This window comes from Oryctolagus cuniculus, chromosome 4 (assembly GCF_051225735.1).
Source record: "Oryctolagus cuniculus isolate XC-2025 breed Fujian yellow rabbit chromosome 4, ASM5122573v1, whole genome shotgun sequence".
NCBI lineage: Eukaryota > Metazoa > Chordata > Mammalia > Lagomorpha > Leporidae > Oryctolagus > Oryctolagus cuniculus.
This window is the reverse complement of record NC_142870.1, coordinates 154,154,172-154,226,260: the sequence shown is the minus strand read 5'-3', so window position 1 is coordinate 154,226,260 and position 72,089 is coordinate 154,154,172. Positions and strand designations below refer to the sequence as shown.

At 40.9% G+C, this 72,089-nt stretch overlaps 1 long non-coding RNA gene across 2 annotated transcripts; it reads right to left on the bottom strand.

Annotated features, from left to right (window-relative positions):
• Positions 1-30,598: 30,598 nt before the first annotated feature.
• Positions 30,599-69,474, bottom strand: LOC103350357 (uncharacterized). 2 transcript variants are annotated; one of them, XR_518354.5, is made up of 4 exons: positions 69,290-69,474; positions 45,311-45,388; positions 33,194-33,265; positions 30,599-30,798 (listed from the first exon to the last, which is right to left on the bottom strand). It is a non-coding gene; the product is annotated as an uncharacterized LOC103350357 (long non-coding RNA). The 2 variants fall into 2 exon arrangements; XR_016232139.1 differs by lacking the exon at positions 69,290-69,474 and adding an exon at positions 69,037-69,230.
• Positions 69,475-72,089: the final 2,615 nt, after the last annotated feature.

Genomic DNA, 72,089 nt, shown 5'->3' with positions numbered 1-72,089 from the left:
CTGCGAGAATTACATACCTGTAATTTGGTTTGCTCATTATGGGGACCTTGACCGGTCTGGGTGCCGTGCAATTAAGGTCATCGGCACTTAACAGAGAGCAGCTGGACTGAAGAATTCGATGCCAAAACTCAGCCGCCCCTCCCTTGCCCTCCGCCTCCACATCCCCCTCTGGCAGGAAATTACACCCAAACCACAGAAAACATTGCAAATGCTTGCTTCCAAAAAGATATAATTAAGTTGATCAGCTTAAATCAAAAGGTTGTGACCCGTTTTTTACTTTGTGTAAATAAGTCAGGTGAAATAATCCATTTTACTCGTCTCCAAAAGTGTTTCTCCACCTGAAGGCGACAGAAAGCTTAGATTTCACAGGATTAATTTAGAGTGACCTTGAAGAAAGGTTTACGTATCAAAACTCTCAAAAATATTACTATGAAAATCTATGAACATACTTCTTGAGCATCTAATCTTGGGTAAAAACATGGGGGATATTAGACTTGTAAGATAGCAAGATAATGTGATAGATTTTAAAATCTGTCTTGTAAAAGATAAACATTGTGCATCATTGCACAGGGTAGAATAACAGCAAGTTGATAGAAATACACGAAGAGAGATACTTAGGGTCAACATGCATTTATGATGTAGACATGCCATTGTGTTAACAGCAGTCACCCAATTTATTCTCAGAAAAGCAATACTACTTGCTTACAGGTTTGCTCTGACAAGTACTTGAAGAAAAACACAAGCATTAGAGAGAATTAGTTACAAACAGAATGTTTTATATGTAGTTACCTCTTCCTTGAGCCCTCAAATTTTCAATGAAATAGGTACAGAGCACACGGCTAATTTCTAGAGGCTCATCCATGGAAGCTCCTGGAGGGGCTGCACGTTGCCTCCAGAAATATGTAGAACGGAAGCAAGGCCCAACGTGTGACAACTGGAGTGTGGACAGACAGCTGCATGGGGAAATCAGCTGTCCGGAATTTGCGAAAATTATGCACAGGGCTCTGGAATTTCAGAGAAGTTCATGATGAGTTGACTTAAAGCCCTGAGGGACAGGGAAGCCTTGGCTGTCAGCTTGGCTCAGAACAAACACCATTCCTACCAGCTCTCCCAGAGCACAGGAGCAACCCCTCCCTCGAACAAGCCTTCCTGTATTTCCCTCCCTCTCCTCCCCACTCTCCTCCCATTGGTCCAGGAGTTGAGAGTCCATGGAGGGAGACAAATGGATGAAGAGATTGAAACGTAAGATGTAGTCCCACTGACTGTACAAAGTAAACCCGGGAAAGCGGCCCCAAACTCAGCCTCACAGCAGAAGAGGTTTCTCAGAAGAGGCGACAGTGGGGTGGGGCAGGAGGTAAATCTGAACAAACAGTATGTTCAAAATATAAAACTGTTTGGTGCTCTCAGGGCCCAGCAAACCATGAGCCGGGCTAGCTGGGGCAGGGGCTGGGGGAAGGAGGGTGCTAAGAGAGAGATCTCATGGTGTGGCTGCCCAGGGGCCACACCATGAGGGGTTTCCTAAGTCAGCCTAGGGTTTGCGTTTCATTTGAAGACACTGAGAAGCCACTGAGATTTTGCAGCAGAATGATAATGTGATTTCGATTGGGGACTGTGAATAAATCTACCAAATGTCTCCAGACAGCTATGTATTTTCAACAGTTTAGGCATTTACCTGCCGGAGCATCATCCACCTAGCCCAAAGACACTTGTTTCCCTCAAAATCCATCTCCCCTTGGAATTCTTATCCCATCCCAATGCCCCCCTTTGATATCTGGAACATTTGTTTTTGTTCCTGTATCATTTATCCCCTTAAACACTTTCTTCCTAGGAAACATTCTTCAAGTGTTGTTATGAATCCAAGTCATGGTAAAGCATTTAGGAGGGAGAATCACTAGCCTATAGGAGACAGGCAAATACGATATTTAAGTAAAACAAATTGAGCAAAGGAGACATTTGCTTGCTGGTAAATCTGCAGTGATACTCTTTACTTCCACAAAGAAGAGGCAGAGAAAACATTTATCAACTGTAAGAGAAACAACAGCACAGTGCAGTACTAACAGAGATGTGTAACTGGGGCCGGCGCTGTGGCGTAGCAGGTAAAGCTGCAGCCTGTAGTGCCTGCATCCCATATGGGCGCTGGTTCGAGACCTGGCTGCTCCACTTCTGATCCAGCTCTCTGCTACGGCCTGGGAAAGCAGTAGAAGATGGTCCAAGTCCTTGGGTTCTTGCACCTGTATGGGAGAACCAGAAGAAGCTCCTGGCTCCTGGCTCCTGGCTTTGGATTGGTGCAGATCTGGCTGTTGTAGCCAATTTGTGAATGAACCAGCAGATGGAAGACCTCTCTCTCTCTTTCTGCTTCTCCTTCCCTCTCTGTGTAACTCTGATTTTCAAATAAATAAGTAAATCTTAAACAAAAAGGAAATAAATATATTAAAAAACAAAAAAGAGATGTGTAACTAACCACAGTATTGGGGGAGCTACAGAGGGAGTGGTGAGGCCTGAGGTCAATTAGAGAAACAATTCACTTTCGTAAAAGGGCAGCCACTATTTAGTCCCAGATGATTGATTGCTGGTGTGCAGAACTAGAAGTGCAGTATGAAAGTTCTCTTGGTTCAAAGAGAGGAAAGAAAGAACTCCTGGATATGCAGATTTTCGCATGAAGTTGATTCAAAACCTTTATAAACCTTGTGAACCAATATCAGCACATCATTTGTCTAGATGTGTTCTACAGACCCCAAACTACAACTTCCATCGTACTTTTTAAGATGACCATGGGATTTAGAAACTTACTTAGCAAACTTGATTTGAATACAAGGTGCTCTATTTTTAGCACCCATGTTTTTATCATTCATTTAGTTCTGATTTTATATTTTAAAAACATGAATTTATTTATATGAAAGGCAAGGCAACAGAGAGAGAGAGAGAGATCTTCCCTCTACTGATTCCACCCCAAATAGCCACAACAGCTCAATATAGGCCTGGTCAAAGCCAGGAACTCCATTTGACTCTCCCACATGGTAAGCAGGATTCCCAGTACTTGGGCCATCTTCTGCTGCTTTTTCAGGCACATGAGAAGGGAAACTGGATCCAAAGGGAAACAGCAAGAACTTGAACCTGCACTCTGATATGGGGATGCCAGCATCCCAGGTGGTGGCTTAACCTGCTATGCCAAATTGCAAGATCCTATGTTGATTGTTATTGTTATTTTATTTTTCATGCTTATTTCCAATCTTCTCAAATAAATATGACTTTGTCAATATTAGATATCCCTTGAGCAACTTTCAGTCCCCAGCCCCAAATGCAAGAATTTGCCCTTTGCAGAGACATCATAATTATAAAAACCAAACTTCATGAATAACTTACTGTAAGTCAGACATTACAGGCAGTGGTTTGTTTTTGTTACCTAATTTGTTTCTTAAAACAATTATAAAGTAGCTACTAGTACTTTGATTCCCATTTACACGTAAGAATTCCAAGTTGAACAACTTGCCCAGGTTCATGGAGTTAGAAACTTGTGAGGCTAGACTCAGACCACATAGGCTGGCCCCAGAATTCCCGTCACACTACTGACATGGTTGAGGACGGAAGTTGTGATGAAGTCCAACAAGTTAAAGCAGGTATTTCTTTGGGGTCGCTTGTCCTCTGCAAGTCCTCCAGGCTATTCTCTGAGTAATCAAGTCATTGCAAATAGCTTCCAATGAAACACTGTCCAGTACAAAAAAGGAACTGCAGCGAGATCTTCTGGCTCAATCAAGCACATTCTCATGCAGTGATTTATCAACCTTGCAGAACAGTTTGCAAGCTATGGATTCATAGACATATGACCTGATTTCCTCCATAGTTGATCTAATCATAGGGTTTAACTATGTCCTCAAATGTTTTTAAAACACTAATTATAAAAATTCAGCCCATTCAAGTGGCAACTCAACCCACTAGAAATCTGCAACGTGCTAACTAGGAGTATCACTGATTAACCATTTAATAAATACGTGGATATTTTAACATAAAGTACATTTAGCCTAATAGAATACCACTTTTCCCTGCTTTACATATTGGAGTTCTACGTCAGATTTTGTTTGCATAATGCACGCTGCTCTGTGAGAAAGTTTACGGAGTCAGTCCCCATTCTCCCAGCTAATTGCACATGCCTGAGCAGCCAGTAGAGGCCATTAGCATTGTATTATATTTATGGAGTCTAAGACACAAAGAACTGTAAGACAAACCATAATTTTACATATCACAAAAAAGAGACAAACAGTTCCAGTGAAAATACAGCATGGCATCAATTTAGAGATCTTACACTTAAAAAATAAAAGTTCTCCAGTCGATACAATATAGTTATTAAAAGCTTGAACTCTAAACCTGGAATACCTAGGTTTGAATTCTGGGGTACCTTGTATCCTGTGCCCTTTGGCAAATCATTAAGCTTCTATCTTCAGCTGCAAAATAGGATTATTTTACAATTATACTACTGTGAGAATTATATAAGGAGTAAGTGTAAGTCCCAAGGGTTGATGTTGGTAAATTCCTTATAGATGTGTATTATTGTCAACATGAAGAGACCTAAGAAAGCTCTTACTCTGGATTGAGTATTTGTGTCCCTCACAATATTCATAGATTGGAGCCTAACTCCCAAGGTGATGGTATCAAGAGGCAGGGTCTTGGGAGATAATTAAGTCATGAGGGTGGAGTGCTCATGAATGGAACACGAGCCCCAATGAAAGAAGCCCCAGGGAGCTGCCTCACTTATTTTGCCCTGGGAGCTGTGAACCGGCCATCCAGACACCAACTATGCCAGAGCCTTGACCTTGGACTTCCCAGCCTCCACAACTGTGAGGACTTCCTCTTGCTGACAAGCCACTCAGTCGATAGCTTTTTCTTACAGCAACCCAACAGACAGGCCTTGATCCTATGACCTGATTGTATAAGGTTGTTCCTATCAGTGACAGGGGGACAAAGGTCAGATTTGTGTGATAAATAGATGCTCCAGGAATCCAGGCTGCTCCTTCTCAGACGCTCTTTCTCTTAGTCAGAAGAGTGAACACATATCTGATTGAACGGGCTTTTATTCCTAAAGGAGGAAGTTTGCCTGATGATATAAAGCTCTGTTCAGTTGCCAATTTAATCTCTTTTGATGGAGAGGTTTTAGAAGCTTTTAGCCCTCCTCGCTGACCTCCACATCACACAAATAGATTTCTTCTGCTCTTGTGTGCTGCAGCCCAGCATTGGAAGGATGGAGCAGGTTTTTCCTCCTGAAGTTTTGGTCTTGAAGATAGAGGTGGGGCAGCTTATTCAGAAAAAAATATGAAATAATGGGTATGCTAATTAGCTTGCTTGTGGCAACCATTACACACTGTATACTTATATCAAAACATCACATTGTACACCTTCAATATAGATCTTTTTATTTGTCAACTATACCTCAATAAAATGGGAAAAAGGAAAAACAAAACACTACAGGCTTATAGAATTCTTTTAAAAGAATTCCAATTCTGGAACTAATTCTAGTTGCACAGTTTTTGTTCGATGTGAAAAAAAATAAAGGTTCTCGTTCTCTTTATATTGTGTACACTAATTATTTTATGCATAGAATTTTTATGTGGATAAATAGCAAAGTGACACCTCTAGTCTCAACAGTCTCTTGAATACCAATCATGCCTTTCCAATTGCTTCACAGGTACTGAAAATGCTGCAAACTCTGGCCTTATCCACTCATTTCCCCTTAAGTCGAAATCCTGGACTTCTCCAAAAACAAGAGTGTAAGTTATCATGAACTAGGTATACTTCAGTAACAAACAGAACCCAGACCCCATGTCACAATCCAGTAAACATCAGGTGGCTATCCTAGGTGACCTGTGACAAAAATATGTGGGCTTCCCCGCTGTGTGGCTACCCCTTCTGGTATACCTCATTCAGAGGGGGAAAGGAAACTGGAAAGTCTAAAGGACCAGTGGTTTATTGCATTTCTACCACATTCCATTGGTCAGAACTCTGTTGCAATGTCCCTCAAAATTCTGGATTCTACTCTTTGGGATCTGAATGTTTTTCTTCTTTTCCATCTCCACCGACACTGTTCCTTTTCAGATATTCTATGTCTTTCATGGGTACCATCAGAGTAGTTCCTTAAGAGGTCTTCCTGACACACATATCTTTGCTCTCATTCCTGAATATTTATCTCCAACACTACAGCCCAGCTTACCCATGATTCAATGGGTAAGCAGTTTCTTCAACTAGCCTGCAGAACACAGCTTCGCTCCTTGCACGGTACTCAGACAAGGTCAGATGCCAATGTATCTGTGCAGGCTACCTCCCAGTAGACTTTTCAGGTGAATTCCATTCAGCTTAACTGAATCTCTTATTGTCCTAGATGTTTCCTTGTTCTATGCCTGGTCTTATACTAGTCACTGCTTTTCCAGTTTTTGAAAGCCTGACCCATTTTTCAAGTCAGACCTAGTTGTATCCCTTCTTCTTCCAAGCATTTCTTTTTTTTTTTTTTTTTTTTTTTTTTTTTTTGACAGGCAGAGTGGACAGTGAGAGAGAGAGACAGAGAGAGAAAGGTCTTCCTTTTGCCGCTGGTTCACCCTCCAATGGCCGCCGCTGCAGCCAGCGCACCGCGCTGATCCTGGCAGGAGCCAGGATCCAGGTGCTTTTCCTGGTCTCCCATGGGGTGCAGGGCCCAAGCACCTGGGCCATCCTCCACTGCACTCCCTGGCCATAGCAGAGAGCTGGCCTGGAAGAGGGGCAACCGGGACAGAATCCGGCGCCCCAACCGGGACTAGAACCCGGTGTGCCGGCGCCGCAAGGTGGAGGATTAGCCTATTGAGCCACGGCGCCGGCTCCAAGCATTTCTTGATTCATCTGGTCTGAATGAAATGATCATTCCAAAGAGTTCTAACAGCACATAGCACATCTTAAGAATTATTTTTTTCATATACTTTTAGTTCCATCATGATAGATGTTTAAAGTTAGTGATGTATAGACCATCTCTATGACTTGACTGTTCCTTAGAGAGCCACAGTAGGCAATCATCTTATATTTGCAACCCCAACTTCAATGACTTTCATTTCATAGACATTCAACATGTTTAGCTTATTAACTGTTTTGCAACAGCTATGACTAAAAGTTACCACAAAATTCCAAATATAAGATTACACAATGTATTTTCTTCTATGACATGATTCAAAATCCTTGGAAACAGTTCTGTGTCATTAAATATTGACATTATCTTTATATCAAATAACTTATAAAAATATGCCCAAGATGGAAAAATCAAAAGCACTTTGTCATTTCCTTTCAAATATGAAGGCTTTATTGGCTAAGGATATTGAAGCTTTGGGTAAAGAAATATTCCAGTTGCATTCACATATTTAATCTTGAAGCACTCAGCTTAATCCACATTCTCAATTTCCTACTTCAAACTAAACACCTTCAGTTTTCATACTTTCAGATTTTCATACTTCTGTATCCATTTCTCTTACTCTGTTTTCCAAAACTCATGAATGTTCCCTTGAATCCTTAGCAAGACATTTGCATGGATGGGTCTACTAGCTATATGGCCTTATTTCTTCATTAATTTGCTTTTTTGTTTGATGTAAATCTGTTTGGGGAAATAAAATGAGAAAGAAGCCAAAGAATGATAGTATGTCACAACAGGATATTTTGGGCTCCAACTAGCAGTAAACTTAAATCAAACTAATATAAATAATGTAAGGACTTATTAACGCCCATAATGAACGTCCAGAGCAAGCAACACTCTTGGCTCAGAATTTCGCTGTTTGCCTCAACCTTGGGCCAGTAGGAAAATGGATGTGGCAATTCCAAGCATCACAGTAGGCATGGACATTTTAAGAGAAATAAGGAGGCTGGTGTCGTGGCTCCCTAGGCTAATCCTCCGCCTTGCGGCGCCGGCACACCAGGTTCTAGTCCTGGTCGGGGTGCCAGATTCTGTCCCAGTTGCCCCTCTTCCAGGCCAGCTCTCTTCTGTGGCCAGGGAGTGCAGTGGAGGATGGCCCAAGTGCTTGGGCCCTGCACCCCATGGGAGACTGGGGAAAGCACCTGGCTCCTGCCTTCGGATAGGCGCAGTGCGCCGGCCGAAGCGCGCCAGCGGCAGTGGCCATTGGAGGGTGAACCAATGTAAAAGGAAGACCTTTCACTCTCTCTCTCTCTCTCACTGTCCACTCTGCCTGTCAAAAAAAAAAAAAAAAAAAGAAAAAAAAAAAGAAAAAAGAAAGAGAGAGAGAGATAAGGAAAATTGTTTGCTCTTGTGTTTTCATTTTAGAGTAAGACAACCTTCACAAAAGTTTTGCATGAGACTTAGGAATGTTTCATTGGCAGAGCTGAATCACACACTATTTATAAGCCACACATAGGCTAGGGCAATGCATTACTCTGTTAAATGAATAATTGTAGATGGAATTAATTTTGAGGGACTAGCTATGATAATTGTGACAAAGAAGAAAGCAGGGGAGAGAAAAAGAGGACTGAAGAAAAAACATTTGAATTAACCTTCCCATTTGGCAAGCATGCCATTCACAAATAACTGGCATTTTTCAAACATCTTTGCTGGGTCTCTTGATTCCAGAGAACTTAGTAGGGAAAATGCCCTTCATTGGAAAGCATAAGATCTTTAGTTTCATTCTACGTTTGAGTACTCCTGTCTGAAACACACTCATGTAACTTTTGCTCACAAGTCATTGACCAGCACTTGTCACGTGACCCAATTTAATTATAGCAAGTTAAGGAGGATACGTCATTGAGGGTTGAGAGCAGAAGAAAAGTTTTCCTCCAGTGCAACAGTGGGAGTCCCATATTCTCACTCTGTGGATATAGTAGATGCTACGTGTTGACCCTCATGCCTAAGGCAACTTAGTGAGGCTTCTAGATCTTCCCTTGAGATCTCATATTTCTTCCTTCACCAAATGCACTAGTCTTTATGTCAGAGTCAGGGCAAGGGATTCGAATGGCACAGTTTAGATTGTGTGTCTGTGATATAGGAGACTGAAAAAAATGAGTATTTGCCATTTTTAACTCAAATAAAGAGAACAGGCTTAGGTTCTTTATGTGAGAGATCCTTCATATATATGAGAATCCAGATCCTGGGAAGCCAAAAACACAACAGGTGGCAACCAATCAAACAATCAATACTGCAAAAATAGTTGAAAGTTGCAATAATTTCTATGAAAGGAGCAAAACCAGGAAAAATAAAGAATAAATAATGGGTATGAGGGCAGGAATTTTGCCAAGCACACATGTCCCATATCAGAGTGTTTGGGTGTGGCTCCTGGCTCCAGCTCCTGATTCCAGTTTCCTGGGAGGCAGAAGTAATGGTTCCAGTAACAGAGTTTCTGCCATTTTCTGCTGTTCACATGGGAGACGTGTTGATTTCCTAGGTCCCAGCATTGACCTGGGCCCAGAGTCAGCAGATGCAGGTATTTGTGTGGATGGAAGCTCTTTATCTCCTCTTCCCCCTCTCCCTCCATAATAGAAACAAGGTGCTTGGAGGGAAGAGGTGGAAACTTGAAATATAGTGGTCAACGAGGAATAAGGGCTGCTGCAAACTTTAGCCTACAGAGGGAAGCATCTGGCTGTGTAAGATCTGGTTGCACAAGTCCTGAGGTGGGGCAGGGGCTTATTGTGTTCCCAGAACTAATAAGAGCTGGAGTATAAAAAGGGTGCTGGAAGAGTGCATATCCCGAGGCTGGAGGTATGGACAGGAGTAAGATCTTTCAGGGCTTGTAATCCATGTTAAAGGTTTGTATTGTATTCCAAGTGCAGTGAAAAGTCATTCTAAGCTAATCAAGGGAATAAAATGATCTAATTTCCACTTTTAAGAAAGTCACTTCGGTTGACATCTATATAAGGAACTGATATGAAAAGAGTCAGATCAGTTGGGAGACTGCTACAGTATTCCAAGGAGAGCCGATGTGGCTCAACAGAAGGAGGTGGCAGCAGAGATGAAGACAAAGGACTGAATCTGGTGTGTATGTTTGGAGACAGAATCAGTGACTTGAATTGGTAAGTTAGAGGAAAAGAGGAATGATAGAGAATGGTTAAGTTTCCGGACGGAGCCATTGAGCAGTTAGTTGTAAATTCGATTAACATGAGGAAGAAGCCAGGTATGATGGTAAAAGTTAAGAGTGATTTGCTGCATGGCCAGTTTGCGATGCTAGTGTGTCATCAGACAGGCAAGGCTGCAAGCCAAGCTATTAAAGGCCCTGAAGAGTTGCAACAAACCAATCCACAAACATTTCAAGTAAAACCAGTCTCGAGACTTCATGATTCTTAGAGTCCAGAAATGTCTTCCTGGCTTTTTGTCTTTGTTGTTTTTTTTTCTCTTTATTTTTAAAAAATAACCAAATGTTCAAACATACAGAAAAGTACAGGAATAAAAACCTACAAGACACCTGCATCTTCACCACCCAGATTTAACAAATGTTAACATTTTACTATGTTCGCTTCAGATCTTTTTTTAAATAAATAACACAGCATACACACAGCTCGACTCCCTTACCACATCCTTCTTAACCGTATGATGCCATTTATATAAATTCTAAAACACTCAAAACAATCCTATGTACTTTTATGGACCACTGCATATGTAGTAAAATTATAAAAACAAGCATGTCAGGACACCTCCACAGCAGAATATACCACTTTGTTTTTCTAATTTACATTAAATTTAGTGCAATCCTCACACATTACGGTTCCAAGAAATCCCTTCCCAGTCATCTTGGATACTGGTTTTCCCCCTCACCTGAAATCTTGCAAGAAACCTACTGCTATAGCCACCCAGGGACATTGGAGGGAGCCTCTTATTTTCAGCTTGTTGTCACATCTGAGATGCTCATTGTCCAAATCTGCACAAACCTCTTGAATGCAGAAAGATTGGATCTAAATGTGTCTCTGGCACCTTTACCCCAGCTTCTGATGCCTGCAACAGGTGTGCTAAGACGAGCACTTTATCAGAGGTCCCAAACCTTGGCACAATTTCCTGGGCACTATGAAAAAGACCCACTCCACCCCTCAACCTCCCATCTCCAGAAAATTGACTTCACCCCAAAGTCAACCCTTCAGACCTCCAGTTTTGGGGCAGTGTAGTCCTTAGCCATGAGCTTAACACAGCAATGGCTTCTTAACTTTTCCTTAAGGTAAGGGAATCCAGCTTGTAGGACAAAAACTCTGTCAACACTCAAAGAAAAACACAGAGTATTTCTCTTGCTTTCTCAGTGAGCAGTAGCCAAGGTAGCGAAATGCCATTCATTTCTGACAGGTTATCTTCTCCCTCTTTCTAGAGCCTCTTTATTGTCCATGGGCATGGACATGGCACTCTCCTAAGAGCTTGCTGGACTGTTCCTGGCAGCCACTTCTAGGAAGTTCTTTGCTCTGTCACCACTTTTGCCCTTTGAAGGAGGAATGTTGCACAGATGCTGGGCTCCAAGATCTCAATATTCCACTTCTCACTGTCCTCACTCCCACCCATCTCCTGATCTCTGTTTTAATTTTTTTAAAAAAATTGTAATTAGTTTTTAACTGATTCAATGTGATTTGTAGATATAATTCTAAGAACATAATGATATTTCCTTCCTCCCTCCCTCCTGTCCACTCTCATTCTTTTTCTTTTTTTAGCTTTTGAGATAACATATTTTAAATTTACACTACAGTAACAAGGCTTACTACTTCATTTAATGAGAAGCTTAGCAAATAAAAAGCAAAAAGACCCTAATGTAGTGGGAATATAGATGACTATAAACAATAATTGAATAGAAAAATGACCATTTCACTCATACACAGTACATCTTAAAGTAATCACAGATCATTAAAACTATAGTAGCATAACATCTTTAACCATTGGTTGGACAAAGATATAAAACAAAATTCTACAAAACAACACTTGTAGCAATACCAATGCACAAAGACATTTCTTTCTTTTTTAATTTCTTCTTGTTTGTTCAGTTTTTAAATTTCATCTTCCACATATGAGGGGGAACACATGGTATTTAATTTCTTTCTGGGTCCAGCTTATTACATTCAACATGATGTCCCCCAGTTGCATCCGTTTTGCTGAAAGTGACACAATCTCATTCTTTTCTTACAGCTGAATAATATTCCACTGTGAATACATACATCACATTTCCTTTACCCAGTTATCTGACACTGGACAACTTGGTTGATTCTAAATTTTGTCTATTGTGAACAGTGTTGTTATAAACATGGTGGTGCAGGTATCTCTTTGATACATCGTATTCAGGTCTTCGGGGTATATACACAATAATGGGATTGCTGGATCATGGTAAGTCATTTCTTGTATTTAAAGCAATCCTCACACTGTTTTCCACAGTGGTTGCACTAATTTACATTACCACCAACAGTGTGTGAGTGTTCCCCTTTCTCCACATCCTCGCCAGCATTTGTTACTCTCTGTGTTTTGGATTTTAGCCATTCTGGCAGGAGTGAGGTGATATCTCATTGTGGTTTTGATTTGCATTTTCCACACAGCTAGTGATGTTGAGCATTTTTTCATATATGTGTTGGCCATTTGTATTCCTTCTTTTGAGAACTATGAAGTCCTTTACCCATTCTTCACTGGATTGGGTTTTTTTTTGCTGTTGAGTTTTTAAAGTTGTTGATATATTTGGGATATTAAGCCTTTGTCAGATAGGTAATTTATAAATATTTTCCCATTCTGTTGGATGTCTTTCACTTTATTGATCATTTCCTTTGCTGTACAAAAGGAAATTTGTTGGCTGTGCCTTAATTCCAATCATTTTCTGTTTCCCTCAGAATGGTAATTTTTTCTGTTTCCTTTTCCTGCATTTTTCTTTCACTGGTGAACCTCAGATATAACCTGAGGGAAAAAAGGGGGTTTCTACCAATATAACAAAATTTTAAAAAGGAAAACAAAAGCATTTCTAAGCATTAACTCTACTCCCACCCAATCCTCGCAAAAAGAAACACAAAAAACCAAATGCTTTAACCTGTTCAAGTCAGAGATAGAGCTCAAGACTTCAACCCTAAAGTTCTGCCAAATGTGTCTACATCTATGTTCTCATGCACCTCCTGTAGAAAACCTGCCTTTCTCACGTAACAAATCAGCAAAGAACATGGTTTCTCACTCAATTTCAATATCAGAATATATTCATTTTGGAGAAAATATTTTACTTAATTCATTGAAAATGAATTTTTGGCCAGCACCACGGCTCAATAGGCTAATCCTCCACCTGCGGCGCCGGCACACCGGGTTCTAGTCCCATTCGGGGCGCCGGATTCTGTCCTGGTTGCCCCTCTTCCAGGCCAGCTCCCTGCTGTGTCCCAGGAGTGCAGTGGAGGATGGCCCAAGTGCTTGGGCCCTGCACCCACATGGGAGACCAGGAGAAGCACCTGGCTCCTGCCTTCGGATCAGCACAGTGCGCCGGCCGCAGTGGCCATTGGAGGGTGAACCAACGGTAAAGGAAGACCTTTCTGTCTCTCTCTCTCACTGTCCATCCACTCTGCCTGTCAAAATATATATATATATATATATATAAATGAATTTTTGTGGTATAGATCTGTGACATATGATGATTTATGGCATTGTTTCTCTGAGTTTCCAGTTCCCCTTAGAAAGAAATTTTAACTAAGTTACCCACTAGGGATGCCACACACACACAAAATAAGGCGACATAAACAATAATCCATGCTCCAGTATGAAAGTATTTCATTTTTCTGGAAATATATCATGCATATTAGTATAACTGCCATATTTCAATTACTAGAGAATTACCTAAAGGTCTTTCTTGCCCATTTTTCTTTTACTCACAGGGCAAAAACTTTATTGGGGTTGTATTTAAGACACTCAGAATTAAGTAAACATGATAGGCAAAACTTGAGTTTTTTACAGGCTATTTCTTATTGTCACATTGTCACAAAGCTGCTGAACAATAAAGTAGAATATTTAGTTACTCTTAGGCTGAGTTCAGAAGGGAAGTTCATAGCTACTGAAATTCCTATGTATTTGAAAGCTTTTTAAAATTGAGATAAATTCATTTTTGTATCTCATGTCTAGAATATGCATGATACACAATAGACATGAAATAAATATTTGAGAATGGAAAATTGTCCGTCTAGAATACTTTTAGATATAGCACTGCCTGAAGGGGAAAAAAAGTTAATTTACAGTCTTCTCTTCCAATCCTTAGATCGTGTTTTCTCAGCAGCATGTGGTGTTCCACGTTCCCTTTTTCCCACACTCTCTCAACCCGAAATCCCTCAAAGGCTGAATTCAGGAAGGCAGGACTGGACAAATCAAATGCCTCATTAACAATGCTTGAAGAAATATGCCTAAAGATGAAATTATAGCTCTTAGACCAGCACTCAAAACCCTGGAATAAAAGAAAAGAGAGGAGGAGGGGGTGGGGGCAAAATTATGTGATTTGACCATGGTTACTTATCCAGCAAATGTTTCTGAAAGCTACTAACTACTAATTGTGGTAAAGGTTTTTAAGCCGGGAAATGGTGAGTCTTTCTCTGTTTCCCTGATGCTCTGTAATTCATGTGCAGCTTGGGGATGGCTCTATGTCTTAAATATAATAATATTTTAGAGAAATCTGAACGCTCTAAAGTAACAGGTATGCCAATTTGGAGCCATAAAAGAGATGCAACTCCAGAGATTTCAAATAATTTAATAAGGCGTTACCATTTTTCTAAAGTTCTCTGTTTTGTTGTGTTTTTTTTTCTTTTTTCATCAGCCTAAAAAGCTCTACCATGTGGCCTAATTTAAGGCTGCGGGCAGGAGAAATTACTGACTTCATTATGCCTGCCTGGTGCTCTCCAGTAAAAGCGTTCGGCACCAGGCGTTCTCATTCTGGGAGGCTCCGTAGAAAGCTTTTCCACTGACAGATCTCCACTGGCTTCTTATGAAAAGCTGGGGAGAGAAGGAGGTTATGGTCTATTGTGTACCAGGCTCAGAGATTTGTGTCCCCCACCCCCAATCTCCTTTGCCCAAGAAAAGGCCCACAGCAGGGCCTAGTCACACCCGAGTCATAATGGCCTTTGGGCTAGTGAATGACATTCGGGGCCTGCTGAAGAGAGATTAATGTTTATTATTATTGCCATTAATGGTATTACTGTTATTGTTGTTATTATCCATGGCTTATTGGAAATGAGCATTCTGTGGTCTTTTGAAACATTCCATTGCTTCCCCTGCAGCGTGGAGAACAGCCAGTTACTTATCTGCAAGGGAACAAAGAGCAAAAGCAAAGACATCCCTTTTTCCCTGAACTTTGGATACAGCTGGACCTGTGTTTTCCTTTCCTGAGGTGAATAAGAAAGTAGGAAATGGTGGTGCAGTAGCTTGGGAAAGCTGGCCTCTGTCAGAGAATACTCCCAAATCTTGGTGATTTGATGTAATATAAATGCATTTCTCACTCATCTGAAGTCTAAGCCAAGTATTACAGATTAAGTAGACAATAATCTCCCAAGCAATAACCAATGGACTTGAGTACCTACCATCCTGAAGCCACCAATTTCACCTTGGTGATTAACTCCATTCTGGTCAACTGATTGGGGGAAAACTTGGAGAGGTCTTGAACTTCTACACACTGGTTCTAGTCACCTCACCTTGTCCAAGCATCACTGTAAAGGAATCTGGGAAATTCAATCCAGTAAGAGGTGAAGGCAGCATTGGAATCTCAGCAACCCTGCTTCAAATACTGGAATGTTCTAGGTAACTTTCCCTGAGAATGATACCACAGTGGGAGCAGGTCATACCGCTTGTGGCAGGTGGGACCTATCTGGTGTGACCCTTCATTGTTTCAGGAGAGGCCATGTGAGCTACGCTGAAAGGTAGCTTCTCTCCAAGGAAGTTGGGCATTTCCCGATGTGAATGCAATGCTGGATACAGAGCAGGTGCTCCTACCAACATCCATCATCTGGGGCCACTGAATGCCTCAGAGGAACAAACACCAGTATCTATCCTGGAGGGATGCACCTGCCAGGAAAATGTGCTTGTTCTGGCAAGAAGTAGCAAGGACAGCTCTTCCAAATACAGAATTTTCATCAAGTTTCCTCCTGTTTTCAGCCCCACAATTCACTCTTGCTCGCCACCATAATGATACATCTGAGCCTCCAGTGCTCATTATCTCGCCTTTTCCTTAACCTCCTCTGGGAAAAACTCTACCTTATTGACTCCTACACCTCCATATCCTTTCTGGCTCAAGAATGTTTGTTAACATCTCTTGGCTGGTAACGTTTCCCTCTCCTCTCTTTATTCTCATGGGTTTAGGTAATATCTTCAATTGCCTGAGAAGATTTTAGTAAATGCCTGAGCCTAATACTTGAAAATCCTGATAAAGTAAATCTGGGTTAGAATTATGTCAGTTTTATATTATGAAAAAAAGTTAAAATACCACAAAAAGGAAAGTATAATACAACAAAATCTTACATTACTACATCTAGTTTTAGTAGCTATTAAGATTGAGATTTATTTTTCCTTGCGGAAGTATTTTAAAGCAAGCCCAGATACTGTGTCATTTTGTTCCTATACATTGTAATATGTATCAGTAAAAATTAAGACACTTTCATATGTAACCATAAGACCATAAAACTAAAGAAATTTCTTGGAATCATCTATTGTCCATGCCCATAAACTAATCTCCATGATTGTTTCAAAATTTATATAAAATTTTTATATTTTTCAAAACTTTAATAGGGGACAAAATTTTCCAGAGTGACTATACTAATAATCAGACAAGACATATTTTAAAATAAAAATGTTATCATAAATAAGTTTAAAAATAACATTTTATAATAATATAATAATGGAAAGATCAATCTACCACGAAGACAGAACAATTATAAACATATATGCAGCTAACAATACAACTCTAAAATGCATGAAGCAAAATCTGGCAGAGTTGAAAGGAGAAATAAACAATTCAACAAGAATAGTTGAAGATGTTTAACTCAACTTTTAATAATGGATAGAACAGGCCAGCACCATGGCTTACTTGGCTAATCCTCTGCCTGTGGTGCCGGCACCCCAGGTTCTAGTCCCGTTGGGGCACCGGGTACTAGTCCCGGTTGCTCCTCTTCCAGTCCAGCTCTCTGCTGCGACCAGGGAGGGCAATGGAGGATGGCCCAAGTGCTTGGGTCCCTGCACCCACATGGGAGACCGGGAGGAAGCACCCAGCTCCTGGCTTTGGATCAGTGTAGTGCTGGCCATGGTGGCCAATAAGGGAGTGAACCAATGGAAGGAAGACCTTTCTCTCTGTCTCTCTCTCACTGTCTATAACCTTCTCACTGTCTGACTTTGCCTGTCAAAAAAAATTAAAAAAAAAGAAATAAATTTGTGATACACGTTAAAATGTGTGCCAATTAATTAGATCATCTAGATAAAATGAATATCCAAATAAACCATATATATGGAGAGAGACAGAAAAGAACATAAACAAACATTTCTACACAAGAAATATAGGTAAATGTTAACAGAGAAGCTTAAAGTTACAAAGAAGTTTTTTCACACCACTCTCACAATAATTCAAAGCAAGTTTGAAGTTTTCCCTCATCAAAAAGCTTTTTAAAAATAATACATATGACCAAATGAGAATCACTCAAGGAATATAAGGAGTCCAATATTTAAAATCTAACAAAACAAACTATCAGATTAACAGAACTTAATAAAAAATTACATGATTATTTTTATGAGTATAGAAAGGCTTCTGACAAAATTTGACAGCCAATCTTATGAGACATTTACTGAATTAAGAATCAATGGAGGAGCTGGTGCTGTGGTGTAGTAGGCTAAGCCTGGCTTTGGCCTAGCCCAGTTCTAGCTGTTGTGGGCATTTAGGGAATAAATGAGCAGATATAAGTTCTTTCTCTCTCTTTCTTTCTCTCTCTCTCTCTCTACCTTTAAATCAGATAAAAATGAATATTTAGTAGGTATGCAACAAATATGGTAAATTTTGTTGTATTAATAAATGTAGAGACAAACAGGAGAAAAGGCACAATGATTAAAGGAATTGTTTTCCATATAAATCCATGCTAGAAAGATGCAATTTTTAATAAATTGTGTTAAATTAACTGGATAGCCATTTTGAAAATAAGTAGATATAAAAATAAATGTGCATGTCATACACACATCATGAATATATTTAAACCAAAAGGCTAAATGTAAAGTTTGAAACTATACAGACTGAGTGATAACTTTCTAACTTAGGAGTAACTAAGATTTGGATCTAAAAATGACTAAAGATAAATATATTTTATTACATAAAGAAATTTTAATGCTAAAAATGTAAAATCATCAAATATAAGAAATAAAAATCACTGGAAATTTGTATATAACATGCCGTTACCCGGCTCCTTCACAGCTAGCAAGACTTGCTTCTCCTGGACCAAGGACACGTTTCTCTTGAATTCACTCTTGGCATCACTGCAGCTACCCATGGAGGCCCCACACACAACTGATGCTCACCCTTGCAAGACCTGAGGTCACACACACCAAACAGCCCACATCCATTGCAGACACACTACTAACTCCACAAATACGAGCAGTCTAAAGCATCGAGACACTCACAGACAGACCGATATTGATTAGAGCTGTGGAATTCACATGAAAGTTACACTCCTTTTCCACTCAGAGTACCTTATATAACCAACCCTAAAACTCATCTACAGGAAAAGTCTTTCCCTACGACACTCACTCTGAAAAATTAGAGGAGGTGACTGCTATCCCACAAGTACAGACATCAACATAGGGACATAGGCATCATGAAAGAGCAGTAAGTAGTACGTTTATTTTTTTTAAGATTTATTTATATATTTGAAAGTCAGAGTTACACAGAGAGAGAAGGAGAGGAAGAGAGAAAGAGAGGTCTTCCATCCGCTGGTTCACTCCCCAGTTGGCCGCAATGGCCAGAGCTGGGCCAATCCAAAGCCAGGAGCCAGGAGCTTCTTCCAGGTCTCTCACATGGGTGCAGGGGCCCAAAGACTTGGGCCACCCTCCACTGCTTTCCCTGGCCGTGGCAGAGAACTGGATCAGAAATGGAGCAGCCGGGAATTGAATCAACGCCCATATGGGATGCTGGCACTGCAGGCGGCAGCTTTACCTGCTATACCACAGTGCCAGTCTCAGTACTGTGTTTAAAAGGACAAAATAATTCTCAGACACAGACCCCAAAGTAAAGGAAATCTCCAAAACCCTTGAGAGCAACCTCTAAACAATGCTCCTAAGAACATTCAACCAAACGCAAGCGAGCACAGATAGAGAATTCAACAAGGTGATGAGCACAACTCATAATCTGGATGAAACTTCAGAGAAAAGATCAACAGGATAGAGAAGAAACAAAGAGAGATCTTAATTCTGAAGAATTCAGTAAATTAATAAAATTGAGAGATTAAGCAACAGATAAACCAAATAAATGAAAGGATTTCTAAACTTATGAAAGAAGCGGCTGTGAGCCACCATAAAAATAGCCTTAATAAAAAAAAAATGGGGCTCCTGAGACAAACAGTTCCAGAGACAGCCTTGGGAAATGGGGAGTAAACCGGTTCACAGAGAAAGCAGTTAGCTACTAACCAGAGATACGGGCAACAGAACATCCTGATATGTAGATAAGCCCCCTCCCCTGTGCTTGTTCGAGCTTAACAAAGAAACCGTGAGGCACGTAGGGCATGTAGCCACCCCTTACTGCTCTTCAATGACCCCCTCCCCTTGTCCAAGCTTAGACACGTAGGGCACGTAGCCCCCGTTTCTCCTCCTCGACGACCTCCTCCCCTTGTAGTTACCCAATAAACTTACGCCACCCTATGGTATGTTAATCTTGTGGTTTTGCCCCTTAAAAGCTGTGTGAGATAGCTGCTCGGGGCTCCTCTCTCTTTCTCGCTGCTTGCAGCAGCAGAGGGCCCATTTGCGCAAATGAAATAAAATTACCTCCTGTTCTTTTGCATCGTCTGGTCTGGAGTCTGTGTTTCTGGGGTCGTCACAAAAGGACACCGCTTTTGGGGTCCTACACTTAAGGATGTGTTCTTTGAATTAACCTGGTCAGATTTAAAGGAAAAAAGAATTTAAAAGAATTAAGAAAGCCTATAAAATTGATGGGACATAATTAAGCAAAGTTGTGCATTGTGGATATTCCCAAAGGAGCAAAGAAGACGAAAAAAAAATCACACACACACACACTCTATATGATGAAATAACAGTGGAAAAATTCCCAACCTTGGAAGAGATACAAGTGTCCAGATCCAGGAAACTCAAAGGACCTAAATAAACTCAATCAATCAAAAAAGGAGCTTTCTAAGACATTTCACGGTTACAATGCCGAAAGTCCAAGACAAAGAGTTATAAAAACAGCGAGGGAAAGGAGCAGACCACCTGTGAAGGAGTGGTCATAGAGTAACAGTGGGTTTATCAGCAGAAGCCTGATAGGCCAAAAGACAATGGCACATTCAGAGCCTGAATGAAAACAATAGAAAGCTGCCAATCAATAATACTATACCCAGCAAAGGTACCCTTCAGAAATGAGGAGAAATAGTCTTTCCTAGACAAGAAAAAAAAATTGAAGGAACCCACCACCACTTGATAAACCTTATAGAAATGCTTAAGGGGGTAGGACAGAATTTAGTATAGCAGTCAGTTAAAATGCTGACTTAAGATGCTCATATCCAACTTCACAGTACATGGGTTGGATTATTGGCTCCAGCTGCTTAATTCAGCTTCCCACTAAAGCAAGGAGGCAGTGGATTGGAATTCTACCACCCATATGTGAGACCTTGAATAGCATTCCTGGCTACTAGATTCAGCCCCAGACCAGCTAAGGTTATTTATGTACTTCTACTTAATTGGGGCTTGGTGTTGTCTTGCCTTTTTAGTTCAAAAGGAATATATAAAGATTGTAAATGTATATTCACCTAATATTGGAGCACCCAGTTTTATATAAAAATATTAAATCCAAAGGGAAAGACAAACTGCAGTGCATTAACAATGGATGACTACAACACCCCACTTTCGTCAATGAACAGATCATCCTAACAAAGAAAAACAAAGAAGGACTGGTACTGTGGCATAGCAGGTCAAGCCATGGCCATAATGCCAGCATCCCATATGGGCTCCAGTTCAAGTGCTAGCTGCCCCACTTCAGATCCAGCTCCCTGCTAATGCACCTGAGAAAGCAACAGATGATTGGCTCAAGTGCTTGGGCTCCTACACCCATGTGGGAGACCCAAAAGAAGCTCCTGGCTCCTGGCTTCAGCCTGGCCCAGTCCTGGCTGTTGTGGCCATTTGGGCAGCAAACCAGTAGACGGAAGACCTTTCTCTTCCTCCCCACCCAGCTCTGCCTTTCAAACAAATATATAAATCTTTTATTTTTTTTTTAAAGAAACAGCAGAGTTAAACTGTACTGTAGACCAAGTGGACCTAACAGATATGTACAGAACATTTCATCCAACAGCTGCAGAACATGTATTCTTCCTATGAGCATATGGAACATTCTCCAAGGTAGATCATGTGCAAAGCCCCAAAGCAAATCTCAATAGATTCACAAAAATAAAAATCACATCATGTATTTTCCCTGACCATGATAACATAGAATGAGAAATCAAGGGAAACTTCAGCAGTTATGCAGAACATGGGAACTAAACAACATGTTCCTGAATGACCAATGGATCAAGGAAGAAATCAAAGGGAAAACTTTAATTATTTTTTAAGAAAATGAAAAGAGAAACACAATATATAAAAACCTATGGGATATAGCAAAAGCAAAATAATGACATTTATTACAATAAGCACCCACATAAAAAAAAGTTTCAAATAAACAACCTAACAATGCAACTCAGTGAATAAAAAGAATCAAGAAGAAACCAATCCCAAAGAAATAAATAACAAAGATCAGGGCAGAAGTAAACAAAATGGAGACGAGATAAACAATACAAGGGATCAATGAAATAAAGGATTAATTCTTGAAAACATTAACATAATCGACAAGCTGATAGACAAATGATCAAGAAAAAAAGAGAGGACACCCAAATAAAATCAGAGCCAAAAAGAAAATTTTACAACTGACACCACAGAAATACAAAATAGCTAAGGACAATTGCAAGCAACTATATGGTAACAATTGGGAAAACCTAGAAGAAATGGATAAATTTCTGTAAACATGTAACCTACCAAAACTAAATCATAAAGGCATGTAAGGGAGCAAGTGTTTACCTTCGCAGTTAAGATGCTCTTGTCTCACATCGCAGACCGTGAGTTGGATTCCCAGCTATGGCGCCTGACTCCAGATTCCTGCTACACAGATCCTGAGAGGCAGCAGTGGTAGTGCACAGAATCGGTTCCTGCCACCCATGTGAAGGTGAATGAAGGCCACTGGGGAGTGAACCAGTAGATGAGAGAACTCTCAATCTTCTCTCTCCTCCTGCTCCTGTTGCCCAACTTGCCTCTCAAACAATTAAATAAATCTTTAAAAGTCATAAAATCCTGAAAAGACCACAATAAGTAATGACATTGAAACAGTAATAAAAAATGCCCCAATAAATAAAAGCCCAGGAAAAGGATGGTTTCACTACTGAATTCTAAAAACACTTAAAGAAAAACTAATGCCAACTCTACTATTATAATTGAAAAGGAGTGAAACTTTCCATACTTGTTCTGTGGGGCAAGCATGACCCTAATACCAAAACCAGACAAGGGCACGGTAAAAAAAAAAAAAAAAAATCTGCAAATTGGTATCCCTTACAAACATAAATGTAAAAATTATTAACAAAATATTAGCAAACTATAACCAGTAGAACATCCAAAAGATTATACATCATGATCAAATACAATCTGTCCCAGAGATGCAAGGATGTTTCAATATATGTGAATCAGGGGCCAGAATCATTGTGCAGTGGGTTACGCCTCCTGCATTGCCAGCATCCCATATGGATGTCTTTGAGACCCAGCTGCTCCATTTCTGGTCCAGCTTCCTGTAAATGTACCTGAGTAGGCAGTAGGAGATGATTCAAGTATGTGGGCCCTTGCCAGCTTTGTGCAAGATCCATTTAAAGTTCTTGGCTCCAGGCTTTGGTCTGGTCCACCACTGGCCTTTGTGGCCACTTGGGGAGTGAATCAGCAGATGGAAGATCTCTCTGTCTATCTTGCCCTCTCTCTCTGTAACTTTGCCTTTCAAATAAATAATAAATTGTTAAAGATATGTATATGCATATATGCAAATCATAAACATAGTATTTCACATCAACTAATTGAAGGGCAAAAAGTATACAGTCAATTCAATATATGCAGAAAAAAGCATTCAATAAGATTCAACAACCTTTCCTAACAAAAATCCCAACAAATTACATACTGAAGTAACATAATTCAAGACAACATGGGACAGCTCTATAGCGCTATAATGTAGCAGGTAAAGCCACCGCCTGCAGTGCTGGCATTCTATATGAGTGCTGGTTCATGTCTTGGCTGCTCTACTTCCAGTCCAGCTCTCTGTTATGGCCTGCGAAAGCAGTGGAAGATGGTCCAAGTCCTTGGGCCTCTGCACCCACGTGGGAGACCCAGAGGAAGCTCCCAGCTCCTGGCTTCAGATCGGCCCAGGTCTGGCTGTTGCAGCCAACTGGGGAGTGAACCAGCAGACGGAAGACCTCTCTCTCTCTCTCTGCCTCCCCTTCTCTCTGTATAACTCTGACTTTCAAGTAAATAAATAAATCTTAAAAAAAAAAAAAAAAGACAATAAGGCCCAAGTAAAACATGACAAATCTAGTAGACGTCAAACTAAACGAGGAAAAGCTGAAAGTGTTTCCTCTAAGATCCAGAAGAAAGCAAGAATGTTCACTTTCAACACTCTATTCAACACTGCTGAAAGTCTTAGCCAGATCAAATATGCAAGAGGAAGAAATAAAAAGCATTCAAATTGGAAAGAAGGAAGTCAAATTGTCTCTATTTGCAGATGATGCTAGTATGTATAGTAAAACTTAAAGACTCCACAAAAAACCATAAGAAATGATAAATGAATTCCAGTAAAGTTGCAGAATACAAAATCAACATGCGAAAATATGTAGTAGCATTTTTATACACCAAGAATGAACTTGCTGAAAAAGTAACCCAAAAAGCAATCATATTCACAATAGTTGCAAAAAATAAAATATTTAGTATTAAATTTAACTGAGGAAGTGAAAGATCTCTACAACAAAAACTATAAACACTGATGAAAGAAATTATGGAGGTTATAAAAAATCAAGAAAACAAACTATGTTCATGGATTGGACTTAATATTATTACAATGTCTATACTCCCCAAAATGAACTATAGATTCAGTATAGTCCCTTTTAAAATACAAAAGACATTTTTCACAGAAATAGGAAAAACAACCACAGATTTCACAAGCAACTACAAAAGACCTCAAAGACACAAAACAATCTTTAGCAAAAACAGCAAAGCTAGAAGCATCACAATACCTGATATCAAAGCATACTTCAAAGCCACAGTAAACAAAACAGCATGCTACTGACACAAAAACACACTCACAGATGACTAGAACAGAAATTAGTCCAAATACTTAGAACCAACTGATTTTAGACAAAGCCTCCAAGAACATACATTGGAGAACAAATACTCTCTTCAATAAATGGTGCTGGGAAAACTAGATATACATATACAGAAAAGTGTTACTAGTTTACAATCCTCACCATAAAAAAGATCAGCTCAAAATAGATCAAGGATCTAATATAAGACATGAAAATTTTCTATGTAAATATAGACTAAATACCTCAAAACATCAGTATAGGCAAAGACTTTTATGGATAAAACCTCAAAACCACAGGCAACAGAAGAAAAATTAGACAAATGGAATTATATCAAGCCAAGAAACCTATGCACAGCATGAGAAACAATCAACAGAATGAAAAAATAGCCTACAAAATGAGAGACAATGTTTTCAAACTACCCAACTGACACAGGACTAATGGCTAGAACACATAAAGAACTCAACTCAACAACCTAAAAACCAAATCATCTGATTGGAAAAGGGTCAAAAGACCAGACATTTTTCAAAAGAAGGCATGCAAACTGCCAGCAAGTATATCAGAAACACTGAGCAATGCTAATCCTCAGGGAAATGCAAATCAAAACCATCATGAGATATCACTCACCTGAATCGCATTGACTATTATAAAAACAACAAAAAATGTTGAAAAGGATGTGGAGAGAATGGATTTCTTATACATTGTCGGTGGAAATGGAAATTAGTAGAACCACTATGGAAAGCAGTATGGATGGTCCTCAAAAAACTAAAAATAGAAATACTATATAATCCAGCAGTCCCGCCAACAGATATATGTCCATGGGAAATGAAATCATTATGTCAAATAGTTACCTGAACTTCCATGTTTATTTCAGTACTATTCACAATAGCTTAGATGTAGAATCAACTGAAGTGTCCATCAATAGACAAATGCATATATATATACACACATATATATATAATTGTCACACACACACAATGGAATATCATTTAAACATAAAAATGATGAAATCTTGTCATTTGTGGTAACATGGAGAGAATTGAAAGGCACTGTCAGGTGAAATAAGCCAGGCACGTAAACTCAAATACAGCATGCATGCCCAGGTGGAAGCTAAAAAAGTTGATCACATAGAAGTAGATCAGAATGGTGGTCACGAAAGGCTGGGGAGGGTGGGAGAATGGAGGAGAGAGGTTGGATAAAGGGTTTCAGAGCAGTGTTAGATAAGGAGGAATTAGTTCTAGTGTTCTAGAGCGTAACATGGCAACTTACGCATGCAACAATTTATCCTTTCATCATAGCTAAAGGAGAGCGTGAAGCTTCCCAACATGCAAAAATGATAATATTTGCAGAAGAAATGTGAGCTTTCCTCATCTGATCTTTACAAATTATATACAGTTACTTAATTATTGTGCTGTACCCCAAATAAATGCAAAAATAATAAAAACAAAAACAACCAAACATAATAAAACTTTATATTATACAGCATCGATACTTCTCATAAACATGGGACTCCTGGGGAAGACTTTTGGTGCAGTGGTGAACACAGTGCTTGGGCTGCCCACATGCCATACTGGAGTGCCGGGGTTTGAATCTTGGCTACACTTCTCATCCCAGCTTCCCACAAATGTAGGTAGCAGAAGACGGCCCAAGTATTTGGGTCTGTGTCACCCACATGGGAGACCTGTGTTAGGTTCTGGGCTCCTGGCTTCTGTTGCAAGTATTTGGGGAGTGAATCAACGGCTCTCCCTATCTATCTATCATCCTTCCGTCTATCTACCATCTAGCTGCCATTTAAGTAAATAAATCAAAATTTTAAAAAAGTTTTTTTTTTTTTTTTTAAAAAAGGTGTTGCCTTCTAAAAAATAAAGAACTCTTGGGGCCGGGGCTGTGGAGCAGTGGGTTAACACCCTGGCCTGAAGTGCCGGCATCCCATATGGGCGCCGGTTCTAGTCCCAGCTGCTCCTCTTCCGATTCAACTCTCTGCTATGGCCTGGGAAAGAGGTAGAAGATGGCCTAAGTCTTTGGGCCCCTGCACCCACGTGGGAGACCTGGAAGAAGCTCCTGGCTCCTGGCTTTGGATCAGCGCAGCTCCAGCCGTTGCGGTCATCTGGGGAATGAACCATCGGATGGAAGACCTCTCTTCTCTTTGCTCTCTTCTCTTCTCTCTGTGTTACTCTGACTTTCAAATAAATAAATAAATATTAAAAAAAAAACAAAGAACTCCTAAAATCTGAGGACCAGAATGAACACCTTAATATAAAAATGAGGAAAGACATGAGCAGATGGTTTACAGAATAACACATAAAAATACCTCCTTAGATATATGAAAAAAGAGGTTCTCCCTCTCACCTATCAGACTGGCAAAAACCCAAAGTTTGACAACATGTTCTGCTTACAAATCTGTATGGAAATAGAAAGGTTCTTACTTTACTGATGGGAATATAAAATAATAAAAACTCAATGGATGGGATTTTGTTAGTAACTAGAAAAATTGCACATGCTTTGTTTTCTGACCCTATAACTCCACTTCCAATTATTGATTCCTAAGTTAACCTGGGTAAAGTACAAATCTGCTTGTGTATAAAATCACTCCTTGCAGAAATTTTTCTAACAGCAACATATTATAAACAACCTCCATGTCCATCTTTAGGAGACAACTACACAATGGAGTATAAAAAAATGAAAAACATCACTGCATACAAAAATAGAATACTCTTCAGGACAATTTTAGGTTGGAAAAAAACAAGGTACAAAACACTAAAAATGCCACTTTAAAAAAGATTTACTTATTTATTTGAAAGGCAGAACCAGAGAGAGATAGAGAGATAGAGAGATAGAGAGAGAGAGAGAGAGAGGTCTTCCATCTGCTGGTTCACTCCCCAAATGCCACAGTGGCCAGAGCTGTGCTAATCCGAAGCCAAGAGCTAGGAGCTTCCTCCAGGTCTCCCATGCAGGTGCAGGGGCCCAAGGACTTGGACCACCTATTCATTGCTTTCCCAGGCCATAGCAGAGAGCTGGATCGGAAGTGGAGCAGCCAGGACTTGAACCAGCGCCCATATGGGATGCTAACACTGCAGGCGACAACTTTAACTGCTACGCCACAGCACTGGTCCACTTTTTTTTTTTTTTTAAAGAAGAGAATATGTGAATTTATGCAAATATAATAAACTAGAGGAGAATTGACATCTTTATCATACTAAAGGAAAGTCAAATTTTTTCCAGTTAAACAAAAAAGATATGAAATATTTGGGACAGAGGAAAGGGGAAGAGGGAGTATTTTAAGGAATTGGCTCACACAATTGCTGCAGATGTCAAGTGTGAAATCTGAAGGGTGGGGTCCTAGGCTGGAGACCCGGAAACAATGGAAGCGGCGGTTTGCTTCTGAGGAGGTCTGCTGGCAGAATTCCTTCTTTGACTCCTTTGGGGGGAGTCAGTCTTTTTTCTTAAGGCCTTCGACTGAGCGGGTGAAATCCATGTATATGATGAAAGGCAATCTGCTTTCCTCAAAGTCTGCTGATTTCGATGTTAATCACATCTAAAAATATCTTCACAACAACCTCCAGACACATTTGAAAACGTATCTTGGACACTGTGGCCCAGAGAAGTTGACAGAGAACTAACTATCGCAATATTTACCTTTGATCCTTCCAAACACCAAGTGAAATGATAATAAAGCAAAAATAAATAAATAAAGTGATAAACCAAAAAGAACACAAAGCCCAAGAAATGAGGCAACAAGAAAGAGAGTTGTCAACATGTAGAAACACACACACACACGGAAAGTAGATGGAAGAATTGTGGTTTAGAAAGCCTGGGCTCTCACAACAAAATACCATCAACCGGTGGCTCAAACGATGGCAATTTTTTGTTTCTCAGAGTCCTGGAAGTCGGAAGTCCAAGATGAAGGGCCTGGCTGATTTGGTTTCTGATGATGGCTGTCTCCCTGCTTTGTAGACTGTGCCTTTTCATGGTGCCCTCCCATGGCCCTTCCTCAATGTGTGCTCTCCAGATATTTCTTCTTAGAAGGGCAGGAATCCCTTGGAATTGGAAGACATGCTTCTGACCTCGATGAACCTTAAGTACCTCCTTAGAAGCACCTGTCCAAATTCAGCCCCACTGGGGAATTGCTGCTTCAAACAGGAACAAACATTCGGTTCATAACAAATTGTTACTCATTTAGCAGAGCAGAGAAGGCATCCCTCTGGTATAGAGGAATGGCAAAGAGAAGCAAGCAGGGTTGCTGTGCAGAGCCCAAGGAACGTGCAGATATGAAGTGACAGGAGAAAGAAGGGTGAGGCATAAGACTAAAAATCCACAATTTGATATGATATCCCAACAGTACTCAGTGAGATTCTCGGTTGCGCTCTCCCCACCCCGTGTAGCCAAATGGACACTACATGAGATCAGAAATTTCATCTGTGAGAAAATTAAGAAAAAAAAAAAAACCTGAAAAGTTTTGGATCCAGAAATCTGCAAAGTGAAGTTAAAGTTGACAAGAGGAGCCAGCATTGTAGTGCAGTGGGCTAAGCCACCACCTGCAACGCTGTCATTTGAGTCCTGGCTGTTCCACTTCTGGTCCAACTCCCTACTAATGCACCTGGGAAAGGAGTGGAAGGTGGCATGAGTATTCAGGCCCCTGCATTCATGTGGGAGACCTGGATGAAGCTCCTGACTCCTGGCTTCAGCCTGGCCCACCCCTGGCCAATGTGGCCATTTGGAGAGTAAACCAGCAGGAGAGAGATCTCTCTCTGTCTCGCTCTCTGACTCTTTTCTCTCTCTCTGTGACTGTGGCTATCAAATAAATGAATAAATAAATAAATCTTTTAAAAAAGAATGAAAAGAGAGAGATTAAGAGGATCCATATACACAAAACTATGAGATCGGCCGGCGCCGCGGCTCACTAGGCTAATCCTCCGCCTAGCGGCGCCGGCACACCGGGTTCTAGCCCCAGTCGGGGCGCCGGATTCTGTCCCGGTTTGCCCCTCTTCCAGGCCAGCTCTCTGCTGTGGCCAGGGAGTGCAGTGGAGGATGGCCCAGGTGCTTGGGCCCTGCACCCCATGGGAGACCAGGAAAAGCACCTGGCTCCTGGCTCCTGCCATCGGATCAGCGCGGTGCGCCGGCCGCAGCGCGCCGGCCGCGGCGGCCATTGGAGGGTGAACCAACGGCAAAAGGAAGACCTTTCTCTCTGTCTCTCTCTCTCACTGTCCACTCTGCCTGTCAAAAAAAAAAAAAAAAAAAAAACTATGAGATCGTTAGCACCCTTCTCTCCGGCTCTCAGCACCCAGCACAACGAATAAAAATGACCCAAAGCAAGGTCTTCCCCAAAAACTGCCAGGGAGAGTGTCACATATTGAGGAATGAACATCAAAACAACACGAACTTCTCATTAACAGTACCAGAAGCAGGAAGAAGAGGGAATCACACCTTTAATATTTGGGAGAACAATGATTTTTGACATAAATGCTGTGCTCTGTCAAACTAGCAACCAAATTTCCTTAATGTGTTGTACAATGTGAATTAATGCTATAACTAGTACTCAAACAGTACTTTACACTTTCTGTGGGAGTGCAAAACTGTTGAAATCTTTACTTAATATATACTAAATTGATCTGTATATAAAGATAATTGAAAATTAATCTTGATGTGAATGGAATGGGAGAGGAAGTGGGAGATGGGAGGGTTGCGGGTGGGAGGGAAGTTATGGGGGGGGGGGAGCCACTATAATCCAAAAGCTGTACTTTGGAAATTTATATTTATTAAATGAAAGTTAAAAAAAGCTAAAAAACAAATTTAAGAATAGAATAAAAATACCAGAAATAAAAAGTGTTAAAGCATAGACCTCCTAGGACTCCTTGCTCTGAAGCTAGTTTAGGCTGTGCTTCACCAAAAGCCAGGAGAATGCTTGACCACAGTCACATACCTAGGACAGAGCACCTTGGCCAAGAGAGAGACGTAAGTTTCATTGGGTGAGGGTAATGGGAAGTCCCTAGATGACGGAGTGGTGGTCCTACAGAAAGACATATCTGGATTAGATAAAGATGATAGAATGTTTAGGAGGGAGACATAGAATCAGAGTAAGGTTGCTTTTTTTTTTTTTAAAGATGTATTTATTTATTTGAAATCGGAGTTACAGAGAGAGAGGGAGTGGACTTCCATCTGCTGGTTCACTTCCCAAGTGGCCACAATGGCCCTGGCTGAGTCAGGCTGAAGCCAGGAGACAGGAGCTTCATCTGGATCTCCCACATGGGTGGCAGAGATCCAAGCACTTGGGCCATCTTCTGCTGCTTTTCCCAGGCCGTTAGCAGGGAGCTGGAACAGAAATGGAAGAGGTGAGATTCAAACTGGTGCCTATGTCGCCAGCACAGGTGGAAACCTTACCCACTGTACTATAAGGCTGGCCCTAATATTTTTTGTTTTAAATAAAAATAGAGAAAAGCATTGAGGCACAGTAGGTTAAGCAGCCACTTGGGATCCCAGCATTCCCTATCCGAGTGCCTAGGATCAAGCGCTGTCTCTGCTTCTCATTTGCTAATGTGTAACCTGGGAAGCACTAGGTTATAGTCCCAGAACTTGGGTCCCTGCCACCCACGTGGAAAACTAAAATGGAGTTCCTGGCTCCTGGCTTTGGCCTGGGACAGCCTTGGCTATTCTTGATACCCAGGGAGTGAATTAGCTGATCAGATTCTCTGTCTCTCCCTCCCTGTCCCTCCTTCCCTCCCCCTGCCCCCATGTGTGTGTGTGTGTGTGTGTGTGTCTGCCTTTCAAATAAATTTTTTTAAATTAGTAGATTAAAAATAGGTAACATACCTGACTCATTTGAATAGTGCAAAAAAGTATTATAGGCAGTAGTAATGTTTGAATTGTCAAGTTGGAAAAAAAAAAAACAGTGATCAGTGATATAGACATAAAACACAGAAAGAGCACAAACATTTGACACATTTATTCAATTAAGGAGAACAAACCTTGTACATGCAAGAAAACAAAATTATAGTTCATCTTTTGGTCTTATAGTGAAAAATCTTTAGGAAGACATTAAAATATAAACACTGAGAAAATGAATGCTGATTTGATTCCTCAATAATGGAGAAGGAAGCAAAGGCCTCAAATCCTCACCAGCATAATAGAAATTCAGTAAATAATGTTTAGAGTGGAAAACTCAGGAAATAGCTGTACACACATATTTGAAAAACATGAAATTAAATGCAAAACAACAACTCTTAAGAGTGGAAAGTGGGTTCCTTTGAGAGCAGATGTATTGGTAAGGATGGATAAAAGACTGCTGACTCTTGTTGTGAGCTTTGTGGTCAATTTGTCTTTAAAAATTATGAGGATACTTCAAAAAGTTCATAGAGGAATGGAATGAAAGAGGAGTTTATGTTGAAGCAAAAAAACTTGAAACCTATGCCTAGTTTTTCATAACATGCATTTTCATGAACTTTTTGAAGACCTCTCATGTACATAACAATAAAAAGCAAAACAAAAACCTTCCCTATACATTTTAAATTACCACCTGGCTCAATAATTTCTGTGTGTATCTAGACATAGAGAGAGGGAGGGAGGGAGAGAGAGGGGGGGGGAGAACAAAAGAGGGAGAGAGAGAAAGGGAGCATGTTAGTTCCAATCTGCTGGTGAACTCTCCAAATGCCCACAACAGCTGGGAGTCTGAAACAAGAACCAGAAACTCAATCGTGTCTCCCACATGAGTGGCAGGGACCTGATTATTTGGGTCATTACTGCTGCCTCACTGGCTTTGGACCACAGGTGAGTATCAAATAGCAGGTACTCCAATGCGGGAGGCAGGCATCCCAACCAGCACTTGAACCACCCTCAACAGTCTTAACCTTTACAATAAGGAGACTACACTAAGAATTAAGTTCCTTTCTGCTGGAGGTGATTGAAATGGAGCCCGAGAAAATTAAGAACATAGCAATTGCCCCACTCCACGGAATGAAGCTACTTTGCAGATGTTTAGTGAAGGCGGTGAGGTTGATATCCGGTATTAGCAAAGGGTGCAGCCATGTGGCGGAGCGCTAAGTAGAGAGAGGAGCCCACTGTGCCTCTGGATTGAAGAACTCCGCCTGGTGGCCTTGGTGAGAGAGGATTTTAGCGTGGTGCAGTAGAGGTGGGAGCACAATGCGTAGGTGAGGACACAATGAGGACAAGCTTCTTTTTAAGACATTTTGTAGGAAAGATAAGTAGGAAACAGAAGGGAATTTAAGGTCAAGGAACATAGTTTTGCATGTTTTGTTTGCTTGTGTATTTTTAAAATGGGAGAGGCTTGAGCTCATTTCTATGCTGAGGAGAGAAAAGACAAGAGTAGGAGATTCTGGAGAAAAGATAACAGAAGGTGGCATTTTAGGAAGCAGGAGGAGATAAAATCCAGGCTCAGGAGAGGTGGTTGGTTTTTTATTGGTTTCCAGTCGTGGAAAGATCTGGTAACCATTCACTGTTTCACATGGTTTCTTCTCTCTCATATTTTCTGCTTGAATTTTAAATGCTATTTCTTCAATTTCCTGCTCTCCACTTTCTATTAAATGTCATTATCAGTATTGAACAATGTCCACCAATGAAAGTATTTACTCGTGCCAACTAGGAAGACTTTATTTCTGTCCTACCACATTTTTTGTTTATGCTAACATTAAACAAAGTCCTTCATTTTTTTGCAATGCAACTAGCATAGAACCTAAAATAATTCCAGACTCACATTAGGTGCGGTAGGCCCCCGTATCTGTAGTTTCACATTCCATGGTTTCAGTTACCTGTGGCCTTCCTTGGGCTGAAAACATTAATAGAAATTTTCAGAAATAAATACATAAAATAAGAAATTCTGAAATTTTAGATTATGTACCGTCCTCATTAACATGTCAAAATGTCACGTCACCCCATTCTATGCTACCCAAGGCATAAATCCTCTCTTCGTCCACTGTATCCAAGCTGTATATGCTACTTTCCCGTTAGGCACTTAGGTATCTCAGTCATCAGATTGACTATCGTAGTATCACAATGCTTGTGTTCAAGCAACCTCTGTTTTAATTAACAATAGTCCCAAGGCATGCAGTAGTGATGTTGGCAATTCACATATGAAAAAGAGAAGCAGTGAAGTGCTTCCTGTAAGCGAAAAGGTGGAAATCCTTGACTTAATAAGGAAAGAGAAAAAAACCATATCCTGAGGTTGCTAACCTCTATAGTAAGCAACTGTTCATACCTGACTGTGGGTAATTTATAACTTAAACATTATTATAGGTATAGGTATGAAGGTATAGGAAAAAGACAGTCTATGAGCATACTTCATAAAGTGTTGGGAAAAACAGAATTTAAAGATATGCTTATTTCAGTGCAAAAAAAAAAAAAAAAACCTGAAATCCACGTCTGGTTTCATAATATGCATTTCCCACAAAATTTTTGGAGATCCTTTGTATGCATGTTTAAGTACTGTCTACAGTCTCAGTCATCCACAGGGGATTGGAGAAGGGCTACTCTTACTTATAAAAGCTATTAGATGATGAAAAAGCTGGTAGCACACAGCCAGTAAAAAACCTCATCGGGAACAGGAGCTCTATTTATTAAGAAATCTGCATATATCTAGCCATTTGATTTTAAAATGTAATTTTTTTAAATTTCAGCAAAGATAAGGTGTTTACATTGTGGTCTACTATTGGCTAATTTCTATTGTAAGGGATAATCAAATTGGTAGTACATAATCCAATGACTTTTCTGCCTACCACCAACTTCCTACAATCCTTTTCTCAAGTTTCTGCTCACTCATAGTTAATATCATCTCTGAAAAATATAACCATAAAAATATTTTAAAGATGTTACCTCCAAAAGACTATGGATAGCTCCAAAATACTTACTTATTTTTCATACCATATTGATTTCTTTTTAAAAATATTTTTATTTTATTATTTATTTGAGAGGCAGCGAGACCACATGGGTCTCCCATGTGGGTGCAGGGGCCCAAGCACTTGAGCCATCTTCCACTGCTTTCCCAGGCCATAGCAGAGAGCTGGACCAGAAGTAGAGAAGCCAGGACTGGAACCAGAGGCCATATGGGATGCTGCACTGAAGGCAGAGGCTTAGTCTGCTATGCCACAGTGCAGGCCCCTTACCAGATCGTAAGAACAGGAAACAGCTCTCTGCTGTGGCCAGGGAGTGCAGTGGAGGATGGCCCAGGTGCTTGGGCCCTGCACCCCATGGGAGACCAGGAGAAGCACCTGGCTCCTGCCTTCGGATCAGCGCGGTGTGCCAGCCGCAGCGTGCCGGCCACGGCAGCCATTGGAGGGTGAACCAACGGCAAAAGGAAGACCTTTCTCTCTGTCTCTCTCTCTCACTGACCACTCTGCCTGTCAAAAAAATAAAAAAAAAAAAAGAACAGGAAACAAAATATGGGAGACAAATGGAACCAGATAATCCTACTCATGCATGGTACCATCTAAAGTTACTGCTGTGACTGTTTTGCCTTTAATGTGATGACCATTAGAAATTCACTAATAGACCTCTTAATATTCTCCTTTAATTAATAAGTCCATTCAAATACTAAAGCCTTGAAATCTCTATACAAGGTAGTCGTGGCTGAGTGGTTAAAGCAATGGACTTGAAATCTCTATATAGAATATTTCAGGAAGACTGCTACTCACTACATTTTGGAATTCAAAATCATAAGTAGCATTGGAATAGTCCAATGATCAGTCTTTGAAATGTTCAAAATAAACAGAAGATTTGTTTAGAAGGACAGTATAGCATATATACCATCCATCACCACTGTCCATTTCAGTTCAATCTAAAATATCACAAACATAGGCAGCATTCTTATCTCTGGGTCTGGACACAGCTTCAGAATCCTCAGCTAAAGACTACAGTTAACTGCTCCCAATTGACTGCAGCTAACATCCTTGGGCCCCTGCACCTGCGTGGGAGACCCAGTCAAAGCTCCTGGCTCCTGGCTTCAGATCGGTGCAGCTCTGGCCATTGCGGTCAACTAGGGAGTGAACCATCGGATGGAAGCTCGCTTTCTCTCTCTCTGTCTCCTCCCTCTCTGTAACTCTTTCAGATAAATCAATAAATCTTTTAAAAACATAATTTTCCTCACAAGCCTCAGAGAATTTGGAAGGTAAAGTTTCAAGGACAACTTTCAGTCAAGAATTACTAAACCCTCAAGGAAATTAACTCCATGGCATTAAGGTGATAATAAATACTAGCATAGAATCAGACACAGAATATGCAATAACTATGTGTCCTAACGTTCCAGAATAAAAAGAGGTTTGAAACTGTAATAGCAAGCAGATTTGCAAATAACCAAAGAGAACCTCAATAAATTAAAAATAAAACTGGAATTTTCTTTAATGAAAAGGGTCAAGGAAGAAATCATAGTACATACCTGAGATGAAGAATTTTACAACATTACCTATTAAAACCTGTGGAATTCAGCTATAGCAGTATTTAGAGGAAATGTAGTGTCTTAAATTCTTATGTTAGAAAATAAGAAGTTAAAAATTAATGCAAGAAGTTGACAAGTACAAAAAAAATTAAAGAAAGGAAATTAACAAACGAAGAGTGGAAAAATACAAAAGAGGAAAATCAATGAATTCTACAATGGAATGCATTGAAGAAACCAAAAAGTTGTGATTTGTAATTTTAATGAAGTGTGAACATCTGTTTGACTTAGTAAAAAGCAAAGCTTAAATTTTATCAGAAATGAAAATGAAGTCATATCTACCCATATTGAAAATATTTAAATGATAATCCTAAGCGTAGAAACACAAAAAATAACACAAATTTCTAGTAAAAACAATTGGTACAGAATAATTGAAAAATCTAAATAGTCCCGACAGTTGAAGGACTGAATTAATAGTTTACAATATTCTTATGAAGTAACTCTAGTCCCAGGGTTGCTTTCATGGAGGTTTAATTTGCATAAAGTAAAATTCATAATTTTAGATACACAGTTCAATGAGTTTTGACAAGCATAGTCAGTTGTTTTTAAAGGCAGTTGAATCTTTTTAAAAATTTATTTATTTATTTGAAAGGCAGAGTTACAGAGAGAGAGAAGCAGAAAGCAGAGACAGAGAGAAATCTTCCATCCACTAATTTACTACCCAAATGGCTGAAATGGCTGGAGCTGGGCCGATCTGAAGCCAGGAGTCAGGAGTTTTTCTGGGTCTCCCACGTGCATAAATACAGGGGCCCAAGCACTTGAGCTATCCTCTGTTGCTTTTCCAGGCGCATTAGCAGGGAGCTAGATCAGAAGCAGAACAGCCAGGACTCAAACGAACGTCCATATGGGATGCTGGCACCAGGCAGCAGCTTCACCTGCCATGCCACAGCCCTGGCAACTGTGTATATAGTTGTGTAACCATCACCACAATCCAGATATCACCCCAAAAGTTTCATTATGTGCCTTTGTAGTCCACCTCTTGATACCCACTAACTTGATTTGTGAACCAGGAATTTTCTTTTCCAAAATGTCTTGTAAATGAAATCATACAATATATAGCAATTTATCTGACCTTTTGTCACATAGCATAAAGGTTTGCCCATCCTGTGTAAATCAGTGGTCTATTTCTTTTTAATGTTGAGTGTGCCATTCTATGAATGCACACTTTGTTTATCCATGCACACTGGTTGATGAACAATTGGTTTGTTTCCAGGTTGTTTTTTTTTTTTTTTTTTTTGGCAATTATGAGTAAAGTTTCAATAGCTAGTCTCTGAGAGCTTTTTGTGTAGACATGTTGTAATTTCTCTTGGGTAAATACTTAGCATTGGGATTGATGGATTATATGAGAAGTCTATGTTAAACTTTGTAATAAATTGCTATAGTGTTGCTCAAAGTGACCAATGCAATTTGCATTCCTACTAGCCTTTCTGTCTCCCCACATCCTTGAAAGCATTGCATAAGTCATTAAAATTTTTTTCTTTTTACCTACTCTAGTAGGTATGCATTGGCTATTCTCACATTATTTTATTGATGAATTCTATTAAAAATCAACAAACAAGTAATGCAAACAATCACAAAATCTTCTGCAGAAGGAATGAATGAAATCACACTCTAGTTCATTTCATGAGGGTAAAATGACCTTAATGCCGAAACATGATGAGCACAGAACATGTAAATAAAATTGCATGCCCAACTGGATGGAGATGAAAATATTGTACTTAAAATACTAGCAAACCAAATCCAGCAATATATAAAGAGATGAAACACATGTTCTTTCCCAAGTTAAGGTTGGCCCAAGCTTGTAAGGTGTTTTAACATTAGAAAATCGTTGTATACAAATCATTCCAATAAACAAAGAAAAAAGTGCATAAACGTATCAATGACATTTAGAAAAGCCTTGCCAAAACTGGAATTCATTTATATTTAGAAAACACTCTTTTAGCAAACGTAGGCTAAAAATAACCATTTTTACGTTTTCTACCAAGATATGTACAGCCTACATACTTAATGGCAACCATTGTTGCGGGCATTCTCTTCAAGATTTGGAATAAGACAAGCGTGCAGGCTATCAGTGCTTCTGGGATTGTAGTTAGCAAAGTAAGTGGGAAAGGGAAGAAAAAACAAGAATAAGAGGAAGACAGAATGTACACTTGAGTAGTTTTTCACGATGCGTTAGTGGGCAAACGGAATGTCTCATTCTCACAGTCCAGGATTTTGTAGCAAAACAATAGAAACCTGGGCAAGTTCCTGACACCAGCAACTGTACTGAGGAAGCGGTGATGAGTGACAGATAACACTAGGCTGAGGGTTTCTCTGTCCTTTTTTTAACCCCCTATAGCCATCCCAGCCTGACTGCTGCACTGTTATTGATTATGAGGCATTCAGCAGGCTGCAGGCAGGAATTCATAGATTGGGCTACAAAGATAAGTTATAAAGACAAGGAAAATCTTGGGCTGAAAAAGATAAAGAGGGGCAGGTGCTGTGGTGTAGTGGGTAAAGGTGCCGCCTGCAGCACAGGCATCCCATATGGACACCAGTTCAAGTGCTGGCTGCTCCACTTCTGATCCAGCTCTCTGCTGTGGCCTGGAAAAGCAGTAGAAGACGGCCCAAGTGTTTGGGCCCCTGCACCCATGTGGGAGACCCGGAAGAAGCTCCTGGCTCCCGGCTTCAGAGCGGAGCAGCTCTGGCCCTTGCAGCCAATTGGAGCATGAACAAGCAGATGGAAAATCTCTCTCTCTCTCTCTTTCTCTCTGCCTTTCAAATAAATAAATAAATCTTAAAAAAGAAAAGAAAAGAAAAAGATGAAGAGAGGAGGGTTTTGGTGTTTGCTGCTCCTTGGTTATTTTTGTGTAATACCTTGGCATTCCTGAAGATCTTAGAAAAGAAGTAAGGTCCAACTATAACTATAGAATCTTTAAAAATCGACATTTATTTAATATACCATAGAAAATACCACTTTGTAAAGCTACCCAGTTTTATCAGTTAGGTTAGGATATTGGAAAGATTCTCAATTTCTAAAATGACTTTACCCTCCAATCAAAATCCACAATTTTAGAGTCTGATAAGTATACATGTCACTATAAGGACAAGGGACTAGCAACAGCCTGTACTTGGGTCCTGCCACCCACATGGGATACCCTGGATGGAGTTCCTGGCTCCTGGCTTTGGCCTGGCCCACCCCTGGCAATGATCCAGCAGATAGAAGATAGCTTGTCTCTCTTTCTCTCTCCCCCTCCTCTTTCCTTTCCAATAAATAAAAATCAAATACATACAAATTTCAAAAGAATGCCAGTGATAAGTTCTATGAATGAAAATTTAACAGTAAGCAGGGGTGCTGGGAGAGGACAGAGGTGGAGTTTAAGACTTCCCGAGTGTTTTCAAGGAAAGTTTCACTGACAAGATGAAATTTGGGCAAGCTCTGAAGAAGACGTTACGTAGTACATTCCAGAAAACAATCAAGTATTGGGGCAACTAGACACCAGGCAGCCCAGCCCTGCGAAGTTGACAGTGTAACTGTGCATTTTGACACAGCTGTAATCCAGTCACTTGCCCTGCAAGGCATTGAAATGGAATCCCTTTCACCGCTGTACTGCCACTCTCAACCCTCAGCGCTGCAGCACACAGTAAGCAGTGCTTGGGATTAGGTTTGGAACGTGGCGTAAGACTGGCAGAGTGGATAATGTAACTGGGAAGTGGGGAATATACTGCATTTGGCACTATGCTCATTTACTAGATCTTGTCCTGCATTGGACATATTATGTGCATCTCCTTCAGCTTTTTGCAAACACACTGTTGGAAATAGGTATGTGAAAGAAAAATCATTTAAGGGACAAAACAGTAAGAAGCTAGGGCTGAAGTCATAATGTGTTTGCATGGAGATATGTGCACACATTTCCACTCACTGGCTTGGACCTATCCAATTCCTTCCATGAAGCAGGCTGTTTTAGTTTGGGTTTTCCTACAAGCAGGCCTGGAGATAGGATTCACACACAACTGATTTACTAGGGAGATGATTCCCGAAAAGTACAGTATAAAGCCAGTAAAATGCTTCAGTACAAGTTCCCACTAGATCCACCAGCACTTCAACTCACTGGGAAACTCCGGGAGCCAATGTGCAGTGCAGCCTCAGAGCCTCTTATCCAAGGGACAAAGGATCTAGGGTACTAACCCACCAAGTCCTATCAGTCATTGGTCGAGGGACACTCAAAGAAACACTGATTCCCATGTGTTTATGGCTACCCAACATTCTCCTGCAGTGGTTTCCATCAAAGTACTCATGTGAGTAGTTACAGATGTTGGCAGTTAGATGTCATATGATGAGCTCAGAAATATGTTGAGGGTATATGGGTATCCATAGCTTCTTATATACCATTCAAGAGAAAAGACCCTAGATTGAAACATTAGTCACTCTGAATCCTTAACTGAGAATGTAATGGGGAGTGGTTACTGGGGATTATAATGAGACTAAGAAGAGTTGGCCTTGGTATTCATTAAGATGCTGTACACTGGGAAGACAGATAAATAAATAACTTCAGAAATAAATAATTGTGTGTGATGAACGCTAAATAGAAGAAGATGCTAAAGTGGTATAGCATAAGGCAGTGCCCTCCAGCCTTAGAAAATCAAGGAAAACTGCTCCCCCCCCCCCCACACACACATAGCTCATAAAGGGAGATAGAATGAGTAGAAATTCATTCAGCAATTAGGAGAAGGGAGGGAAATAAGAGGTAAGCAGAGTGCAACTTCTTTCTCTAACCACTGGGATAAAATAGGACAATAACATTAATTTAGAGAAATGACAAAAATATAATGTGATTTTGTTTGTTCACTTTTAACATAACAATAAAGAAGAATTCCTCCTACCTAATTCCCATGGTCACCTAACATCTTCTACCTGCAAAGGATTAGCTATCTGTCACCTTCTGCAGGTGGGCAGAAAACAGTGAGAGTAGTGTGATGCACTCTGCCAACAATAAACTTTAACATCTTACAGAACCTCAAATGACTCCTCAGAGAACTCTGTTAAGACAGCCTAAAAGATAAGAGCCATAAACATTCTAGTGCCTTCGAAACATGAGAGTACTTCAAAATGTTCATGGAAACACAAAATTAAAAGACAGAAACAATATAAATTATATTACCCCACATGAACTCCATCCAGGTCAAAACAGTTTTGTAAGCTATGATGCCAGATAATTAGGCCATCCCTAAAGAACTGCAGCTCCTGGAGAATTTAACCATCTCCACGTAGCCTTTTTCTGCACCAACAGCTGAAGAAAATAGGTGCCCTCTACAGACTTTTTGAGAGTAGGAAATGAAAAGAAGTCAAAAGGAGTCAAATTAGGACATTGAGATGGTATTCCATGGTTGCTCTTGCAAAATTATACTGTTTGTTGTTGTTGTTGTTGTTGTTGTTGTTGTTGTTGTTTGTCCAATCATTTAAAGGGCAGAAAGACAGATACAAGCAGGGAGGCAGACAGAGATTTCCCATCTTCTGGATCACTCTCTAAATGCCTGCAATAGCTGGGGCGGGGCCAGGCTGAAGCCAGTAGCCCAGGATCTATGTAGCTGTCCCATGTTGGTGGGCATATACCCAACCACTTGAGTCATCACCTGTTGCTATCCAGGATGCACATTTTCAGAAAGCTGAAATCAAGAGTGGAGCCAGGACTCAAATCCAGGCACTCCAAAATGGAACATGGGTGTCGCTCCCCGTCTTCGTGGAGGAACGACACAGGACCCTGCGCTGTTCTTTTGTCTGCTTGGCCCTCCCTGGGTTTGCTGCTGGTTCTTCCCGGGTTGGCTACCGTCCCTTCCACCTCCGTGGAAGGGCAGTTCCCCCTGCCACATTCCCCACTTCCGCGGGGGAGCGGCACACCGCCGGCCGGCTCTCTCGGGGGCTGCACAGGTGTTCCTTCAGATAGATGTTCCCCTTAGATGTTCCTGGCGCATGTTGTCTCTCTCCTCCTTTATAGTCCTCCTCCACCAATCCCAACTCGGCTGCCCACACGCCGAGTACGCTGCTCTCCTCCAATCAGGAGCAGGATCAGCTCCTGGAGGTCATCACTCAAGTTGGCAAGAGGCAGCTGCGTAGAAGCTGTTTTCTCCTCTCCCAGCACCATATTGTGGGAGAGCAGATGCATAGAATAAGTCTTAATTCCAGTAACTCAGTCCAGTCCGGGTTGCTCCCCACACATGGGCATCCCAAGGAGCATCTTTTTTTTTTTAACTTTTATTTAATGAATATAAATTTCCAAAGTACAGCTTATGGATTACAATGGCTCCCCCCCCCATAACTTCCCTCCCACCCGCAACCCTCCCCTTTCCCTCTCCCTCCCCCCTTCCATTCACATCAAGATTCATTTTCAATTCTCTTTATATACAGAAGATCAGTTTAGCATATATTAAGTAAAGATTTCAACAGTTTGCACCCACACAGAAACACAAAGTGAAGAATACTGTTTGAGTACTAGTTATAGCATTAAATCACAATGTACAGCACATTAAGGATAGAGATCCTACGTGAGGAGTAAGTGCACAGTGACTCCTGTTGTTCACTTAACAAATTGACACTCTTGTTTATGGCATCAGTAATCACCCTAGGCTCTTGTCATGAGTTGCCAAGGCTATGGAAACCTTTTGAGCTCACTGACTCTGATCATATTTAGACAAGGTCATAGTAAAAGTGGAAGTTCTCTCCTCCCTTCAGAGAAAGGTATCTCCTTCTTTGATGACCTGTTCTTTCCACTGGGATCTCACTCACGGAGATCTTTCATTTAGGTCATTTTTTTTTTTTTTTTTTTGCCAGAGTGTCTTGGCTTTCCATGCCTGAAATACTCTCATGGGCTTTTCAGCCGGATCCGCATGCTTTAAGGGCTGATTCTGAGGCCAGAGTGCTGTTTAGGACATCTGCCATTCTATGAGTCTGCTGTGTATCTTGCTTCCCATGTTGGATCGTTCTTTCCCTTTTTTTATTCTATCAGCTAGTATTTGCAGACACTAGTCTTGTTTATGCCAAGGAGCATCTTGCTCACTGTGCCAAACACCCAGTCCTGACCTTTTTGATGAAAGAAATGAACAGGAGCACTGTCGCTGTGATGAAGAACTCTAAGGAAGCTTTCCGTGCTGTTTTTCTCCCAAAGTTTTGGCTAACTTTCTCTGAACAGTCTCCTAATACACTAAAGTTATCATTGTGTGGCCCTTCAGAAAGTCAACAAACCAAATAAATGCCGTGGGCATTGAGAAACACTGTTACGAAGACCTTTGCTCTGGAATGGTCTACTTTTGCTTTGATTGGACCACTTTCACCTCTTGGAAGCCATTGCTTTGGCGGTGCCTTGTTTTCAGGATTGTACTGTACAGCCATGTTTCATCTCCTGTCACAATTTTACAAAGAAATGCATCAGGATATTTATCCCACTTGTTAAAATTTCCATTAAAAGTTCTACTCTTGTCGGCAACGGATCTGGGTGCAATAGTTTTGGCATCTATCATGTGGAAAGTTTGCTTTACTATTTTACAGTCAGAATTATGTAAACTGAATCAACTGAGATGTCTATTATATTGTTTCTGCTGTTAAATATTCATCTTCTTCAATTAGGGCATGAATAAGATTAAGTTTTTGATGAAAATTGATTCTGCTGTGGACTTCATCTTCAACATCATCTTGTCCCTTCTTGACATGAGTTGTTCATTCATAAACTGCTGATTTCTTTGGGGCACAGTACAATAAAGCTTTTGGAAAACATCAGTGATATCACAACTCAACCCTCACCACTAGCGTTTGTTTTCTTTAAATATTTATTTTACTTACTGAAAGACCGAGTGACAGAGACAAGGAAGGAGAGGGGAGAAAGAGAGATCTTCTGTCTGCTGGTTCACTACTCAAATGGCCACAAGGGCAGGGGCTGGGTCAAGCTGAAGCACTTGGGCCATGTTCAGCTGCTTTTCCAGGCACATTAGCAGGGAGCTGGATTGGAAGCAGAGCAGCCAGATTTCACACGGGTGCCCATTATGGGATGCAGTCATCACAGGCAGCAATTATCTTGCTGCACCAAAATGCTTGCACCATACCATCAATTTCTGATGTTTGTTCTTGCTTCAACATTTGTAGCAATACGTTGCTCTGACGGGCTCTTTTCAAACAGATGCCTTACCTTCCTTAGCGCCTCAAACTAGACCTCTTTGGACATGTCATAGTAAGTTAGTATGAGTTCATTTTAATGCCTAATACTTGAAATCTTCAATAGTTTTTTCATAATATGTATTTTCCATAAATGTTTTGAAGACTCCTCCTACAAAATCACTGTAGGTGTTTAACAGCATTGCGCGAATCATCTCTTTACTAGTGCTGTTCTGAACTAAGTTTAGTTTGTACTTTAGTTGATAAAACAGATATAAAATATTTATACCTAGGGATATGTGACTTCCATCTTTAATTTAACAACAAATTCACCCAGGCACTTAGGAGTAAATACTAATGCTAACCAAGAAACCTAATCATTTAAATTTCATTTTAATTGTTAGGAATGGAAAGTAATTGTTACTATAAATGTTTGGTTAATCTATCAGAAATATTTCAAATATTTGGATGAGTATTTTATGCGATATATTAAAATATTAATGATACTTAATGGTTTCTTGAGTAGACACTACATTACTTTATTCATGTCCTGTCTTAATGGCTACAATTCGTGTATCATATAATTGTTACTTTTGTTTGTTAAATTTAGTTTAGCAATAAAAATTCATTATTATTAATACAACTTCTATGTTTCATCTACTATCTTTGAGTTTCAGTATCAGAGTGATAAAGATCCTCAGCAGCATTATAACAATTTTAACTACTAATTTCATTATTAGTTTCATTTGTGTTTTTAAGGTACACTAGTAAAATTGACTCTCAATAATGCTATACATTTTTAACCTAAAATTTGCCATACAAACTTCATATTCTGCAGAATATTGGTGAATATGGAAACGTTTTGGTTATAAGTTGGCTTATTCTTTGTCATAATAGGATTTAGGATTTGTGGCAATAAAGATTAGTAGAATATGTAATGTTAAAATTTGGAGACCTTTCTGAATCAACATGCCTGCCTTAGCACTATTTTAGCCTGGGTACATGTTACCTGAGAAGGAGGCCACTGAATGAATTGGAGATTCACAGATCCAGTTCCCCCAGCTCCATTACAAGAAATGGAAGCCCCTGCCCCTCCATAACTTGGAGCTTCAAAGGATCCTTGCCGTCGAAGCACTCAGCCTGCATACCTCATCATCTCCTCCAGAGAAGCCTGGAGTTATCTAGAGTTGGTCTCAACATACTACCTTTGCCCCCAGAGGTACTTTGCAGCCCCTCCTACCTGACCAGTGTCCCAGCAAACTGACCTGTGTGTGCCGCGTCAACTGATCCCCTTGTCCTCCGGTTTCCAGCTCATTTGACCAACAGTAGGCACCACTGGGATACTGGAGGGAAGAAGAGGAGATTGAAGCCCCTTGACTTGTGACTCAGAAATGGGTTGCATCCCTTTCTGCAAAACCACCCTTCCTCTCATGTACATGTCTTCCATCATAGGGGCTCTGTCTGGCCTCCATCAACCACTTCCTCCACTTATCCCCTAAGAACCAAGGCTGGCAGTATCTCCCCAGTATCACCAGTCCTCAGTTTCCTTTAACATTGTCTGTATATCAGGAAAGGACTTCTTTCTGTCTGTCTGTCTGTCTGTCTGTCTTTTTTAAGGGTTCCTTTCAGTGTGCTTTTCCTTCTTTGCTGAGACCCTGATTAAATATTGCTGCTTCTGCCACTCAAACATTGAGGTTTCAGTCTGGGGCCCAATGCTGGGGAGGCAAGTAGGTCCAAAACATTCGCTACCACAGTCCATTACCGAATACTGCCTCCCACCCTGGGCATTGCAGGACAAATTATTTACTCTCCATGTTATTATTTTAGAAATACTGAAGTGCTGAGGCCATGGCTGAGTGCACACTGTGATTGGGAACAGATCGCCACAAGCCTCCTGAGTTCATTTGTGAGCCCATATTTTATCCTTGCAAATTTGTCTTCTGTCGTTTGTCCCAAAGATGCATCGCATTCACCAATGCCCATTTTCTCTGCTTTTATATTTCATTACCTGCCAACCCCTCGAGACAGTAAAGACCCGCTTATCACGAAGATACTGGGATCCAAAACAGAAAGAGATTGGGAGCAGCGAATTAATATTCACTGCCCATACTCAGTTCCATTTCCCATAATAATTTAACATTACCCTAATCCTTTCCACATGGGCCAGAAGAGAAAGATTTTTAAAACTTGAGTGAGAGTTACTCAGGGTAAATATTGACAGCTTGAAACACAGGTTCAAAATTTAACCAATTGAAATCCGAAGCTGGAAACTGTCTTTGTTGCAAAGCTACATAGAAGTAATTTTTAATAATATGTTATTGTCATTGTTGGCTGTTGGAAACTCAAACGGTTGAATAAAATATCTAGGAAGGCATGACCTCTGATTACAAAGAAGTTTTGTTCTAAAATGTCAAAAATTGAATGAGAAGGGGAAAAGAAGTAAAAAAAATATATATTTTTATTGCTCACTGTCTTGCTTCCTCTTATCCTCCATATTATTGAACTGTGAACAAATAATGGTCACATACACACACAAGTCCAACAATGTCTACCATTCTTCAGTATCTGTTGCGATTTGCCTCTATCTAAAGCAACATCTCCAAACACGAGGAAAGCCGGTAACATCCTGCTCAGGAATGTGACTGATCTGTGTGACTCATAAATCTCACCAGAGTTCATTTGAGAAAGTTTCCTGAAGCAAGAATTGTCAATAGTCAGAATGATTTCTCTTTCTCTTTGGCTAAATGGTATCTAAATGGTAATCAGGAAAAAAGGCAAGGGGCTTGCCTAGTGGTGCAGCAGGTTAAGCCACTGCCTGCAGTGCCGGTATCCCATTTGGGCACCGGTTCGAGTCCCAGCTGCTTTTTCAATGCCTGCATTCCATATCAGAGTACCAGTCAGAGTCCTAGATACTCTGCTTCCAATCCGTTTGCCAGTGAAAGTCCCTGGGAAAGCAGTGGATGATGGCCCAGGTACTTCGGTCCCTGCCACCCATGTGGGAGACCAAGAGGGAGCTCCTTGCTCCTGGCTTCGATTTGGCCCAGTCATGGCTATTGAAGTCATTTGGAGAGAACCAGAAGATGAAAGATCTCTCTGTGTCTCTCTCTATCACTCTGCCTTTTTTAAAAAAAAAAAATGGCTGTATCATTTTTTTCTTCCAATATTTATAAATTCTTTTCTAAACTTCTCAATTCAGAACTAAATTTCACCTACAAATTTAACAATGAGGGAACCCTGCAAAATAGATCTTACAATCATATAGAGTTAAATGCCTAGAGATTGTAGTTTCACATGAGGATGTGAGTTTTAGTTTTACTGAGCAACGTAGGCACCAGAAAAAAAGAGAAAAGGCATGAGATGCCACCTTGCATAGGATCTGGACACTGCACATTTAGCTATAAACTAAGATGCTGAATTACATACCAGTTCAAGAAAAAGAAACGTGACTAATAACATTTGGCAAAGGAACGCTCTGGCACCTGAGAAGGGTATAAGGAAACAGCTATGACTTTTCCCTACTTCCTGAAATAAGCCAGGAATAAGGAATGCTGTGTCCCAAGAACCATCAATGTGACAGAACAGGCACTGGATTTTGACATGAACTATGAAGGACCATCCCCAAGGCCTCATTCTCTTCAGCCCCAGAATTTGGGGGAAGGGCAGGAAGGGCAGTGAGGGGGTGGACCAGATGATCATTAAGATCGCTTACTGTGGCAGAATCAGATGTATTCTAAATCTATCATAAGTTCCATTTCACACACATACGAACACACAAAAGAGATAAAAATGCCAGTTGTTATCTTTTTCCTCAAGCTTTGGTTTTGTTTCAGACCTTATTTTGGAAGGGGAAAGAAATCACAGATGAATCACTGCAAATTATGATCCCAGTCATGGATCTTATCAAACTCGGTGACTCATCCATTTTCAGCAGTTTTGCTAGCCTTGTGAAAAATGCAATTTCTTTCTCTGCCTCCTCCAAAGGCCAAAGGAACATGATTGCATCTTTTCTCCAACCTATATAAAAAGGCTATGACCATTCTTTATTTTTTTGTACACTGTAATGCTCAAATTCATGGAAAGAAAATCATCCAGGTCCATGCTGAAGTCAGTCTTTTTAAAAAACTAATGTTCCTGTTTTGATTTTCTGGCTTGTGGAGGATTTACTATTTAATATAATATTAATATTTATTCTATTTTGTTATTACTATCATTTCTTTAAAGTCCAGTTTCGTTTTGGTTCATAAAATGTCAATTTTATACAATGGTAAGAGCACAGGGTTTTGATTCAAGAACATATATATTGTGGCCAGCACTGTGGCATAGTGGGTGAAGCCACCGACTGCAGTGCTGGCAGCCCATATGGGCACCGGTTTGAGTCCCAATTGCTCTACTTTAGATCCAGCTCTCTGTGGATAGCTGTGACCTATGAGAGCAGCAGAGGATGCCCCAAGTGTTTAAGCCCCTGCACCTGTGTGGGAGACCCGGAAGAAGCTCCTGGCTCCTGGCTTCGGATCGGCGCAGCTCCAGCTGTTGCAGCCAATTGGGGAGTGAACCAGCGAATGGAAGACCTCTCTCTATCTCTGTCTCTGCCACTGACTCTCTGTGACTTTGCCTTTCCAATAAATGAATAATAATAATAAAAGAACATATATATTTATGTCCATCTCTGCTACTTATAGCTCCGTGACCTTAGGGTTGTCATTTACTTCATTGACTGAAAATTTAACTCTGGTCAAACAAAGAAACTGCTAAAACATCAAATTCACTTCTCAAGGGTACTGCAAAAATCAACTAAAATAATTTTATGCAAAATTATTTTAAAATAAATGATGAAAATATTTTTTCCCTATTTGTTTTTGTTCTAAATGATTTTGTACTCCTCAAAGTAGGGGAATGCTATGCATGTTTCAGGTTGGGGTTTGTTATTACTTTGAGAACTTTTGTATACATTTGAATTTCTGCTTGTCCAGTCCTCCATATGTTAATTCTTTTTCTAAGAGAGATTTTATTTATTTATCTGAGAATTAGAGTTATAGACAGTGAGAGGGAGAGACAGAGAGAAAGGTCTTCCATCTGCTGGCTCACTCTCCAAATGGCTGCAACAGTCAGAGCTGTGCCAATCCGAAGCCAGGAGCTTCTTCTGGGTCTCCTGCTGGGATACAGGGCCCCAAACATTTGGGCCATCTTCTACTGCTTTCCTAGGCCATAGCAGAGAGCTGGCTCAGAGGAGAAGCAGCCGGGACTAGAACCGGCGCCCATATGGGATGCCGGCGGCACAGGCAGAGGATTAACCTACTTCGTTACAGCGGTGGCCCTGCAATGTGAATTCTTAAAAACGTAACAGGCATCTAGCTAATCTAGAACCAGAATTAAAGTCTAAAGAGGAGAGCAGGTTCAGGTAGCATGCTGAAAGCTACAGTGGACTTAGCACAACTAAATGTCCATAGCAAGTGGTCTGTTCACACATACAGTACAAAAACATCTTCATGTGACTGAAATCTCACCCAGTCAGAAGTTCTGCAGCTATGGTGGCAATAGCTTAAGGACAGGGCTAATTTCCTTTCATTCTTCTACATGTTATTTAATGTCTACAAATTTCATGTATTTTGTGTGTACAGATTTAAAAACATAGTGACACATTTTCAATCAAAATCTTTATCCCCATTCTGCCCAAAACTTAAACCTTTCCCCCAAGTAGCTATTTTTAACATTTCCCGGGGCCTCCACAATGCAGGGTGTTTTGGGTTGTTGAGTTCACTGCCAGGAAACCCACTGACAGTTGTGATCACCATAGATAGCACTGGAAGAGACTGAGGGTTTGCAAACCCGGTGGAAGACGCTCTGAATTACCAGTTCGAAGTGCAAAAGCATGGTGAGAAGGCTTCTTTCAAATTTCTCAAAGAAAATCATTATAGTAACCTGAACATTTAATAAAGTTCCTTGAATTTAAGCCATCTGGGGAATTATTGGTTTTGAATTACTGGCAATAGTGAAGAGGGTTAAATAGAGTTTCAGAATGAAAATTAGTTTTATTTTGTCAGGAAGTGAGTGAGCAAAGAGGTGCAAAGGCAAGAAAGAGAAAGAGAAGATCACTGGGCTGATACCAGAAAGTGCAACCTAAATTCAGAGATGACAGAGCAGGTGAAGATTTGCAGTGTGGAGACCAAAATGTCACCTACAGCTGAGGATCGGGGTTGGGGGGTGGGGGGAGCCACCATGAAAACTTGAAGCAAATCCACAATCACCCACTTTGCTACCTGAGGTGTGAAGGAGATCTGATCTCTTCTCTCCCACTCCTTAGAAATAACCAGAAGAGGTAAAACCTCCAAAAGCATGGTTCCTTCTTTCCTGCACGGAAAACTTTGCTACAGTTCAGTTTTGCTGAAAATTAGTCCTCAGGACTGACTTGCCTGCAATATTGAATTTTGATCCTCACAAACCACATCACACACATAGCTTTCTCGCCTTAGTTTTCATCAAGCCGAAGTCCAGCCAGGGCTCCGATCCTCCCTCCAGCTCAGTGGAGGAAGTCCTGGGGCAGGGAGGGGGGGGGGCTTCACAGTTTTCATTCTTTGCAGTTCAGATACTCTGTCCCATACTTAGATTGCGCATGTTCATTCATATGACTGAAATGATGCATGATGGAGTGCTAGAATCAAAATCCTGAACTCAAAGCATTATGCCATTAATGGACTGGCATTAAAAAAAAAAAAATTGGTTATCCTTAACCTTTCCTAATGTCCCCTAACCCACCCCTAGGAAGAACTAAACCCAAACACCAGCGAGTAAAAGCAAATCTTTCTGAGTTAAAAAAGGCACTTAAAGACAGGAGTCACCAACACAATAAGCTTGAATACATGCAAGGATTTTGGAAATGAATCTGTTTAGAACTTCAGTCCCACACTTACTTGCTCTGTGAGCTTTCCTGATTCTTAACCCCTCTGGGTCTCAGTCTCCTCTTCTATAAATAAAACCATTCAGATCCACTAGATATGTTAAAAATTTGAAATCTGTGCATAGTTTTTTCATATGATTTTTGTGAAAAGTCCTTATATATATTGATTTATATACATTTTATATATTATATATTATTATATATTATATATATATTGATATATATATTGATTTCAAATATTTTGCATCAAAATAAGTTTATCTTTTCATTCCATCTTCCCATAAACTTTCTGAAGTAGCAGTACTCTTGTAGTGTCCTGTTCTAGGCAGTGGTAATAGCTCTGTGGACAGTGAAAGTGTTAGTGTGCTGGGAGAAGACAGACAATAAATGATAGGTAATTTATGTGAAGTGCTGGAGGTTGTAAACGCTCTAGGAGAAAGAAGAAGTCAAGGGTTTTGGAGTTTGGTGACCTTGTAGGGTGGAAGTAGGGAGAGAGTGCCGAGCTGCTAAAGGCCATGATCAGGTCAGGGCTCAGGGAGAAGGGGAGATCTGAGAAGACACTCAGAGAGCCATTTAGTCAGACAAGTGGTATTGGGCAGGCGAAAGAATTACAGGGACAGCTAAGCAAAGTCTCCAAGATCAATGACCATAGCATGGTGGGAGAAAGCAACTAATGGAGAAACTGGAAATGCAAGAGGAACAAGAAGAGCCGGATGACATAGGGCAGTAAAGCCACTGCGAGATCTTGGACTTCTCGGCAGGAAATGGACATGCTTCAAGTGGTTTTGAAGCAAGGTAGTGACACCATCAGATTCCTAATTTTGAAAGGACCTAAATCTGTATATACAAAATATATGAAACTTATATAACTAAAATCAAATTAAAAAAATAAATAATTTTGAAAGGAGCCCCAGCCTGCTGTATTGAGATTTCTCAATGGCGTGAATGCAGGATAATGATAGGACAACCCATTAGGAGGAAGAATGTGTGTGAGGAACAAAGCAGGTAATAATAGTTGAATGGTGAGAAGCTGTGAAGGTATGAACCTGGTTTGAAGGGAAAGGCTGGCAGTTTTCCTGATGAATTGAATATTATCTAGAGAGAGAGACAGGAATCAATGCAGACTTCCAGAGTTTGGGGCTGGGTAACTGGGGGTAGGGGGAGAGTGAATATCCACCAGCAGGCAATCTAGCTTAGTCACAACTTTCCGACGTCTATTAAACATCCAAGTAAAAATGTCCAGTGGATGCGTGTAACTATGAGTCTAGAGCTCAAAGAAGAGGTATAAATCGGATGTCTCAACACAAGAGTCATCAGCGTTTAGAAATTTCTGAGCAGTGAGTCTGGCTGACTTCAACAGGCAAGTAACTGAAGCTAGAAAGGGAAGAGGACCAACGACTAAGATAACAGATAAGCGAAGGAAGAGAAAAACCACATGTGGAAACAAAGTTAGGAGAGATGTTCAGAAAGAAGGAGATCAGTGATTGCAGATGCTACCAATAGGTTGTGTAAGGTGAGCACTGAGAATCGACTTGGCAACTTCAAGGTCATGACTACTAGCGAGAGCAGTTGGATACAGTAATGATGGTGGTAAAGGAAGCCTACAGCTCTGAGAAAGAGTTAATAGAAGAAGAAAACTTTGAGAAAGTGAGAATAGATGCTTTTTTGTGGATAAGTGGAGAAAGGGAATGAAATGGTAACTGCTATTGAAGTGAGGTCAAATTTTACTGTGATTCAGTGTTGTTACGTGTGTCAAGGCTCTGGGAGAAAGCTTGTCACTTGGCAGCTATTATTATCTGTATTTCCTATAAACATATTCTTATGCTTAGTAATATGTACCTTTAAAAATATTTATGCATTGGTTCTTCTCAATACATAAGCACCAGCAGATATATGTGATGAGGTTGGTCTATGCATGCAAGGGATAAGGAAGCTGAATTAGGAAATTCTCCCCTTGATTTGGGAATGTCCTTGTGTCTATATTCTTTTGTTTGTTTGTTTTAGATTTATTTATTCATTTGAAAGTCAGAGTTACATGGTTGGGTGGGTGGGTGAAGGAGAGATCTACCATCTGCTGATTCACTCCCCAAATGGCCATGACAGCCAGGGCTGGGTCACACTGAAGCCAGAAGCCCAGAACGTCTTCGGGGTTTCCCATGTGGGTGCAGGGGCCAAATGACTTGGGCCATCCTCTGCTGCTTTCCCAAGCACAAGAGCAGGAACCTGGATTGGAAGTGGATCAACCAGATCTTGAAGTGTTGCCCATATGGAATGCTGGGGGCACAGGCAGCAGCTTTACCTGCTACACCACAGGACCAGCTCCTAGTGTATCTACATTCTTGATAACCACATTTCAAGGAAAAAATGCCAAGGAGAGTTCCCCTCTAACCATTTCAGAGCTGTCAGACCTGAACCAAGAGTCTCACGGTCTCCCTGAAATATCTTGTTCTCTTCTTGATGCAACAAAACTTTTTTTCACAGAAACAACATCATAGTGATGCTTACATCCCTGAGACTTCTCCACTCTTCAAATCTATTTAATGCACAGTGTAGTTGAAATACTATGGGAAGGAGAAGAGGTAAAAGACTAGAGAAAGGGCCAGACCAGGAGGAAAAAGAGCATGACTGAGTGACAGTAGGTGACTCACTTGCATGCAAATTCCATTGCAATTAGTGACATTTATGTAGCATTTGGTGGTTGTTTGTTTTGTCTCCCCAGTGTACAACCTCACTTTCTGGGAGTAACACCTTGATCTTTCCTTAGGAGCTGTCAGTCTGTTATTGTCTCCAGGCTTGCTGTATGGTAAATCTGGCTATTGTGCCCTCCCCTTGGTGAGGGATAGGCTGACAGCCCAAGCTACACAGATCAGCTCTTCCTCTCAAAAGAAGTGACACCAAGTGGGAAAAGAATTACAAATGTCCCCTTACTGTGAGAATTCCTTTAAGAGACTGTCTGTTGGGGCCTTCTTCCAAAATGTATGGTTCTTCTTCAGTCAGCATGTTCTGCTATACCTGTAGCAGGTGTTCACACAGTATCAGCTCCATTTGGTGAGGTTATGTTCCTGCAGTTACATACTTCAGGTATAATCTCTAGATTGCCTTCATCCTATTCATCCCAAATCTCCAGTCTTTAGCCAGGCCTTATGTGAGGATACTGTAAAAAGCTCATGGAAAATATATACTGTGGAAAAATATGCATGGATTTCTAAAGTGTTTTGCACCGGAATAAATTTATCTTTTAATTCCATTTTGCCACAAAGTTTTTGAAGTACCCTCGTATCTGGATTATCATATATCTTAAAAATACATTCCCTTCTTTTCCTTTTTTATGTATGGAGTTTAGTTAGGCATAGCTAGTTGCTATGCATTTGCAAGCAAAGAATGCCAGGGACTGGGGGGACTCATCTAGAAGCATGAATAGACTGTGGATTCAAAGTGACTTCTTTCAACACAACTTTTACAAGATCGGGATCTGACTTCATGTATGCTTGGGTCTTTCCACTACTTTTATTTGCTGATAAGATCTGTTGCTATCAAATAACAATTGGAGAATAAAACCCCTCCGTTCTCCTGTTCTATCCTGGAAGTTACCATAATTGTGAAATAAACAAAACTGAAGCACCCAATATAAACAGAAAGAGGCTTCAAGTCTATTGTATATTCTAAGCTGCCATTTGGGGGAAAAATGAGATCTTTCATCTATTAAAAATTCTTTCAATATATAACATGAGAATTAGTTAGCTAGATGCCATTATCAAGAGTCTTTTGCTCTTGACTATCAAACCTTCATGTGAGAGCCTTTTCCTTTGAATTCTCTGCCTCGGTTTTATGGGATGCTCAATGTAAACAGATGCCTCATATAAATCTCATTTTTATAGGTAGCTAATATACTAATATCCTACAGGGATGATTTAAGTTCCCAGGTGTCCAGGTTTTAACTAGGCTACAAAGAAAATTTAGCCAAGGACAACAGGACAAACCACGTAAGCTAGAAATGTCATGGTTCTTTCAGCAAACTTCAAAATAATGTCACACAAAGAACAGTCTGGCTAGGCAAGAGACTTCATTAACTGATGATGTAAAACAAATGTATAGACTTTGTTGGAGCCATTTAGAACTGTGAAATCCTTGTATATATTATTTATATACATAGTTGCACATGGAAACTTGGCGTAGCAAAATGTCTCATAATGAGATTGCATCAAAACAGCAACTCTTATTACCAGACCTACCATGCTGAGATTTTGTAACAGAATCTAAACTATTGGAGAGTGTTTAATACAAAAATAAATCAACAATACTTATAACACACCACACACACACACACACACACACACTCATACACACATGCTGGTGTATACATATTGTGAAGTTCCTAGGGAGATTAAATATAAACCTTTGCAGGAGAAGCTACAAGATAAGCTGCCTACCCAGAAATTAGATGAATCATATCTTTGACTCTTCTCTAAATACAAAGGTGGCCTTCGTTAGTTATTCACAAATAAGTTTGGCGGGGCAGGGGGATGTTGGAGGGGCGATGTTGTGGTACAGAGGGTTAAACCTCTGCTTGCAATTCCAGCATCCCATGTCAGAGTGCTGGTTCGAGTCCTGGCTAGTCAGCTTCCATTCCAGCTTTCTGCTAATGTACCTGGGAAAGCAGCAAATTATAGCCCAAGCATGTGGGAGACCCAGACGCAGTTCTAAGCTCCTGGCTTCATACTGGCCCAGAGTTGGTTGTAGGGGGTCATTTGGGGAAGGAACCAGTGGATGGAAGATTGTCTCTCCCTCTCTCCCTCTCTCTCTCTCTCCCTTCAAATAAATAAACAAATAAGTCTTTTAAAAATAAAAGAACTCCTGCCTGAGTTTCCAAAATGCCAGCTTGCCTTATGGATTTTGGACTTACCAGCCCCACTATTGTGTGAGCCAATTCTGTAAAATAATTCTTTGTCTCTACCCTTTCTCTCCATGGATAGATACACACACATACAAATTATATATCTTATATATATATATATCATATGGATTTGTGCATATATATGCACATATATATGTAAACTTATATATACATATGTACATACACATTAGGACAGGTGAGTACTTAAATGAATATTTGGAAAAATGCAAATACATCACCTCATGTATGCCCCAGTTGGTTAACAGCCCCATTTTGTTCACATACATATACATGGTTCGTAAGTACAGGCTTAGGTTGTTCTATTACTACAATGCCCAAACCCCCACATGCTGTTAAAATGATTTCTGAAAAGTTGCACATTTTGCCAAAATAAGTATCACCCCTCTTTTTTTTTAAGTAACATCCCTCATCTCTTCTTTTAAAGCACATTTTCTGTAAATTATATTTCTAGCATTATATTCTACTCAAAGTGAAACTATAAGAAAGGGGAATCCCAGGCAGGTTTTCTCATACCATACATTCAAGGATCCCCAGAACTTTGGTAGAATTCCTGAACTCTCTTTGGAGTTCAGCGACAGACAGGCAGGAACTCAGGAAACCCTGGTGCAGAGAAGTCTAATTCGGAAACTGAGAACTCTAAGTCAAAGTTCAAACTAAAGAGCACAGAGACCTTAAATCAAGTCCATTCATTCATTCCACACTGACTAAGCAGTCACTGCGTAGAGGAATCTGTGCTTGGCGGTATGCGTGGGAGAGGTGGCACACAAGCTATGATCTCAAAGGATGCCAAGGATGTACTTGATCCCAAATGTGAGGTAGATGAAGCTGTGTGGTGTTCCTAGAATATACCCTGTAGAACAAGACAAATATAAAAGTCAATGTAATACAAGACAGAAACTCTAATGTCTCATTGGTGTGAAAGGGAGGCCATGGGGCCGGCACCACGGCTCAATAGGCTAATCCTCCACCTGCGGCGCCGGCACCCCGGGTTCTAGTCCCGGTCGGGGCGCCAGATTCTGTCCCGGTTGCCCCTCTTCCAGGCCAGCTCTCTGCTGTGGCCTGGGAGGGCAGTGGAGGATGGCCCAGGTCCTTGGGCCCTGCACCTGCATGGGAGACCAGGAGAAGCACCTGGCTCCTGGCTTCAAAGCAGCCATTGGGGAGTGAATCAATGGACAAAGGAAGACCTTTCTCTCTGTCTCTCTCTCTCTCACTGTCCACTCTGCCTGTCAAAAAAAAAAAAAAAAAAAAGGGAAAAAAAAAAGAAAGGGAGGCAGTGGATGAAAACATCTATAAAGGGACACTAAGGCAGTGCTCTGGGACCCCAAAGGGCAGGATGCTTGCAAATAGAAGCTGGCAGCCAGGGGTCATGGCCAGGGAATGGTCTTCAGAGTCACTAATCCCCAAAGGGATGTGTGGTGGTGCCCATCTCCCTTCATACTGCCTTGTGTAATTCAAAATCAAACAGTACTCAACTTTGTTTTCTAATTAAAGAAATCCAGCTATGTTCTATGTTCCCAAGTTCTATTAGTGATTTTTTTTCTGCAATAATACATTCTTTCCAAAATAAATTTTGGGGACTGGTTCTGTTCTACTGGGTTATTAAATTCATTCGTCATGGGGCCGGCGCTGTGGCACAGCAGGTTAAAACCCTAGCCTGAAGTGCCAGCATCCCATATGGGTGCCAGTTCGAGACCTGGCTGTTCCACTTCCAATCCAGCTCTCTGCTATGGCCTGGGAAAGCAGTAGAAGATGGCCCAAGTCCTTGGGCCCCTGCACCCACATGGGAGACCCAGAGGAAGCTCCTGGCTCCTGGTTTCGGATCGGTGCAGCTCTGGCCGCTGCGGCCAATTGGGGAGTGAACCATCAGATGGAAGACCTCTCTCTCTCTCTCTCTCTCTCTCTCCCTCTGCTTCTCCTCTCTGTGTAACTCTGACTTTCAAATAAATAAATAAATATTTAAATTCATTCATCAGTCTCTCTATAAAAGAACCCTTCAAGTTTTATCATCACAAGCCACACCCATTCATTTACATATCATCCTGGCTGCTTTCCTACAAAAGTAGAGTTGAGTTTTTGTTACAGAGACTGATGGCCTACAAAGCTCAAAAGAATTACTACCTGGATATGAATGAGAAAAGTTCTCTAATTCTTGATCTATAAGGTAGTTCAGCACAGGCAGAAGCACAGAAAGGATATACAAGTTACATTTCTTTACTTGAGAAAATAGGCCAGCATCCTCATAAAAAGCCTCACAATACCAGGTAGTTAACCTCTGTGGATGAAATCTACCTCTTGGTAATACATCACTTAAGCCTAGGCAGTAAATTGGTCAAAGATCATGACATTAATGTGTATGCAAAGCAAAGTGCATTCACTGGACCACCGGTGCCACGTGACTCTCCTATTCCCACTGCACTCCCCGGGAGACAATCATAATCACACTTGATCTTAGCCAAAAGGCCGAGAAGCGATAACAATCATAATCAAACTAAGGATCGGAAGGTTGCTTGATGCTCCCAGATTCAAGGTGGGGTGGGTACTGAAGTGAATTGTAGAGGTGGCAGTTGGAGAAAACCTAACGCAGCCATCTTAGACAGGGTTAGCCTTGTCAATGGAGCTGGAATTCCAGAGATCCTTGCACCCCCATACTGAGCTCCTTTGGAAATCTGAGTCTGTTCATGGAGGCCACACTGTATTTTTCAAGTCTAGTTTCCAATCTACTAAGGCTCTATAGATGAAGAGTTACATTAGTCTATCAGGTTTCTTCAAGTGCACCTGGTCTTCAAGTTCAACTCAGAGGAGTAAATGGCACCTTTTTTTTTTTTTTTTTTTTTTCCCTCTTCATTGACACAAGTTGAGAGTCGATTCAGTCCTTCCCATTGCCACATATCTTCCCGTGTCAACAATTACTTCCCGGGGAACTAATTTGATGTCACAATTCTGTGTTCACCTATTCATGAGAGTGGACAAAGAGCTCATTCACAGACCCCAAAATCTTACCATATCCTGATTTATATAGGCAAGTGCATCAGTAAACACATCAAGATCTTTCGGGGGAAGCAGCAGTTGCTAAACAAACTTGAATGTGTATTTCCTTACCGTCTCTAAGTGGAAACACATAGCTGACTTTTTCTGTTCTAGATGTGGTGCTCCCACATTGGTGGGTAGCTCTTGGTCCCGCTCTCTGCATCTGTTCTACTTTGTAAGACTTACTTTGCCAGGGCTGTGCCAAGTTTTTAGTCATTTCATGTAGTCAATAATGGTATGTCTCTGAATGACCAATTATCAATTTCTAATTTTTTATGATGCTGATAAGGAGCGTGGACATTCCTCAAAGAAGTGTTTGCAGGGATGGGGCTTTGGCACACCACCCAACATCATAGTGCTTGTTTGAGTCCTGGATACACGGCTTCCAACCCAGCTTCCTGATAGTGAATCCTGGAGAATGGCGATTAAAGCTTTAAGTGCCAGAGTTCCTGCCCCCCATGTAGGAGAACTGGGTAGAGTTCTGGGTTCATGGCTTCAGCCTGGATAGCCTTGACTGTTGTGGGCATGTGGGAAGTGAACCAAGAGGTAGAAGATTCTCTTTCTTCTTCTTTCTCTCCTCTCTCCCATTCAAGTACATGAAAATACATATTTTTAAAAAAACTAACCTGAAATTTAAAAACCTGAAATGTTTGCAATCCAAAAGCTAACCTTTTTAAGCCTTTTTAAAGATGGAGGGAAGATAAAGAGAAATAACACTTTTAATGCCACTTTGCTTGGTATTTTCCACATAAAGTATTTATTTTAAACCTCAAAGCATTTACCTCTTTCATAGATGAAAGTTGGGGCTCAGGTAAATGAAACAACTTATCCAAGTTCTTATAACCAGTAAATGGTGAATCCAGGAATACAAACCAAATTGCCATATTCCAAGGTCTGATCTCATTCCATCATACCATGTTATCTTTTTCCAACATCAGTTAGTCGGTAGAATTGGTAGCTCTTAAAGCTGCTGATGGAATACCATGAAAAATCCTGTAGTTTAGAGCTTATTCTTGGTCTTAGATTTCATACACTCACCATCACACCCGCAGCTCTGTCAATTATATGCTTTCTGGAATAAGGTAGAAATCAACAGGATAAATAAATTGATATTTCTATCACACTCTCACAACACTGACTTACTTCTTAGTGGTTTCCAAGGAACACTAACTTCCATCAATAGTCATTCAGATAACTCAGCAGATTCTTACCTCGTTCCTACCATGGGCCATTCATTTTGCCAGAATTTATAAAAGATCCCCACCACAGACCAACCTAATGACTGTACACATTGGCTACACGGTGAACTAAGATCCCTACATAGGCTTGAGAAAATTAGGGTTTTGTAGATGCCAAAGCAGAAACATTTTTTTAATCACTGAGTTTTTCTTTTAGTGTGTAAAAATAGCAGAGAGGTTCCAGGTTATGATGAAAAATCTGTTAACCACACAATGAATTTGCCATCTACTCAGGGCAGCTGATGACCAAGCCACCTAACCAAGAAATCCTGTTTGGTAGTGAGTGTTCCTGTTTACCAAATCACAAACAGTCAACCATTTCCAGTCAAAAGAGTCTATCAGACCCTGGCAGTGACATCAGCATTTGATGATATCTCCACTGCCCTCCGACACGCCTCATGGCTGTGGCAGCTAATCTACCTGCACCACCCGAGGATAGGAAACAAGTGAAACATGAAACACGGGGCACTGGCCAAAAAGAATTTAGAAGACTATTTGCTCTCTATACCTCAGTGTGTTCTTTAAATTGGGAATGGCATCCCTGTCCCACAGAGGCATTGGAACAAAAATGAAATACAGTTGAAATAATGCTCACTGATTTAGCAAAAAAGTTACCACTTACCAGAAGCAAAGTATTGTGCTGGGTACTGGGGATATACGAATAAAACAAAACAGGTGATTCTCATGCTCTTCTGGGTTGTTATGTGTAGTGGGGCAGACAGACATAAGAGGAACAGTCACAGAATGAGCTGAATAATTAACATCTGCCTAATGTTATAAAAATGTTGTGAATTACAGCTTGCTGTATAGGTGTGTATAACAAATGCTCCCTGTGGGAGACTGGACAATGGCCCACATCCATGACCTAACTCCCAGAGCCAAGGAAATGGGGGGAGGGTGGCCTGGATTCTCCAGGTGAGCCCAATCTATTCACAAAGTCCTGAGAAGTGGCAGAGGAAGGCAGAGAGAGGTTTGACAGCTCAAGAGGAGGGCAGAGGAATATTACATAAGAAGGCCAACCTGCCATTGCTGGGTTGGAAGATGACAGACGGAACCACAAGCCAAAAAATGTAGGTGGCTTCTAGGAGCTGAAAAGAGCAGAAAAAAGCTCCCCTGGAATCTCCAGAGGGAAAGAGACAGCTGACATCTGGGTTTTATACCAGTGAGGCTGGCATTAGACTTCTGACCTAAAGAACTGATGTCTCCCTGTTGTTTTAAATAAGATTTTTACAGCAGCCACAAAACATTCATACAGTCCCAAACATAATGGCATGGGGAGAGAAGGGACTCATGAAAATCCTCATTGAGGAATTTCAGACTTAACAGATAAGTTGGAGTTAGGTAGAGTGCCTTGCCCACAAACTGTCATCCCACCCTCCACATACGACACCCCAACCCTGGTAAAGATGCCCACTGCTTCCTCACTGGTGGCTGCTCCTTGTTTTCTTGAAATAGCAGGTGCAGAAGGTCATCTTCCTGCTAGGCTCTGTGAGACTCCGGAGCTCTGATGGGGGCCTCCTGACACCACACATCCACAGAACATGCCTTCTTTCTTCCACTAAGTGGTTTCTGAACGGCTACTATGTCCAGGCCCTATTCTAGGGGCCAGAACAAAGGAGAGACTTAGTGTTCCTGTTAGTGGAGTATAGCTAAAGTTCAACTTTTAAAAAAATATTCATTTATTTATTTAAAGGCCGATACACCAACAGGGAGAGCTTCCATCTGTTAGTTCATGCCCCAGATACCCCCAACAGCCAGAGCTGAGGCAGGCTGAAGCTGCGAGGTGGAAACTCTATTCAGGTCACCCACTTGGGTGGCAGGAACCCAAGTTCTGCCTCCTAGGGAATGCGTTAGCAGGAAGCTGAAATTAGAAGCCGAACCAGAACTCAAATCCTGGTACTCTGATATGGAATGAGGACATCCCAAGCAGTCTTAACCAAAGGCACCTTAACCACTGTGCCAAACCGCATGTCCTAGAGTTTATCTTTATGCAGACGATTAACTCTATTCAGTATTTTTTTTTTTTTTTGAGAAACCATGCATGGAAAAATTGGTGCCAACTTAGAAAGGGCTGTGGTCTTAAAAAGTGCCAAGAAAGAAAAACTCCATCCAAAAGAGATCCCATGAAAAGGTTGCAAGTGTTGGCAATCTAGTTAACGTGGCCAGAAGACTTGTGTGGCATTGCTACTTCCTGTTCTTTGCCGGAAGGATTTGAGCAACGTTAGCTACAGCAAGGGAGACGTCACAGCTCAAGCTCCAAGAATTGCCTATACTAGACAGAGAGTTGGCCTCTGATTTTACAACTGCTGTAGATTCCTCCTAAAATCCTAATAGCAAAGCCCGAGAAAAGATTCTGCTATAAAACTCAAAGTGAGAAACTCACAGATATTATTGAAATATAATAAAAACAAATGGCACCACAAGAAGTGCTTGGCATAAACACTATTAAAGTACTATGAAAACATCTATGGTAATTTTAAAATTCAATTATTTTGTAGCCCTACATATGGATTTCTGTGTTCCCCTGAAATTGTTCTTAATATTTGGGATTTCAGGGTTCATACATTTTTTTAAGATTGATTTATCTATTTGAAAGTCAGAGTAACACAGAGAGAAGGAGAGGCAGAGAGAGAGAGAGAGAGAAATCTTCCATCCGCTGGTCCATTCTCCAATTGACCACAACAGCCGGAGCTCCGCCAATCTGAAGCCAGGAGCCAGGAGCCAGAAGCTACCTCCGGGTCTCCCACACGAGTGTAGGGGCCCAAAGACTTGGGCCATCCTCTACTGCTTTCCCAGGCCATTACAGAGAGCTGGATTAGAAGTAGAGCAGTCGGGACTCGAACCAGTGCCCATATGGGATGCCAGCACTGCAAGTGGTGGCTTTACCCGCTATGCCACAGCGCTGGCCCCTATTGACTGTTTTAATATCATCAGCATAACATCAATCTAGCATAGGTATGTGCCCCATTCAATGGATCTTCCAAATAGGATCCTGGTGGGGCAGGTCCTCGTCAGACTTTTTAAAGCATGTTGCAATCAAGCATTATGAAGAATTCTGAAGTAGCTTCAACTGCCTATTGGTTTGAGAAGGTGACCTGCCAGTCCCTGGATATTTGGGTGGGAGACATTAATCAAGCATTCCTTTGTCAGTGTTCGTTAAATGTAGTTAAATGATCCTATCTGTCCGGGCTGTTTAGACCTGTCAGAAGTAATCTACCCCTTCTTGAGGATTGCCAAACAGGTTTTCATCCCCAATGACTCAGTCATTTATTCCCGTTTAAATACAAACCTTCCCTCTGTAAGTCCTGGCTCACTCTTAAACACTCCACGTGTGCTTAACATGCCACACTGTATAAAGTGGCTGGGATTGTTAGGGATTCTTCACATTTCTCTGAACACTATAAATGTGGCCAAATTTTCCTCCAGGGAGTTGGGGAGAGGAGAGAGTAAATTGAGGGCAAACCACAGAGACAGCAAGTGGGGATTCTCAAGCTGGACTCCGGAGGATGAGCTCAAATGACTGTGTGCTTGTTGACCCAGAACGGAAAACAAGAAAACATGCACTATCCAAGCAATGCACAAATAACAGGTCAAAAATCATTCTTATGCAATCTCTGAACTGTACCGCATGGTGAAAATCTACAACAGAGAAGCTAACATGAAATTCCCTTTCACTAGGACAAGTATTTTTAATATTGGAACAAAGAGCTCAGAGCTACTTGCTTCATCACCATGGGCCACTGTTTGGAAGCGGGGCTGGCACTGTGGCGCAGTGGGGTTAAAGCCCCAGCCTACAGTGACGGCATCCCATATGGGCAGTGGTTCAAGTTCCAGCTGCTCCACTTCCCATCCAGCTCTCTGTTATGGCCTGGGAAAGCAGTGGAAGATGGCCAAGTCCTTGGGACCCTGCACCCATGTGGGAGACCTGGAAGAAGCTCCTGGCTCCTGGCTTCGGATCAGCTCAGCTCTGGCCATTGCAGTCATTTGGAGAGTGAACCAGCGGAATGGAAGACTGCTCTCTGCAACTCTTTCAAATAAATAAAATAATTCTTAAAAAATAAAAATAATAAAAATAATTTTAAAAAGTTTTTAATAGCTTTAACTAGGATCCAGGTTGCTTGCACAGTGGGCCTGCAGCAAGAGACACATTTTGTTCAGCAGTAGGAATTGTCCACTCTCTAACTGGAATAGGGTTTGGGATTTAAGAGCTTTAGAGAGAAGTAAATACTCTCTCACCAAGTAATTTCTCTTAGAATCTCTGCCAATGTACTGCTTGACAATACACAGGGAGATGTGCCTGAAAAGATGTTCATGCCTGTTTTGTTTATAATTGGAAAAAAGAAGAAATATACACAAAAAGGATCTGCCCACATAGTCAACAAAAAGTGCTTTAGTTAATTCTGGTGCATCTATAGCCATCAGCAATTATTTGCAACATTTTTTTGAAGATTTATTTTTATTTATTTGAAAGGCAGAGTTACAGAGAGGAAGACAGATCTTCCAGTCGCTAGTTCACCCCTCAAATGCCCACAACAACTGGGGTTGGACCAGGCTGAAACTAGGAGCCAAGAGCTTAATCTGGGTCTTTCATGTGGGTGCAGGGGCCCAAATACCTGAGCCATCTTCCACTGCTTTCCCAAGCACATTCGCAGGGAGTTGGATCAGAAGTGGAGCAGCCAGCACTCAAACAGGTGCCCATAGATTTTTTTTTTTTTTTTTTGACAGGCAGAGTGGACAGTGAGAGAGAGAGACAGAGAGAAAGGTCTTCCTTTGCCATTGGTTCACCCTCCAATGGCTGCCATGGCCGGAGTGCTGCGGCCGGCGCACAGCGCTGATCCGATGGCAGGAGCCAGGTGCTTCTCCTGGTCTCCCATGGGGTGCAGGGCCCAAGCACCTGGGCCATCCTCCACTGCACTCCCTGGCCACAGCAGAGAGCTGGCGTGGAAGAGGGGCAACCGGGACAGAATCCGGCGCCCCAACCGGGACTAGAACCCGGTGTGCCGGCGCCGCTAGGCAGAGGATTAACCTAGTGAGCCGCGGCGCCGGCCAATTTTTAAAAGAAATTTGTTTTTCCTCATTCACACTTTTCTGTAGTTCTTCTAATTTTTTCTATAAAGATCACAGTTTGCATTGGTTATTAGGAGACAAAAAAATTCTAAAGATAACTATGAAAGTACTGATATTAATACAATATAAAATACTGAAGAAGGCTTTTCTTTTTAAAACAGTTACTGAAAAACCAAATGTTTACTATTAGCCAACCAATTCTTTTTTGTAAGATAGATTTATTTATTTGTTTATTTGAAAAGCAGAGTTACAGAGAGAGAGGGGGAGAGAGACACAGAGAGAGAGAACTCCTATCTACTGATTTACTCCCCAAATCGCTACAGCAGCCAGGGCTGGGCCAGACCAAAGCCAGGAGCCAGGAGCTTCATCTAGGTCTCCCACATGGGTGGCAGGGATGCAAGGACTTGGGCCATCTTCCACTGCTTTCCCAGGAGTATTAGCAGTGTGTTGGATCAAAGGTGGAGCAGCCAGGACTCGAACCACCACCCATATCCAGCATTGCAGGCAGCAGCTTAACCAGCTGTGCCACAACACCAGCCCTGCCAACAAATTATTAATCACTCAGTCAGCTATCCTTTATATTTGTCTGAACTGTATTTAATAACCACACCAATTAGTATTCTCTTTCATTTTTCTGTTCTCCATTGAGAAATTTATGTTACTCTCTGAAAAAAGCAATAAGAGTATGACTTAACTATATTGTTAAATAACTCCTTTACTTCAATGCAGTGGAAGAGGGCTTCTCACTTAGAGAAAAATTTGTATTTACATACCTGCAAAAGTGGACTGAGCTGAGAATCTACAGATAAACATGCTTTTCTTTTTACTGCAGTGGTTTTCATACCCTTCCTATTAGAAGCTTGTCCTTGAATTACTCATATTGCCTAGGCCAAGATTTCGAGTTCATAAGTTTAACTAAGTTCTGCTAAACAAGTGAATGAAGTACCTATATCAGTGGGTTTTTATTTTATTTTATTTGGCCTCAAAAAGCATTGTTTAAATTTGATGGTCAAAGAGGAACTCATCTGATTCAGATAGGGGTGGGAAGGACCAGATCTGAGGATGACCATACAATTTATCATACAAACTAAAATATTATTGGAAGTGAAATAAAGCACTATTAATAATTGCTTTGGGATAACAGATTTTACAAATCATTCCTTTTAGTTTTAGGAAGATCAAAAGTCTAAGTTGTCCAAAAGTAGTAAAGGAAATCATTGAGAATTGGCTATATAAAATGAAAAAATACTATAACTGAAGTCTAGAACCAAACAACAAATTGGACAAAAACTAAAACTGAAACACAGAGAGCTACTCTGGTCAATTTAGAAAGTGTTCAAAGAAAACAATGGGGAGAAAATGAACCTCTCCCAAAAAGGGGTAGCTGCGTAGGGGGAAAAACACAAATGAAAATATTCAACAAAAACACAAAAAAGATGCTCAATCTCACAATTAAAGAAGTGTAAATCAAAACAAAAAAACCTCTTTCACCTAATAGGTAGGCAAACATTAAAGTGAAGATACCTCGTGTTCATTAGCCCATAGGGAAGCAGTCATTCTTAACTCTGGTGATAAAGGTATTAATAAATTAAAACATTTTAGGTGACCATAAGCAATAGCTACCAAAATAAAAAAAATTGTCTTTCACCTGGATATTACAGAGCTACAAACTGACTTGAGACATATATATTTATATATATTTAACATATTACTGATATGTATGTTTACATATATTATAAAATTTTATAATTATATATGTTTATGTAATATGTATACTATATATATTATTGATATTTATAGGTATAAAACATGAACAATGGGTTGTCCGAGCAGAAGGAAACCTGGACACAACCTAAATGTTTATCAATTAGGGAAGGATTAAATATATCATGGAATAGAATATCCATATGGTTGACCGCAGCTAATAAAATGAAAACTGAGTGTTTTGTAGGATACAATACAAAGAGATCTTGGACATGTCAATAAGGCAAAAAGAAAAACAAAAGCAGTTCTGAACGTTATGTGTCTTATGTTTTGCATTCTGTGCACTGTTAGGAGGCTACCTGGATAATACCTGTGGGGTGATTAAACCCATCGCAAAGGGCATACAAGTGATTGTCATTGTTACAGGGATTCAGTGAAGGCGTGGGTGCAAGAGCAGACCTTTATTTTCTGTTTTGTGCCTTTCTGTCTCCTTTGAATTTTCTAAATATGTTCACGTGCTCCTATCATAAATTTTTAAGATGTCAACAGAGGTTATCTATGTGGTAGGATTATTGTAATAAATATTATAAAAGATGGAGAAAGCTATGTGTGGGGAAAATAAAATGGGATGCCCAAGTCAAGAGACATTCCCGACTTGCACAATCACACCACTTCCGTGAACTATGAAAAGTCTGAAACATAAACATCTTCCTTTGCAAAATAGTTAGCAGTTGAGCGATGCATTTGCCCAAATGTTTATTACAATATTGAAGTTACAAAGATGCCATCCTTGCCCTCTTGTGAGAGGATGAGAGAAGAAGTTGTGAGAGCAGATGGACGTCAACATATTCAAACAAGAATCCAGAGTACCCACCCAGCCCCCTCTTTGCTCTTGGCCCTCAGTTAATGGGAGACGCCAATGCTTCTATGGAGCCTCTCCCAGTATCATTCTTATAAGGCGTGAAATCCCCAGGCTTAGATACCTTTCTGAAGAGGGGACTGGGTAGAATGAAGTTACAACTAGGAAGGAGATGCCCTCTCCACCCGTGCGGGGAGGATCTTCCAGAAAGGCACAGAAGAGCAGCTCCGACCAGGGGCCAGACCCAAGTACACTCTGTTCTCAGTTAGACCAAGTACCAAATGTGAGAGTGAGAAGCATGAGTAAAGGGTCTTTCCCCATCACACCCGACAGGAAGCTCGGGAGGAGACATCAGAGGCACTGAAGGGAAAAACTAAACAGGTGTTTAATTCTCCTTCTACCCCAGTAGATTCATGACTTAATGGGTTTTTGCTATTGTTTGGCTTAATTTCTCCTGACCTTTTTATCAACAGTAAAATACCTGAATTTGTGGTATTTTTCTAAAATTTCATTCTCAATCCAATTTTTTCAATAAATAAAATTCCTCAGCAGTCCAACGAGGAGCTTTATTATTTCATGGTTATTAATGGCAACAGTCACTCAGCATTTACTATTACCCCAGTACCATGACGGGTGCTGTACATAAACCACCTTACACAATACCTGCTGTGTATTAACCCACTTTATAGATAAGGAAACTGAGGCCCAGAAGAACACAACAAGATCACCCAGCCAGCAAATGAGTGGCTAAATACTTTACAGATGCTACAAAACGTCTCCAAAGGTAAACCAAATAAAGATGAATTTGCCTTAAGAATGTGGCTTCTTCCGTCACTCATAAACGAGACTGGGCTCGACAAAACCAAGTGATGTGAAAGTGTGAGAACTGAACTCAGCCACAGGTTCATCCAGCCCTGGACCTTCCTGCACTGATGGGAAGCCATTAGTCACACATGGCTACTGAGCACTTGATACATGGCTATTACCCTTGTAGAACTGAGTTGTTAATTTCATTCAGTCTTAACTAACTTAAAATTAAATAGATACATGGCTGCTGTATTGGGCCACACAGTTCCAGGCAAAGTCATTCAAAATGGAATCAAAAGGAGGTGTAGAGGGAGAAGAAAGGATATAAAATCCCAGAGTGTGAGCTGGAATAAAAACCTTTACGGGACCATCTCCAGTCACCCACTCTTTTTACACAGATCAGTAAACGGAAGACCCAGAGAGATTAAGCAGTTTGTTAAGGTCACACAAGCTTGCAAAAGGCCACTTAGAAATCCTACCTTTTAATGAATTTTCAGCTATGTTGTTAAATGTTTAGCCATGGTGTTAAAGCAATTGCAGAGGATTGAAGTAAACAAAGGAAAACAACACCAAGGATTTCCCCTGTACTCTGATGTCTGTTTGAAGTAAGGAGTGAGGAAGTGTCCAGGCAGAAGGCTCTCAGCCCTGGTTACTGATCTGCTGTCTCAGGAAGAGATAACGTACTGTAATGTCCCCTCAAGTCAGAAAAGCCTAAGTAAATATAAAACTAACCTGCTGGTTAATTCCACGGCCTCCTGTGAGGTGCACTTCGCAACCGTGTTTCGATGTTCCAATTCTGGTATTAAAAAAAAAAAGATCTAACTCTATTAATATTCCCTAAAGCATGGCTTCTTCCCCACCGTCTCCCCACAAATGGGTAGAGACCCGTGCACCTCCCTCACGAGAAGCTCTTCTATTTAATTAGGTTAATAGGTTACAGATAGGTTAATTGGGTTAAGTCCTGGGCAGATCCAAAGTGCTTTCTAATTGCCGCTGCTATCCCAGTGCCTGAACGGAGCCGCGCGGGGTCACCAGGACCCACACATCTCCTTCCCTGTCACCAGGGGCCCATCCTAACACGGCACCGGTGCAGACCGCCACATGGGGCCACCTCACTGCCCACACTCCTTGACAAAGGCATTTTGGAAAGAGTACGTTCTGCCTTATAAATGATTTCTTCTAGGTTTCCAATGAAACAACTCATTTAAAAAAAATTTTTTTTTGACAAATGAAAGGGGGAAAATGCCTTTTCAAATCCAGGGCACTTGAAAGTTTCATTTTCCTGTTTTAATTTGCTTCGGCGTTTCAAGGGAATAATAATAGTTTTTTAATGCCAAAGGTGCTTTCATCACTCAAAGCCCTCTAATTTCCTCCCATATTGCAAGTAATGTGTTAATAGTTCCAAAATGAAATATTACCTAAAACACAACTTGGTAATTTTCCTCACAGTTCAAAGTTATTTGAAAAAGAAGCATCACCTTTTGCAAATATTTACTTTGCAACAAGGAGACACGGCAAATTATCTGCAAGAGCTCCTCTCCTCTTCCTTTTTGTACCGTCTTTGTCTTTGAATCTTCCATTGGGGAAAAAAAGAAATAAATGAGGAAAGGAAGAGAAAAATCCCCTCTTCCTTTTATGTTCAAACACCAGGTTCCACCTAAGGACCTGAATGCTACCTTTAAAATGAAATAATCCTCACAAGAACATACATATACATATATATATGGAAAAAATGCTTGGTGTTCACGGTCTTTTTATAGAATATACACACCAAAGAAAGGATGTGCATAGAGGCCATAGAGAATTTAAAAGATTTATTTATGATGTATTACTGTAATTTTTAATTTAGACATGCAAATTTTTTAATTTGCACCGACTGCTTTGCCTTAATGGTTTTGATTAATACTTGGAGGTAGTGTTTGTGAAAGAGATTTATACTGTGATTCATCTGCAAAATAATCAAATCATTACCAGCTAATGACAAAGCTGTGAAAAATGATATAGATATTGTGTAACTTCCAGCTATGGCTGAGCACGTGGAGGTACCCAATCCTTCCAGCAAATGTGGACTTGTGTTAATAACTGCTGGGAAGTTCGCTCTAGGTCCACTCTAATTTGGCAACAAAAAACATTGATCTTAATAAAGCTGTCTGATAAAAGGAGCAGTGATTAACATCCTGAACCCTCCATTCTGCAACTCATGCCAAGGTCCCTTTTTTTTTTTTTTCCAGGAATGAAATTCCACTGCACTTCCTGCTTATCGCTCCATCTCACCTCAGCCCCCTCCCTGTCCAGAGAAGGATGCCCGCAGCCTAAGGAGGGGGTAGGGGGCGGGGAGCGCCCCAGGGAGGCCAATGTCACTGGTGGTTGTAGGTGCTATTGCCCAGAGCGGGGAACTACAGTCTGAGCCCCTTCCAGAACCAACTCGCATTCATTCCAGAACCCAGAAGCACCTCTGGCTGCCCCCGGTAATCCTGGTGGCATCAACAAGAGGGGGAAGAAGATTCCAGAACATGTCCAGAGTCAGCACAACCAACGCAAATGATATCAGGAGGCAGAAGAGGGCAAGAACCAGAAACCCACAGACAATCCCCAAATCCCTTGACAGCTGCACCTGTGACAGGCTCCTCCACCCTGTCTCTCACGGGGGCAGCTAACCTGGGTGGGGGCTACCTGGGCAGCTGGACAGATTCGGAGGTCACCTCCTGCCTATTCCCTCTGCCCAACACCACCAAATAACACGAGCTTTTTACATTGACATCTTAACAATAGTATATATTTATTGTGTACAACATGTTTTGAAATATTCATAGGCTTTCATCATGAGTTAATTATCTTGAGGTCTAACCATGTGCCAGACTTTACGGTTTTCATTCATTCTCACCATAAACCTGGAAGGGGGATATTATCATGACCATTATTATTATACTCATTATTCCCATTTTACAAATGGGTCCATGTTACAGACAAGTAGCTCTCCCAAGGTTATTATAAGAACATCAGCATGGGATGAAAACAAGACTTATTTCTGTTCCATTCTAGAATCACACACCGTGCTCCTCAAAATCATGGCATTCTAAAAAGAGGGCAAGTAGGAAAAGGATGAGGGCGAGGGAGAACTATAAGGATGAAAGAAGGACCAAGCGGCAGCACATTGATCCTGGAGCAATAATGTTTTAACCCATTATCAAGAAATCCAGCTCCTTTTTTATTTCTGCCCTCACAAAGGAAAAGCTGAGAGAGTTGATCATCATTAATATTTCATTGAAGGCCAATCCATATTTCTGTGAGGGTGACATGGACATTCCACTCTGTCAGGAAGCCATTTTACAAAATGAGAGAAGACGACGCACCCCTGTTCTGGAAAGCACGAGTTAAGGCCACTCATCATCCTTATTTATGACCGACCGCGAGCCAACGCGGGCCGCTGCACAAGAGGGTTTTTAAAAGCATCCCGCGGAGGCAGTGGGCTCTGTCCACGGTTCGGCATCCACTTCCTGCGTGGCTACCACGCACTCTGTGTCATTTAATG